This window comes from Heterodontus francisci, chromosome 10 (assembly GCF_036365525.1).
Source record: "Heterodontus francisci isolate sHetFra1 chromosome 10, sHetFra1.hap1, whole genome shotgun sequence".
In the NCBI taxonomy this organism is placed as follows: Eukaryota; Metazoa; Chordata; class Chondrichthyes; order Heterodontiformes; family Heterodontidae; genus Heterodontus; species Heterodontus francisci.
In genome coordinates, this window is record NC_090380.1 from 99,038,856 (window position 1) to 99,110,944 (window position 72,089).

Consider the following 72,089-nt stretch of genomic DNA (forward strand, 5'->3'; position numbering starts at 1 on the left):
ATGCAAACACATCCAGGAACACTCTCGGTAATGTGATCCATATGCTGTTGGAACAGCTCTGACTCACTGACAGACCGAATGGTAACCATAGAAAGCAATACCTCTCAAACAGTGTTCTTAATGTCATTAGTCCCTGTGAATCCTCGGAAAGGTGCACTGACCAATATCCATTAACTTGGCTCTAGCAAACTTTGGGTTGAGCCCCTCTAGAGTAGGGATCTTGAGGACAACATTTGAGTGCTCGATTTAATCTTCTGGGATCCAAGCATGCTCTAATGGTATCATCCTTCTTAATTACAGTGGTTATAAAACTAAACCAATCAGTGTGTTACTGAACACAGTGAATAATCCCTTGTTGTTCTATCGTGTAAAGCTTGGCCTTTAATTTGTCCTGTGTATATGGACACTGAACTTCTATGGAGGGAACTGTATTGTCTTTCAGTTAAAGAACAGCGTCTCCTATAAAACTGCCCACAATGTCAAATCTATCCGAGCATTTCTGTTGCAGATCTTGAATAGACTCAACAGGGTCATACTTGCCTTGATTATCTAGCATTGGCGCTTTGCTAATCTCGTGAATTGTCACAATCTGGAGTTTACAGCATGCTGGACCATTGGTGTCAACAACATAGAAGATTTGTGGCGACCATGCAAAACTTCCATATCTGCACTTCAACGTTAATGCTCCCATACAGTAGACTGATATATGTGGTGAGTCTAGCTCTTGTTGGCTGTAACGTAGACTCCCACTTCACGAGGCTATCTTTGTTTTTATTGGTTGCTTGTTGAGTTCTGCATTTGCAAGGTCTAAAAAGCATAACTCCATACACTGTCGAAAAAGTTGGAATTCAAGAAGGACGACCGGAACCTTCCAATTCATTGTTGGATATTTTGTTGTCATGGCATCAAAATTTCTTGCTTCACAAGCATTCTTTTTCCAGGGCTTTTCCTTTCATGACTTTTTTTCTCGAGGGAAGAAAACAATGCAGGTCTACTGTGCCTGCTGCCACGCCCTGAGCTCTTTTCGGCGGGAAAACCCATGACGCTTAATAATGGTGCAGTCTCACAGCCCCAATTCAGATCGACTTTCTTTTTTAATTAAGCCCAATTTCACCTTTCTATTACTCACTCTCTCGGAGTACTGATTCTCGAGGGTGATTTTTGAATCCTGTCCCAAACCTCGCAGGCGCTACTTCTTCCCAGCTGTTTTCAGTGTTTCCCAGGCTTTTATGGCTTCTCTCGATGTCCACCATGTCACACTTGTGATCAGTCATTAACACGCTGTGCACATTTGCATCACTATCACCATATTGTGTTATTGGCTCTTAACAGAAACGTACCAACTACTATAACAATGATTGCTAAACTAAAAGTGTTCTTTATTGAAGAATAACAGGATTCTAGGAGAACTCTTCAATACACATGCTACCTACTGATGAACACTGCTCCAACTACTCTATCCCATGTTAACTTGCATCACTTCCTGAGATGATGTTACTAAACTATTTACATATTCAGTGGTATGTTGATGAATATTAAAGCAACTAAAGCAAAATCACAAGAAGTGGCATCCCCACATTCAGTGCCAAGCCACACACTCTGACTTCCCCAGCATTCTCCTGCACAGCACTCCTCAGACTAACACAACTTGCAGCTCCACTCATTGCTCACTCCCCAGGCACATCCTCATCTGAACAGGCAACACTGACATTCACCCTAATCTTGACATCTCGCACCCCTCGCTCACAGTCCTCTTCTACAAATGTTTTCATTCCATCCTTTCCACACAATCGATTTCTCACACTCATAACTCTCTGCTTTACTTGCAGAAGTGAGCACAGAACTACAGGGAGAGAGAACCGGGGTGGGGGGGGGGGGGGGGGGGTGAGGGGTGGCCATCCAGTAATAGCCACCCTGACCAGGGCAAGGAGGAGGCCTTGAAGATCGGCAGGCTAGTGGAATGCCTGGGCATTGGCAATGGAGAGATGGGTGTCTCCCAGATACCTGATGGCAGAATTACATATCACACTGCCACATAACACAATCACTCATGTGGATTTGCTGTCACCACAAACAAACATATGAGCATCTGCACAATAATGACTCTGAACACTTTTCCCATGTCAGTTCTATTCATATCTTTCACCTCCCAAAGATCCTTCAAGCGTGATGCAGGAACTGGAGCAGGAGAAAACCGAGGACATCTTAGAGGCGGCTGCATGTTCTTGAGGAAGCAATATCACATGACTCATGTGCTCCCTCCACCAGTGCAGATGCACACACCTTGCTGGGGCCTCCAAAGGAGTTGGCTAGGTTGTCACATGGTGAGGCGCACATCACAAATGACTGGGACCAGGGTCTGGAGACAGGGGTAGCAGTAGAGACCCCATTGGAAGGCTCTGCTCAGTTGGATGCAGATAGTGAGCCTCAGGCGTCATCCACTATGAGGCCAATTCTGGACTATCAACAGAAAATGTGTGAGGATCTGTCAGCATTTCAAGAGGCAGAGGACACCCTTGGAGAGAGAATCATACAAAAGCTATGGCACAGGAGGAGGCTATTCAGCCCATCGTGTCTGTGCCAGCCGAAAAAATTAGCTGCCCTTCCTAATCCCACCTTCCAGCATCTGGTCCGTAGCCTCGCAGGTTACAGCACTTCAGGTGCATATCCAGGTACCTTTTAATTGAATTGAGGTTTCTGCCTCCACCACCTATCTGGGCAGCGAATTCCAGACCCCCACCACCCTCTGGGTGAAAAAGCTTTTCTTCATGTCCCCTCTAATCCCTCTACCAATCATCTTAAATTTGTGCCCTCTGGTAATTGACCTCTCTGCTAGGGGAAACAGGTCCTTTCTGTCTATTCTATCTAGGCCCCTCATAATTTTGTACACCTCAATTAAGTCATCCATCAGCCTCCTCAGTTCTAAGGAAAACAACCCTAGCCTATCCAATCTTTCCTCATAGCTGCAACTTTCAAGCCCTGGCAACGTTCTTGTAAATCTCCTCTGTACTCTCTCCAGAGCAATTATGTCCTTCTTGTAATGTGTTGACCAGAACTGTACACAATACTCCAGCTGTGGCCTAACCAGCATTTTACACGGCTCTTGCATTACATCCCTTTTGTATTCTATACTGCGGCCAATAAAGGAAAGCATTCCATTTGGCTTCTTAGCCACTTGTCATGCAGACCCCCACCTGCCAAGAATGAGGCATATTAATTTTGTCATATGAACATTGCTTTTAAACTGTTGCTGGAGTGAAGAAATGACTTGTTAAAGGGATCACCAGACCTTTGACTGGAGGACATTTGCATACTAAGAGATGATGCTTATGGAGACAAAGAACTACTCACTGATCCAACTAATCCAAATGGATTTTGATCACCAGAAACTGAAGGTGTAAGGAAACACATACAATCCAGAGACAGGACTGGTTAAACCAGCTGGTCACATGCCTAACCGGCTGGTCCAGGCTTTTGAATGAGAAAAGAAGAGAAGGCAGTTTGCAACTGAAGCTGGAACAAGGAAGCCTCTCTCCTGGCTGTCTCTCTCTCTCGCTTTCTCCCAAGCCACCGGACCCACGGAAGACACATAAACCTCAAGAGAGAAAAGACTCTGACATCAAAACAAGTCAAAGCGTGCAGTGGACCCCAGTGAATTGCAGGACCTACCGGCAACCAAAGACTCCACATTGAACATAAAAGACTGTAACTATAATCCTGATAGTGCCTCAAACTTTTTCCCTTTATTCTTTTCTACTTTTTCTGTCTCTATCTGCGTGTGTTCATCCTAGCACGCTAGCGTGGTCGCGTCGCATATTCGTAGTTGTTAACTGGATTCGAGTTGAAGATTAATAAAATTCTACCTTTGTTGTTTAAATCTAAGGAAACCTGTCTGATTTCTTTGCCTTACAATTGGTGCAGTGAACAAGGATTCACCGAGGGGGAGCTAAAACCACGATGTTTTCAAATTAAACCCTGTTACGGTTAAACCAGGCAAAGGCTGAGTGGGAACCCGTAGACCCTTTCTCACCTGGTTGTAACACATTCCTACCTGTCCTGCCACCTTCAGGGAGCTGTGGACATGCACTCCAAGGTCTCTCATTTCTTCTACTGCTCTCAACATCCTCCCTTTTTATTGTGTATTCCCTTGCCTTGTTTGTGCTCCCCAAACGCATTACCTCACACTTCTCTGGATTGAATTCCATTTGCCATTTTTCCGTCCACTCAACCAAACCATTGATTTCATTCTGGAGTCTACAGCTATCCTCTTCACTATCAACTACACGGCCAATGTTTGTGTCATCAGCAAATTTCCCAATCATGCCTCTCACATTTAAGTCCAAATCATTTATACCACAAACAGCAAGGGACCCAACACTGAACCATGTGGAATGCCACTGGAAACCACTTTCCATTCGCAAAAACATTCATTGACCACGACCCTTTGTTTCCTGTCACTGAGGCAATTTTGGATCCAACTTGCCACTTTCTGGGGCAGGATGTCAGAAATGCTCCATCCATCAATATTGGCGACCACGCTCTGGAAGTGGTTCAAGAGTTCACCTACCTAGGCTCAACTATCACCAGTAACCTGTCTCTAGATGCAGAAATCAACAAGCGCATGGGTAAGGCTTCCACTGCTATGTTCAGACTGGCCAAGAGAGTGTGGGAAAATGGCGTACTGACACGGAACACAAAAGTCCGAGTGTATCAGGCCTGTGTCCTCAGTACCTTGCTCTACGGCAGCGAGGCCTGGACAACGTATGCCAGCCAAGAGCGACGTCTCAATTCATTCCATCTTCGCTGCCTTCGGAGAATACTTGGCATCAGGTGGCAGGACTATATCTCCAACACAGAAGTCCTTGAAGCGGCCAACACCCCCAGCTTATACACACTACTGAGTCAGCGGCGCTTGAGATGGCTTGGCCATGTGAGCCGCATGGAAGATGGCAGGATCCCCAAAGACACATTGTACAGCGAGCTCGCCACTGGTATCAGACCCACCGGCCGTCCATGTCTCCGTTATAAAGACGTCTGCAAACGCGACATGAAATCGTGTGACATTGATCACAAGTCGTGGGAGTCAGTTGCCAGCATTCGCCAGAGCTGGCGGGCAGCCATAAAGACAGGGCTAAATTGTGGCGAGTCGAAGAGACTTAGTAGTTGGCAGGAAAAAAGACAGAGGCGCAAGGGGAGAGCCAACTGTGCAACAGCCCCAACAAACAAATTTCTCTGCAGCACCTGTGGAAGAGCCTGTCACTCCAGAATTGGCCTTTATAGCCACTCCAGGCGCTGCTTCACAAACCACTGACCACCTCCAGGCGCGTATCCATTGTCTCTCGAGATAAGGAGGCCCAAAAGAAAAAGAAGAACATGGGCTTTCATTTTTCTGACCATTCTGCCATGTGGTACCTTGTCAAATGCCTTACTAAAATCCATGTAGACCACATCCACTGCACTACCCTCATCAATCCTCCTTGCTACTTCCTCAAAAAATTCAATCAAGTTAGTAAGACCTGACCTTCCCTTAACAAATCCATGCTGACTATACCTGATTAATCCGTGCCTTTTTTTTGGAGAAGTCCATCTCTACTATGAGTGCCAAGATGTCTCAGGCATTTGCGCTGATGTCCACTGCCATGGAATGAGTGATCACTTGCATGGAGAACTGACTGCATGCTAGTCCTCACAATGGCCTGCACATTCAGTTTGCCACTTAAAATAGGATGGAGGTGTCTTGCATTGGCTATTCAGCGCCTCATTGCAGGGTAATGCAGATGGGCCTTGAAAGAAAATATGAAGGGCCCAGGAAGTGGGACTCTGTTCAAGGGGCTCCCACTTCTCATTTTTTGTGCCACCCACCCCTCTCAGTCAGAACCCGACATGCTGCCTCCAGGACCAAGACTGCCCCTGCAGAGGTACAGATAGGGCAGTCTTTGGCTGGGCCCTCATGGGCCCCAAAACCCAGAGGATGTCCGCAAAAGGTATCTCAGCTGTCAGAGTAGGAGAACGAGCAGCTCTGCTGAATCCACAGGGCTAGCATCACGTAGGTGTAACAGGAAAAGGATGACTTCTTAGTTATAAAAAGGGGATTCAACTGGGTGTTTATAAGAATATCACTGTCTTAATGTATTTGAAAAATATTAATGAATCATGCACTTTATTTCAAGTTTCCATTGTCCAGTCATCTCCATTTTTGCCTCCCGCCTTCCAAATGGACATTAGCCTTGAGGAGAATGACACGACCAGACTAGAAGATGAGCAAAGGGTGTGAATCAGATGGAGGGATTATTGACTGTGGGAATGATTTGTGTTGGGGGGGGGGGGGGGCGGCGGTGGTGGGAGGAATGCAGTGGGTTCAGCATTAGTGTTCCATTTGGTTCCACACACTCAGGTTATCTGGACCAACCCTGGATGAGTCTGTCGCAGATTGGAGAGAGGCTGCAGGCACCCTGCACACATGAGGCTCCTCCTCATCCTGCTGCTCCTCCTGAGATGCAATGGAGTCATCACCTTCCTCCTCCTGAAGCTCCAGACTTCTTTGAAGCACTACGTTATGCAAGGCATAACAAACCACTACTATTCTGGACACCCTTGCTGGTACATGCTGAAGAGCACCCCAAGATCTGTACAGGCACCTGAATTGCATCTTCAACAAACCAATGGCTTGAGCAATGACCACTCTTGTGCTCATGTGGCTCCAGTTGTACCTTTCCTCTGCATCAGTGGTAGGCCTCCTCACAGGTGTCATCAGCTATGTCCTTAGAGGGTAGGCTTGTCTCCAAGCAGCCCCATCCATTAACTCTGTTTGGAGGTGCAAAGACCTGCAGGAGATGTGACTGGCACAGAATGAAGGTATAATGGCAGCTTCCAGGATATCTTGCATTGGCATGCATGAAAACCTTCTGGTGGTCACATACCAGCAGACAATGATCCCTTTCAACTGACAAATACTGTTGGTTAATCTGAGGGGACAATGATTACCACATGTTATGCAGTCTATGACACCCTGTACCTGTGGGAATCCAGCCATGGCAGCAAATGCAAGAGCCCTTTGGTTCAAACTAGCCTCAAGAGTAGCAAAATGATCCTGGCAAACATGACATTGGTCACCTAGGAGAAGCTCTTGTGCACAGCAGACTGTGAGATTCTGCAGACATCACCAGCAGATTCCTGTAAAAAGCCTAAAGCAACTAAGTTCAGAGCTTTGGTGGTCACTGGCAATGCCGGTCACCATGCTCACTTGGTGGGTCTTGTTCTAGAAGGCTGCAGATGCCACCAATAACAACCAGTTGTGAAAGTCTGTGCCTCCTGAGACCCTGTTGCTCAGTCATGTTGAAAGAGCTGATCCTCTGACTGTATACTCTGTATTGCGTCTATCACCTCCTCCGAGCTGGAGCTGTGTCCATTCTCTCTGTCCTGCGGAGTGGCATGTGGCTGAGGAGAAGGCAGCTATTGCTGTTGATCCTGGTGTTGCTGCACGAAGGCTGACAGCAAGGAAGTGCAGATCATGGTGAGTAAAGGGCAAAATAACAGAAATAACTTCCAAAATGTTGAAAATCACCTCTAAAGCAGTGAAACACACACTCAGAACAAGTCCTGTCTTTCACTTAGGCAGGGAAGCAGATGCCCTGTTCCAGCAATCAATCCCCACTGTGCTCTCGCCCTGTTGATCCTAACGAGTTTCACAGTTCAGGAAACCCTCGTGCTGACTGTTAAAAAGCCAGAACACTGGGTTAAATTTTCATTTAATTGCCTGTTTATTTAAATATCAGCCCCTCCATCCTTATGGGAGTTTCCCATGTGCACCAGTTGAAGGCAGAAGTTGGTAGGATCATGTCAGGTTTGCCACACGCCAGCATTTTTTGAGGTTTTAACACCCTTGTTGCATGTTAAAATTCTGCCCAATGTGATCCTCCACCTGCGCCTGATTTGAGGCTGGTTGCAGGCTCTGGTCGCCAGGTGGCGCTGCGGAACACTTTTTGAATCCTGAAGAGGAACTCTGTCAGCCATCTTGAATTCTCTTCCTCCCAAGTTTAAAAAAAAGGGATTTGTTACTATCTTTTAAATTAAGACAACAATTACACCTTCTGGCTTTCGAAAGACACCAGCTGTAATAAAGCTTACTTAATCAACCGGATGACACTTCTTCCAAAGACAGCGTTAGCCTCAGACACACGAGCGACGCGCTCTTTAATGCATCCCCGGCTTGGCAGCTGTCTAAATTGAATTGTAGTACGCAATAAATACGAAAATAAAATTCCGCCACGGCTCAAATGATTGAAAGTACTCTTAGAAAGGAATATATTAAGGATGCACTGATGAAATAAACTCTCGCAAAAACCTCCAAATGAGCAGTTCGCTACCCGCCAGCAGGCCGGAGCTTCAGCCTTGCTGAATAGCGACATCCTCTACTGCTGGTGGCGCTGTGGGGTAACTGCATGCTTTTCTGGCGCCGGGAGCGGCCCATCCTGGCGCTGGAGGAGACCAGAACCTTGTTGGTAATGATGAGCGCGGGGTGGGGGAAGTTGCCTAGGAAGCGCGCGCGGGAAAAGAACTTGTTGCAGAAATTGGAACGTTGACCTGGGCAAGGTATTGTTCTGGGATGTTGCTATACTAACATCACATTGCCGGGCTCCAGCCCTGGCCACACACCTTCTGCACGTAAAGATTCATCTTTAAGTTTAATTATTATTTTGAAACAGTCACTTGCTTATGTTGGGATGGAGCTAACAGCGAGCAGCAAAGCTTTTGGACTCTCTTGTCATTCAATGTACCGAGGCGGTGCTGCAGTTTATCAGGGCTTGGATTTTTTAAAAAAAGTTTTCTTTGTTAAATACAACCATTTTTTCCCCCTCAATCATTTACTAACAGTTTGTAGTAAGGTCTGCCCTAACTTTTTTTTTAAATACCAAATGTTTATATAACTGCTATTCTGGAGTGAACCCTCTTTGTTAACATAAAACTGTATTCCAGTTTTATTTTGCGAATGGGCTTTATAGAATTCTTGGAAAGTTTTGCTTGTATCAAACTTTTTTTCTCCAGTTGTTTGGAATAAGTTAATGAGATGGTCGCTATTGCTAGTATACTGTCAACTTCTGACTTGTATGAACAGTCGTTTTCCCCCCTCCCCCGCCCAAACAGGCCTTATCGTTTGCAGATATGTGAGAAAATGTTCTTGTGCCATTGAGAATTTTGGTCTGAAAATTGAGTGACAGGAATATTGTTAATTGAAAGGCTACACACTGAATATTAACAACCCTGTAAAGATTGAGCAAAATGTAATTGAGAGTACTGTATGAAATACAAAGGCCAGTCAGCATCTAAACTGCTTACCATTTTGGCTGTAGTAATTTTAATTGTATATATTGAAATAATCATTTTTAAAGAGCCAAGGCTCATATGATTGGAAGAGCTCTTGGAAGGAATGGATTAAGGAAGCAGTCATGGTGTTGGGAATTAATGTGTTACTGAGTTCTATAGGACTGTAATAGAGCTGATTTTTTGAAATGGGCACTCCTCCCAGGAGTACGTGAGCACAATGTCCTGATGGTGAGACTTCATGCAGCGAGAGGGAAAGTCTTCTTTAAAGGTTCTGACTTGTAGACCAGTGAGAGTATCTTATAAGAAATAATTCACTCAGGTTAAGCAAACTGTAATGGTCTGCTGTTTGCCAGTTTTGATAAATTCACCTTCACATTTGGTGTTGGTGAGGGAGGTGACTGGAGGATGACATGAGGATCTCATAATGTGGTGGAAGGTAATCTGTCAAATCAGGGTGCTGCTTCCCACGTCAACGCTCAATTGCTGAAAGTTTAAACAATGCATAAGAAATACAAAAATGATGAGTGAAACTGTTGTCATCCCAACTGTATTAAACCCAAAGTATAGCTATTAGAGTGTAAATGCAAAAAGCAACTTACTGCAGATGTTGCACATCTGAAATAGAGTAAGTACTGGAAATATTCGGCAGGTCGGGCAGTATCTGCAGAGAGGAAGGTAGGGTTAATATTTCAGCCCAGTGGCCTTTGAGTGTTCCCAGTATTTTCTGTTTTAATTTCATACTATAACCGCCTTTTTATCTACAAGGTTTGGTGCAATACTGACACTCGGCAGTCACGAAATCACCAGAATTCCAAAATTTACGTAAAACTTATTCAGTGTTTGCAAATACAATATGTTGCGGAAAACTTTGCGAAGAATGTAGAGCTGAGTAGAAAGGTCTTTACTCTGCACTTTGTGATGGAGCTGAGAGCACGATGCTGAGACAGAGAACGCTCTCCCTTGCCTAGTGTTGTTGCTTCTTAGCAGTGAGGACACAAAAAAAATGTCTAGCAGGTGGCTTTGCCGCTTCTGAAACCTCTGCAGGAATCTAAAAGCCTCTCAGCAGCTGATTTGGAGTTCAAAGGAAGCTCCCTCTTTCTGTTGTGTTAAAATGACCACTGAATTGTCACTTTTCTCTTTCCCCACCTTGGCATCCCCACCCTCATCCCCTCCATTGAGCAGCATGAAGTTTGTCACCTGTGAAATAGCATGGCATAACAAAGAGCCTGTATACAGTGTCGACTTTCAGCATGGACCAGATGGAAGGATTGATCGACTGGCCTCCGCAGGAGTAGACAGCGCAGTTCGGGTAAGAACTTTCAGGGCTTGGATTTTCAGAAGGTCAGGAAGCATCTGTCCCTTCAAAAACATTTATAAGTTGATGGTGGTTGGATCCATTTGCGATGCTGGGCTGTAATTGGATGGGTTTTGGATGTTGGACTGTCAGCATCCCCTTCGCTTCCGGCACCCCCCCCATCCCCCAAATTAAATGAAGACAAGATCGACACATTTAAAGAAAAAGAATGACAAATTCTTTTCCCCTCTCCTTGCTTCAAAATGCAGCCTGTATTAAAAGTTTAATCTGCAGCGTCACAATGGCATTTCTTTTTTTTTATTGATTCACAGTATGTGGGCGTCGCTGGCATGGCCAGTATTTATTGCCCACTCCTGTTACCCTTGAGAAGGTGGTGGTGAGCAGCCTTCTTGAACTGCGGTAGTCCATGTGGTGTATGTACACCCACAGTGCTGTTAGGGAAGGATTTCCAGGTTTTTGTCTCTGCGCCAGTAGTGAAGGTTATAGTTATATAGTTCCAAGTCAGGATAGTGTGTGGCTTGGAGGTGAACTTGCAGGTAGTGGTGTTCATGTGTATCTGCAGCCCTTGTCCTTCTAGGTGGTGGAGATACTGTCGAAGAAGCCTTGGTGCATTGCTGCAGTGTATCTTGTAGATGGTGCACACTGCTGCCACTGTGCATCGGTGGTGGAGGGACTGAATATTTAAGGTGGGGGATGTGGTGCTGATGAAGCGGGCTGCTTTGTCCTGGATGGTGTCGAACGTCTTGAGTGGTGTTGGAGTTGCACCCATCCAGGCAAGTGGTGAGTATTGCATCACACTCCTGACTTGTGTCTGGTAAGTAGTGGATAGGTTTTGGGGATTCAAGTGTGTCAGTCATTGCAGAATTCCCAACTTCTGACCTGCTCTTGTAGTCACAGTATTTATATGGCTGGTCTAATTAAGTTTCAGGTCATTGGTAACCCCCAGGATGTTGATGGTGGGGGATTCAGCGATGGTCATGCCGTAGAATGTCAAGCGGAGAAGGTTAGATTGTCTCTAGTTGGAGGTGGTCATTGTCTGGCAATTGCGAGACACGAATGTTATCCCAAGCCTGGCTCAGCCATTCCATGTGGCGTGAATCAAATTGACTGAAGACTGGCATCTGTGATACTGGGTCCTCAGGACGAGGCCGAGATGAATCATCCGCTCAGCACACCTGGCTGAAGATTGTTACAAATGCTTCAGTCTTGCTGTTTGCTTTCATGTGCTGGACTCTGCCTTTGCTAAGGATGGGAATGCTCATGGAGCCCCCTCCTCCCATTATTTGTTTCATTGTTCACCACTATTCATGACTGGATGTGGCAGGACTGCGGAGCTTTAATCTGATCCGTTAGTTATGGGATCAGTTAGCTCTGTCCACAGTATGCTTCCTCCACTTTTTAACATGCATGTTGTAGATTTAGCAGGTTGGCATCTCATTTTGAGGTATACCTGTTGCTGCTTTTGGTTGAACCAGGGTAAGTTCCCTGGCTTGATGGTAATAGTAGAGTGAGGGATATGCTGGGCCAGGAGGTTAAATATTGTGATGGAATACAATTCTGCTGCTGCTGATGAGCTTAAGCCCCTCATGAATGCCCATTGTTGAGCAACTGGATCTGTTCTGAATCTATCCAATTCATTGTGTTGCGTGGCTCTACCAATAGAGGATGTCCTCAATGTGAAGATGGGACGTCATCTCCCCAAGTGCGGTGGTCAGTCCTACCAATACTGACTTGTGCAGATGCTTGTCCGACAGGTAGATTGTTGAGGACGAGGTCAAGTAGGTTTTTCCCTGAAGATCTCGCCCTCTTGTTTGTTCTCTCACCACCTGCTGCAGGGCCAGTCTGACAGCTGTATCCTTAAGTACTCTGCCAGTCTGGGCAGCAGAGCTGCTACTTAGTCACTCTTGTTCCCCCAGACAGAGTACATTCTGTGCCATTGCTACCCAAGTGGCATTCAACATAGAGGAATACTGATTCATTGGTAAGGGAGGGCAGTAGGTGGCAGGAGGTTTTCTTGCCCATGTTTGATCTGATGACATGAGACCTCATGGGGTCTGGAGTTGATGTTGAGGACTCCCACGGTCGCTCCCTCCCTCCCGTATACCACTGTGCCGCCACCTCTGGTGCGTCTGTCCTGGTGGGGCAGGACATACCCAGGGACGGTGATGGAGGAGTCTGAGACATTGGCTGAAGATAATGATTCTGAGAGTATGACTATGTCAGGATGTTGCTTAACTAGTCTGTGTGGCAACTCTCCTAATTTTGGCACAAGTCCCTAGATGCCAGTGAGGAGGACTTTACAGGAGTCAGAGCATAGTGTGCCTTTGCTGAGTCTGAATCTGGTGACTAGGTCGATGACGGGTGGTCCTTTTGGCTTTCTTGTATTTTTTTGTATGATTCATTATAACTGAGTGGCTTGCTAGGTCATTTCGAGGCAGCTAAAGGTCAACCCCATTTCTGTGGGTCTGAAGTAACACATCGTCCAGGTATGAAAAGCAGGTTCCCTTCCCTGAAGGACAATAATGAACCAGTTAGGTTTTTAACAACATTCCGATAGCTTCATGGTCACCATAACTGATACTATTTTTTTATTCCAGATTTAGTTAATAAACAGAACAGAAATTCACCAGCTGCTGTGATGGGATTTAAACTCGCGTCTCCGGATTATTAATCCAGAGATTAACTGGATTACTAGTCCAGTAACATAACCAATATGCTGCCATACCCAGTATCGTGCTGACACTAACTACTTGAAATTTTAATTATTTTAATACTATGATTCAGCTTTATCTGAAACTGTTGGTAGGTTAGCTAGTGTGTGTTGAAGACGACTTTAATCGCCTGTCTAATGATCCAGCTAGCTTGGTGTTGAGGCTTTCCAATGGTGCAGGCCCATTGCTTTCCTGCTCTAAGGTGTTGACTTGATGGGCTACTGGTCCATAAACAGAAGCAACCTCTAATCTCTGCTCGAGTTGCTATAACTTATCCTTGACGGTTGGCATTGCCAAGATAATTGACTGGGACATCACAGTCTGAGTCCACTGAGTGCCCTCAATGTCCACATGCATGCACTTTACAGCAGGACGACTGGTTAGTAGTGGGAGCCTTGGCAGGTTTCCCCCCCACTCTGACCCAGGGATGTGGCAGCACACTGCAATGACCTGGTTGAGGTCAGCCAATTTAACACAGCTCGGGGTTTTAACCCAAGACCCTCCTGGTCTGGGTGGCTCTGATGCTCACTGGAAAAACTTGCTCAGTATTCAGGGACCTTCAGCTGTTTCTAATAACATCATTTTCTTGCAGATATGGAAGGCGGACAAAGGCCAGGATGGGAAAGCAGTTGTCGATATTTTATCCAACCTAATACGTCACACAAAGGCAGTGAATGTTGTACGTTTCTCCCCAAACGGTGAGATTCTTGCATCAGGAGGAGATGGTAAGTGAAACTTCTGGATCAAGTGAGTGTTAAAAATGTGTATCTGGAACTGATGAAATTAGAAAGCCTGACTAAACCAATAATGCCAAGACGAACCATTTATTGTGGCAATAATTTATTCCAGCATCTGCAATATTTTGCTTTTATTTATTGTGGCTGTTTGGCCATTAAAGGTGATCGTGGGCACTTGTGACTGCTGATTCCCTGGGGACTGGGCTATATGTCTCCCATACCTGTGTGCAGCCAGAGTCCTCCTATAGTACCTCATGAATGTTCTGGTTGTTGGACTACGTTGCAGTAGGGCTGACACCTACAAGAATCCTTTTGGCCTCAGTTATGGTTAGAGAACAGAAACATTTACTCAGAGATTGCTCAATGTTGCAGAGCGTGAGGATCCAACCAGGCGATTTTGGGAAGGAACTCTGGCCATTATTCCTCGCCCGCAAGGGCCAGGAATGCCGAGGCCAAATTGCTGTACACTCCCAGTGTTGCACCGGGTGAGTTATTGGTGACCTCACTTTAGATCAAGGAACGAAGCAGGGATGCTCCTGATTTGTGTTGCTCAGTGTAGTGGGATGTGGTGCGTTTACCCGGAGACTCATGGGAGGAGGGAGAAGATCGGAAAATGATTTCTAATCCTTTAAGTAAACCGGTTATGAATTAGTTGTCTAACTTTGTACTCGATATATTCACTGAGGTTATTAAAATGACTAAAATGATTTTTTGTGTTTAAAAATCCAAGTTTCATCCTTGTGCCACAGATGCTCTAATATTGTTGTGGAAACTGAATGACAACAAAGACGTCAAAGAGTCAGAGCAAAACCTGTTTGAAGAGGATACTCAGTTAAATAAGGAGAATTGGACAGTACTCAAAACATTACGGTAGGGAGAGATCTTGTATTATAATGCTGCCCTATAGGCCTTCGCCCTCTACTCAGTTTATAAAAATAAAGCCTTGTTTAGGAGCAGCAAATAAGGTATAACGAGGATGGATTAAAGTGCTGTCATTTTATGATAGAAATAGATTTTAATCAGTTTAAACAAAACATTTAGCACTGTCGCTCCTACATTTCTAAGCTTATTTTTTTCCCTAACCCACTTCCCGTTTTCTCCCCCTCAAAAAAAAAAAGGCACTAACTCTGGATTATGGTTCCACAAGTGCCAACAGGCTGCTCTCTCAAGTGGACCTAAACGATTCCAACATACTTTCGAAGAAGAGCAGGCGAGTTCTCCCCAGTGTCCTGGACAACATTTATCCCTCAAGCAACATCACTAAAACAGATTATCTTGTCAATATCACATTGCTCTTTGTGGGACCTCTCCCTGCACAACTAGGCTGCTGCAATTCCTTCAATGCATTTCATTGGCTGTAAAGCGCTTTGGGATGTCCTGGGCAAGGTGCTATATAAAATGAAAAATTTATTTATTTCTTTTTCCAATACCTGGCTCCCCTTCTGCAAGCTTCAGCAGTGAGTCACTGCGGAAAGTGTCGTAGCTAAATCTGATCCTGTAATCACCTGGCAGGCCACACACTTGCACTTCTACAGGAACTCGGTGCCATTGAATATTTTACAAGCTTCTGTGAGGTTCTCGACCATCATTCACCCAGTTTCTTTCTGAACTGTCTCCCTAATATTTCCTCCGACCAATAATCATAGAAATTTACAGCTCAGAAGCAGGACATTCGGCCCATTATGTCTGTGCCGGCTGAAAAGTATCTATCTGGCCTAATCCCACTTCCCAGCTCTTGGTCCATAGCCTTTTAGGTTATGGCACTTCAAGTGCACATAGAAGTATATCTTTACAGCACATGAGGAGAACATTAGGTCTGTGCTGGCTGTCCAAGAGCAACTCACCTAGTCCCATTCCCCTGGCTTTTCCCCATAGTCCTATAAAATTTTTTTCTCCAGATAATTTGGAGTACTGTGTGCAGTTCTGGTCGCCGCACTACAGGAAAGATGTGATTAAGCTCGAGAGGGTGCAGAAAAGATTCACAAGGATGTTGCCTGGTTTGGAGGGCTTCAGTTATAAAGAGAGATTGGATAGGCTGAGTCTGTTTTCCCTGGAGCGAAGGAGGCTGAGAGGGGACATGATAGAGGTATATAAAATTATGAGAGGCATAGATAGAGTAGATAGCCAGAGTCTGTTTCCCATGGTAGGGGTGATTTAAGGTGAGAGGGAGGAGGTTTAAAGGGGATCAAAGGGGTAAATATTTCACACAAAGAATAGTGGGTATCTGGAATGAACTGCCAGAGGAGGTGGTGGAGGCAGGAACAGTAGCAACATTTAAGAGGCGTCTGGACCTGTACTTGAATGAGCAAGGCATAGAGGGATATGGAATTAATGCAGGCAGGTGGGGTTAGTATAGATAGGCATTATGGTCGGCATGGATGCAGTGGGCTGAAGGACCTGTTTCTATGCTGTACGACTCTATGACGCTATAATGGCATTTCTTATGGTATGGGACTAAAACTGAACATAATATTCTAAGTATTGTCCAGTGGTACGTTGTAAAGGCTTGACATAACTTCTGTAGGCTTGTCTTCTAATATTCCAGCATTCAATTGGTTTAAAAAGAAGTTGCTTTGTCACATTGTCTGGACAGTAAAAGTGACCATTCATTATTTTCCTTCAAGCCTTCCTGTTCTAATTCAGTTCAACTCATTGCTTGCTTATATTGCCATGACTTTTGACGTGTGCACTACCTTTATAACTAGGCCACTTATGTGCGGTAGAACCTATAGGGTTTAAGCACTGACCTTTCTGGGGCACCGCCTAAATCACCCCCACCCTCTCTTTGGAAGCGCTGTGCTTTCTATTTGAAATGTTCTTAACCGGCCTCATTGTTTTAGATTCTTGGGCTTTTAGTTTAATCGAAGTCTTTCATGTGGAATGTTGTAAAAAGCTTTCTGAAAGACTAAATATGGGAACTGCCACCACATTTTGATCAGGCGCACATTCTAAGTTTTAAAATGAGTTAGCCTGACATTCGTGCATGAAGAAGCTTTTATATGTAGCTTTTGGGATTTTATTTTTATTTATACTGTTTACCTAAATATACTTCGTTTTGTGTGCTTTTCTTGTAGAGGACACATAGAGGACGTGTATGATATCTGCTGGACAACTGATGGGAATAACATGGTGTCTGGATCGGTTGATAACACTGCTATTATGTGGGATGTTAATAAAGGTGGATATGAACTAATGACATTTGTTCAACTGTAAATATTTTAAGAAAAAAGTGATTTGAGTTTTCCCCCTCCAACTTATCCTCTCTGTCTTGCACTAACTCCTCTGGGAGTTTTGGGAGACTATCTGATAACATGCTGAAGCTTCTGTTGATTCAGTTGCTGAGTTATATATGAACATAGTCAGTATTCCCTGGGAAGTGGTGACTCGCAGCTTGTTGCTCTCTTTGCGTATTATTGTTACTTATTCCCACCCCCTTCTCTGCAAGTGTTACATTTCCAGCACTTGTCGATCTCTGATCGAGACTGCCATTTTAATGCCAAATTGTGGATGGTTTTGCATTATTAATCCACCCAACGCAGCCTTTAGAAACTAAATTAAGATGACTACTGCCTTATTTCTTGTAGGACCCTTTATAGTTCTCTGAAGGTAGAGACGTTCACCTCTTCAGTTTTGCTGGATTCAAAGCCAGGCCCAAGGGATGACAAAGCGATGGTGTAGTTTTCTCTGCCAGGCATGAATCCATTCATTTCTTTGTTTTTGTTTCCCTGTAACAGTGATACTTTCTGACCACAAGGCTGTGATTATGAGCTGGCTGTGTGAAGTTTTGTATGTGGCATCTTGGGTATAACGTGCTGAAGCTCTGACAGGCTATGCTCCCCATTTCCCTAATGTGCACAGAAATGTATCTCTGGTTTGAAAATGTATGCGAATCAGTGCATAAGTGCTGTGTATTAATCCTAAAACTCTACTTGAATGTTTACTGTTGGAGATTAGTAGATATATTATACTACACGTGCACTGAATTGTTAACTTGCATTCCAAATGTGTTCATTTTTTCAGGGGCAAAGTTGTCAATTTTTAATGAACACAAGAGCTATGTGCAAGGCGTCACTTGGGATCCTCTGGGGCAATACATTGCTACACTTAGTTGTGACCGGTAAGTTGGCTGGGATTTTCCCTATTCTTCCTCTTCCAGACAAATTCCTGATAATTCTTACAGTAGATTCTGGAGTTTACCTGGCTTTAAAAAAAAAATGTGGAAACCCAGTGTCCCCTTTCCTGTCCTGCATGAGAAAGTAACCCTACACAGTTCCATAAGGATAATTGGTGAGTGCCTCCCTCTGATTATTTGGATGAAGTTGGAACCCATTATGTGGGGAAATATCTTCTATCTTCATTTCAAAGAGAATGTTTCCTTATTTTTTTTCCTCCACCAACTTTCTTTACTTTCCTTGTCTCTTGAAGGCATTGGCTGCTTGAAGGAGTCTGGTTTCAGAGATGTGTTGGCTCCCCTTTGGTACTTTGTGGCTATTTTGCTATATGAGTGTTGACAACATAGATGGGCTATTTGATTGAGTTTGGGGGAGGCCAAGGAGGGAACTATTAAGTTGAAGCTAATGCTGTGCTCGTCTGGCATTGTCACATGTGCATTTCCAGCAAGATGTCACTGGATAGCTATTGGGGCTGAGGCCTCTGCTTATTTTCATGCTGCCTATCTTCAGGGCATTGAAACTTAATTATGACTCCCCTAATGCTGCCTTGGTTCAGACCACGTAACACTAAAGAATAGAGAGAAGCTAGAATCTTCCTGGCCTTTGTGGAGATGTTTCTGCAGTAAAAGTATGGCTGTCCACTTCTAACTGACTAGGGAGTAGTCAATGACATCTTAAGGATCTGTTTTCAGCCATCCCAGTTCTTTCAGAGATTTTATAAAAAGGCTTATTTTCTAATCTTGCTCTCCTCACTCCTGGGTAATGCTGGTATGTTTCTGATCTTCATCTTTTGGATTTTATTCTTCTGTATTTAAACGTGGTTTTGAGCCTTCAATTGGGTCAACTGCAGGTATCTGGAATACCTCAGGAGCAGCATGGTGGCAAGTACAACTCCCTATAAAATATGGGATTACTGCTATGATCCACCTGAACAAATACTGTACCTCATTTTAATCTTGGTTCCATGAGATGCAAGTGCAAAGTGCCATCAGCATCTGCTTGCTTCTCCCAACCTAACTGTGATGCACCAAGCTGCACATGGTCCTAGCTCCAAGTAATGCCTTCCAGCAGCTGTTGTCCCACCTCCGAGTTTTTCTCATCAGCTATTCGAGCAAATTACAGCATCTCAGATAGACATTGAATTCTAAACCATGTACCAGGCTTGCTTGTTCCAACTGCTCAATCCAGTAAGGAGGTTTCACAAAGAGATGTCCTCGCGTTCAGCTGACGTCCCCCTCCAAGGTAATCAAACGGTTCAGTGTATGCCAGAGTTCTCCCTTCTGGCATCTGTTTTCTCCTTTTGTCACAAATTCACCTTGTATGTCGGTCCTGAGTCTTATCCTATTACAAATAAGAACATGAGATCTAGGGTTTTTGTACCATGAAGGAGAATGGTTTGAAGATGTATCTTGTGTACCGAGAAAAGATGCTGCCTTGACTCTACTGGTGAATAATGTGAACAGATGTACTTATTGACACTAGTGAGTTATATCCAACTGGTAATGAGTAATGTAAATAATTTATCAGACAGTTTTTCTAAGTTTCCAGTTAACCCGATCAGGTTTGTTTACAGTATATAAAATTAATTTTCTTTCACTTTTAATATTCAAATATTTCTATAATAAACACCTGATAGTACAAAATCAATTTCACAGCTATATTTAATGTCAGCATAATTTTGGTGATTTTTCAGAAATAGTTCATGTTGAGTGCCTTTTTATATTAGTACTTGTTTTGCTGTGGGAGAAAACAGCAGTTTGAATATATTCATTTTTTTATTTTCAGTCTTTGAACATAAATTATATAAATTTTGTATGTGATAGTATTGCAGTTCAAAGCAATTTCAGAATGAATGCAAGGTATTTAAAGCGTAACTTTGCTGTCTTTTGTTTAACAGGGTTATGCGAGTGTACAGCACGCAGACCAGGCGGGTTGCCTTTAATGTTAGCAAGATGTCATCTGGTTGTGAAGGGGAGGTAAGTTATGCTGTAAGAGAGGTATTTGATGAGAGGTGGTCCTTCAATAAATTCGTCATGTAGAGTCCTGCTAATGATGGCTAATCCTTCAACAATGTGCGAGGTACGCAGGCCAGCGTTAACCTTTCTTTCCCACATGCCCCTCTGTGAGGCTACGTGGCTCCCTGTGAGATTACTGGCAGTGAGCTGACTGTTGTGGCAGTGTGAGTGAGGTACCTGTTTTATTTCCTGGTCTCACTGCAGTAAAACAGCAATGATTTGAACACCATCAGTCCTATTATAAAGCCGTACATTCTGTCATTATTGGAAGTAGAATAGCTAAAATTTCCGCGGGTGGTTTTCCACTCTCCCAGTGTAACTGCGGCAGACATTCCAGAGAATTTGATGTTAATATCTAGTTCTCCGGGGCTTCTGCCAAAGTTATGCCAGGAGATTGGAGAACGCCTGTGGAAATTCTACCTCTTGGTGTTTCTCTGCAGCGCCCACCACTGAGTCAAGAGGTTGTGAGTCCCACTCTAGAGACTTGAATCCAAACATCCAGGCTGTCTCTTTAGTGCAGTACTGAGAGAGTGCCGCACTGTTGCGGTGCTGTCTTTTGGAGAGATGTTAAACGGAGGCCCTGTCCGCTCTCGCAGGTGGATGTAAATGATCCCATGGTGCTATTTCAAAGACCAGGGGAGTTATTCTCAATGTCCTGGCCAATATTTATCCCTCAATCAACATCACTAAAACAATTAGAATCATAGAATGGTTACAACGCAGAAGGTGGCGATTCAGCCCCTTCGTGTCTGTGCCGACTCTCTGTGAGAGCAGCTCAGCTAGTCCCACTCCTCTGCCTTTTCCCCTTGGCCCAGCAATTTTTCTCTCTTCAGATAATTACCTAATTCCCTTTTGCAAGCCTCAATTGAATCTGCCATCACCACACTCGCAGGCAGTGCATTCCAGATCCTAATCACTCGCTGCTTAAAGATTTTTCTCATGTTGCCTCTGATGCGTTTGCCAATCACTTTAAATCAGTGACCTCTGGTTCTTGACCCTTCGGCCAATGGGAACAGTTTCTCCCTATCTACTATGTCCAGACCCCTCTTGATTTTGAACACCTCGATGAAGTATCCTCTAAACCTTCCCTTTTCCAAGGAGAACAGCCCCAGCTTTGCCCATCCAGCCACACAACTAAAGTCTTTCACCCCCGGAACCATTCTTGTAAATCTTTTCTGCACCTTCTCTAAAGCCTGCACATTCTTCCTGAAGTGTGGTGCCCAGAATTGGACACACTATTCCAATTGAGGCCGAAGCAGTGTTTAATAAGGTTCACCATAATTTCCTAACTTTTGTACTCTATGCTTCTATTGATAAAGCCCGTATGGGAGTTCTCCTCAGTGTCCTAGCCAGTATTTATCCCTCAGTCAACATCACTAAAACCACATTGTCACGTTGCTGTTTGTGGGAGCTTGCTGTGTGTAAATTGGCTACAATGTTTCCTACATTACAACAGTGACTACACTTGAAAAATATTTTGGGACGTGCTGAAAGGTGCTTTATAAATGCAAGCCTTTTCGTTTATTTCATGAAGGCGACTGAAAAGCCTGTTTTTGGGATTATTTGAATGCTGCACGACCTGCTTTTTGCCACTGGAATCACTATTAACAATTATGTGACTGTGGTGACCTCTTGTGGCAGAAAGCTGGAACTGGAGCACTGTTGCATTGAATGGAACCTTCTGATGAGTTTTTGGGCCTGAACAAATTTATGTAATCTGGTCCTGGGACATTCTTTGTACTGAGGAAGCACTGCACTGTCAGGATAGGATTTGAGGGAGTGGGGGGAGAACAAAGGGAAGATTTGTGATAGGGTGGAAGACTGCAAAGATTAAATAAAGAGTTGGTGGTGCAGAGCCGAAAGCAAAAAGGAGGGAAAAACGAATGTAAAAGCGAAACCTGTATTTAAAAAAAAAAGGCAGCAATGGGGCCAGAGGTTATGGTCTGAAATTGTTGAACTCAATATTGAATCTGGAATGCTGCAAAATGCAGGAAAAATGAGGTGCTGTTCCATTCTCCCATTTTCTCTGTCTCTGTCGCATCTGTTCTTCCATACCAGCAATTCTGATATGTCTTCCTTGTTCCTCAACCGAAGAATTCCATCAACGGTTGTTAATAGGGTCCTCAACCGTATCTGTCCCATTTTCTGCATTTCTGCTCTCACCCTTTCTCCTCCCTCCCAGAACCATGATAGGGTTTCCCTTGTCCTCACCTGGCCAGTCTCCATATTCAACAGAGTATCCTCCGCTGATTCCACCACCAAAGACATCTTCCCCCTCCCCTTTCAGCATTCCGATGGGACCGTTACCTTCGTGACACACTGATCCACTCCTCAATTACCTCCAAAACCCCATCCCCTTCCTATGGTACCTTCCCGTGCAAGCACATGAGATGCCCTTTTACCTCCTTCCTTCTGACCATCCAAGGCCCCAAGCACTCCTTCCTGGTGAAATACCAATTTACATGTACTTCTCTCAATCTAGTACCCTGTATTCACTGCTGTACACTGGGGACACCAAACACAGATTGGGTGACCACTTTGCGGAACACCTCCGTTCAGTCCGCAAGTATGACGCTGAGTTTCCGGTGACCTGACATTTTAACTCTTCACCTTGCTCTTACGATGACATCTTTGACCTTGGTCTATTGCGGTGTTCCAATGAAACTCAATGCAACGTCGAGAAACAGCACCTCATCTTTCAATTAGATGCTTTACAGCCTTCTGGTCTCAACATTGAGTTCAGGAATTTCAGATAGTAATCACTACCCCCAAATTGGTTTCCTTTTCTTGGCATGTTTCGGTCTTTATCATGCTTTTCTCTTGTTTTTGCTTTTGGGTGACAGCTGTTCAACATTCTGCCATTCACACCTCCTCCAGATACATCTTTTGTTTCTTTATTTGTCCCATTACCACTCCCTTTGGCCCTGCACCACCAACTCTTTTGTCATTTAATCTCTCCTACCCTCGACCCTATCACAGACCTTCCCTTTAGTTCTTTGTCCCACCCTCCACCCTTTCACTTGCTTAAAACCTATTACATTTCTAACTTTTCACAGATCTGACAAAAGGTTATCGACCTGAAACGTTAACTCTGCTTCTCTCTCCACATATGCTGCCTGACCTGCTGAGTATTTCTGGCATTTTCTGTTGTAACTTTGTGTTGTGATTGTGTTATGACATCTTTACAACAATGTTAAGTGCTGAGGCACTTTATTTTAATGGGATGTTTTTGTTTGAATTTGTTTGCCTTTGGCCACTCCCTTGTAGTGAAGATTCCAGCACAGCAATGTTTCTAAGCTAGGAGCAACCCCTCTGGTACTGTACCTCAATGGCTATTCTTTGCACATGGGCATGAACATTAATGTGAGCAGGTGTCTCAAACCGTACCGGTTAGTGTATTGTAGCCCCTCCAGGGGTCATTCAGTAGGGACCACAAATTCACCGTGTTATTTTTATTTAAAAAAAAATTTCTTCTCTGCTTCATTTCTTCCCGAGTGAAGCCCAATTTTAGCACCTCAAGTGAAACTGACTTACTGGGTACAATCCGGAGATTTGACCAGGATATTTCCCACCCTTTTTGCTGAGTGTCACGCCGGGTTATGTATTTACTTATGTAATCGCAGATGTATGTTTTTATTAACAATTCATTGTTCCTCCTATTTAAAACTACATAAATGTGCCCCTCGGCAGTACTGTTCCATGTGATGAGGGTCACCCGGTTAACTAGCAATGCCAAAGGCTAAGAATAACAAAGAACGAAGAACAAAGAAAATTTCAGCACAGGAACAGGCCCTTCGGCCCTCCAAGCCTGCGCCGATCCAGATCCTCTATCTAAACATGTCGCCTATTTTCTAAGGGTCTGTATCTCTTCCTGCCCATTCATGTATCTGTCTAGATACATCTTAAAAGACGCCATCGTGCCCGCATCTACCACCTCCGCTGGCAACGCGTTCCAGGCACCCACTACCCTCTGCGTAAAGAACGTTCCACGCATATCCCCCCTAAACTTTTCCCCTTTCACTTTGAACTCGTGACCCCTAGTAATTGAATCCCCCACTCTGGGGAAAAAGCCTCTTGCTATCCACCCTGTCTATACCTCTCATGATTTTGTACACCTCAATCAGGTACCCCCTCAACCTCCGTCTTTCTAATGAAAATAATCCTAATCTACTCAACCTCTCTTCATAGCTAGCGCCCTCCATACCAGGCAACATCCTGGTGAACCTCCTCTGCACCCTCTCCAAAGCATCCACATCCTTTTGGTAATGTGGCGACCAGAACTGCACGCAGTATTCCAAATGTGGCCGAACCAAAGTCTTATACAACTGTAACATGACCTGCCAACTCTTGTACTCAATACCCCGTCCGATGAAGGAAAGCATGCCGTATGCCTTCTTGACCACTCTATTTACCTGCGTTGTCACCTTCAGGGAACAATGGACCTGAACACCCAAATCTCTCTGTACATCAATTTTCCCCAGGACTTTTCCATTTACTGTATAGTTCACTCTTGAATTGGATCTTCCAAAATGCATCACCTCGCATTTGCCCTGATTGAACTCCATCTGCCATTTCTCTGCCCAACTCTCCAATCTATCTATATTCTGCTGTATTCTCTGACAGTCCCCTTCACTATCTGCTACTCCACCAATCTTAGTGTCGTCTGCAAACTTGCTAATCAGTCCACCTATACTTTCCTCCAAATCATTAATGTATATCACAAACAACAGTGGTCCCAGCACGGATCCCTGTGGAACACCACTGGTCACACGTCTCCATTTTGAGAAACTCCCTTCTACTGCTACTCTCTGTCTCCTGTTGCCCAGCCAGTTCTTTATCCATCTAGCTAGTACACCTTGGACCCCATGCGCCTTCACTTTCTCCATCAGCCTGCCATGGGGAACCTTATCAAACGCCTTACTGAAGTCCATGTATATGACATCGACAGCCCTTCCCTCATCAATCAACTTTGTCACTTCCTCAAAGAATTCTATTAAGTTGGTAAGACATGACCTTCCCTGCACAAAACCATGTTGCCTATCACTGATAAACCCATTTTCTTCCAAATGGGAATAGATCCTATCCCTCAGTATCTTCTCCAGCAGCTTCCCTACCACTGACGTCAGGCTCACCGGTCTATAATTACCTGGATTATCCCTGCTACCCTTCTTAAACAAGGGGACAACATTAGCAATTCTCCAGTCCTCCGGGACCTCACCCGGAGGCAGACTTTTGCCTCTTGTGAAGGGCCTTGGACATCTTTCTACGTCATAGGCGCTATACAAATGAAGTGTCTACTATATTGGCTTTGTCATTCATTGAAATCGAGGTGATAATGGTTATGGATTAAAAGCCACATTGAAGATTTTTGTTTTGTGCAGTCGCTGTATCAAAATACCTGTCAATCCAGCCCCGTGGTAGGCTCCACTACCTCCTCATGCCCCAGAGAACTGACTTCAAGATCCTTGTCCTCATTTTCACGTTCCACTGTGTCCTTGTTCGTCGCTACCATTCTGATCTTCTCCTATACTGGTTTATTTCATGTTTCCTGCTCCGTTCACTCCCTCAGCTTCAGCTACTGTGACCCCACCCTCTGGAAGACTTTCCTCAATTGTCCAGGACTAGCTGGAGCAGTGCAGCTCGTGACATGTGCTGTGAATTTTTTTTTTTTTTAACCTCACCTTTCAGATTTGTATTATTTTTGTGGTGCAAAATTGCTGGAAATGCAGTGGGCATCTGGGACCTTCTAAACGCTGGGTCAAAGCGTTTATCTTAAATCAAATTTAGTGATCGAGGGAGAAACAGGAATGATGGAAAGAAGGAGAGAGGAAAAGAGAGATTGAATTGAGAGAAGAAAAATAGAGAGAAAGGAACAGTAAGCAATCTTTTTTTAATTACTTCCTAAGCAATTTACTACCTGCAGGAGTGAGACTCTTTGGTTTTAATTGCTCCTTCTCTGGGACTCCAAGGTTCTGTGGCAGTGTAGGGACATTAATCGCCCATTTACAGGGTTCTTGCAATATGGAATAACCAGCCTAAATGGAACAAGATTCATTCGTGGGTACAGCTCACATGCTGTAATTTCTTGACACTCATGGGAGGTTCGACTACGAGCTCCAGTTTGTGCAAGGCGAATGGCAGAGTGAAGCAACTTGTCCATTATTGTGTGGTCATTCACAAGTCATGGCTTATCTCTTTCTGTCCACAAATTGCTGTTTTTACGCATTCATAATGGCAGCACCTTCGACCCGCCACTCTTTTTCTAGCAATTTATGGACCGTTATCTCTGACTTGCCACCTTGCTCCCTGCCTTCAAAAGAATGGTCAAAGTCCTCCTTTTTGACCATGCTTTTGACCCCCCCCCCTCCTTAACCCTTTCTCTGTTCTGCTTGCTATTCACTTGTTATCCACTGTGCTTTAAGTGAATCTTTGTAAGTGAGAGGCGCTATGCAAATATAAGAAGTTGATTATTGGAAAGAAGTTACTTCAGGATTGTTCAGTTGCTAGAATTAGAGTTCATTCATTCATATTTTGTTGTTTTGGACTAATGACAGACCAAAAGCTATCGAATGTTTCATGACGATGGCATGAAATCGTTCTTCCGCCGACTCACCTTCACACCAGATGGTTCTTTGCTTCTCATTCCAGGTAAGCAGTTCTGCGGCGTTTATTCATGCTTTGTGGAGTCATGGAAGAGCTGTTATTTCTAGGATGTATGAGAAATGCTCAAGCAACTGTTGCAAAACTAGTAACGGTACTTATAGATCTTTTATGTTCAGTGTTTAATTCCATGTTCTTTTGTTCCATCATGGAGTTGAAGAGCTTTCCTTGATGGGCCAGTGATTAAATGCACCCATTGGTGTGGTATTGAGACATAGAGACTTGGAAAGTCCTGGTTTCAGTCTCACCCTGGCTAGTGCCGAGGTACCTGATCTCAGCCAAGGCAGCAGGACTGGGTGTATATTCGCATTCGAGGATAAGAGGAGAAAAGTAAGCCAGGACTTTTATTCCTAGCAGCTCTTGAATGACCTGTCTGGGAGGCTGCATGCTTGTGGACTTTGGGTCGTGACCGATACGGATTCCCCTCCACAGAGTCGACTGGCCCAGAGACTTTCACTTCTTAGAGCCACGCATGAAGTTTGCACACCTGGTCACGGTATGGGCGGGCTGCTTGTGGCTGTGCAGCTGTACCCCTGTGTAAATCAATTCCTTCAGGAGAGAAGGGAAGAAAGTTGGGAGGTGGAGAAAGGAAAATACTTGTTGAGGTTAAAGGGAATCTGCAGTGGGTGTTGCAACTGATTCCGCTTTGAGGAACTATCTTGCTCAAAATGGACTTTGGCTGACTTTCCAGTGTTGTCTGCAGAGTAGTAGCTGCAAGCTGCTGGTACGTCATCCTGCAGTCATTCCGAGGGGGAACAACATGGGGCAGTGTTATTTTTAAACAGTCACCAAATGTTGTAGAGTACTTAATCACCAATAACTATAAATGCTGTATTGGAGCATTAAAAAAAAACTGCTGTGAATTATAAAGCAGTTTTATTTACAGGTGCCCGACAAAGGTACAAATCATTTCTAAACCATAAGCAGCATTCGGTAGCTTATCAAATGCTCAAAAGAGCAGCTGACTCAGGCTCCCTTAAAGCTCCTGTCTCACCCAGTACCGGCTTATACTCCCAAGCTTCCCTACAGCATTTCTACAGCCTGATGTTTCAGTCACATGACTACAATGATGCAATCTAAGTTCCTGTATGGAAGGTCTGCAGCTTGTGTTACAGAACTTATAACAACCAGCAGATGGTAACACTCTCCTCTTGGCTTGTAATGGCTGATGAGAGTGCTGTAGGCAACAAAACAAGATGTGTATTTCAAACTTCTAAGACAACAGGCATAGCATAAAAAGATGCCAGTAAAGCATTGTGTCCTGTTAATCACTGGAATCTCAATGCTTCGGTGATAAAGGATACATTTTCTCTTCAGCGACTTGGGTGAAGTGTTAGCAAACATCTTGAGAGAGTTGATGAATGTTGGTTATGGTGCCAGCAGGTTAGAAAGCAGCTACAGAGTACTCAAATTCAAGAATGCAGATAAATCTAATCCTAGCAATGACAGACTCGTCAGTTTAAAATCAGCATCTGGTAAAATAATAGAATTGATTATCAGGAACAAGTGTGAGGAGTACCTGTATTGAGAATAATCTGATAAATGCACGGCAACATGGCTTTAAAAAGGAAGATCTTCTTTAACTGATCTTGATTTTTTTATGTGGAAGTGGCATCCTAAGTAGACATTGGAAGCTAAAGGCATGGAATATTCAGACTTTGGAAAGTAATTGATGATGAGGTTATTACTGAAAGTGAGAGCAGTGAGAATTTGAGGTAAAACCTGGGAGTGGATGTGGAATTGGCTGAAGAAGGAAAGAAGTGGATACTTGATAAGGGAGTGGTGTCAGAGTAAGGAGAAGTATTTAATGGAGTATCCGAGGATTGGTGTTTATGCCCTGACTGTTCCTAATTGTTAAACGCTGATTTAGACTGAGCAGCCCAATGTACACTGGTCAAGTTCACATGATAGGGCTGCTGTTGAAGGATGAAGCAGCCAGGAACCTACAAAAGAAGTAATGTAGAATCAGCAATTGGATAAATTAGTGACAGATAAAAGTCAGAACAGGTAAGTGTGAAATACAATCAATTCTTCCTCCAGGTTTTTTTGTTGTGCATGGCCTGTTCATTTCAATGGGTGGTACCTTTTAATTCTTTTGCTCACACTCGCATTATTTTAGACAGAACAACTTTGTGAGTAGCCTGTGTCGTACCTTCCGGGTTGCTGTGCATCTGTGCAGAGAGAATGTTGGATACAGCGCATTGATGGGAAAATAGACACTATGTGGATGATCTATATATAGCTAAAGTTAAAACAGAAAGAGATCTGAGTGTGATGGATGTTAAATTGCTGTGGAGCAGCCTTAAACAAAATTAATAGATTGTTGAATCTTGTGTCACTAGGAATAAATTAGAAGCAATCACAATAAAACTGTGCCGTGTCATGATTACCTTGAGTATTTTGTTTAGTGTTGGCCAACAAGACGTGAAAGAAACATTCAAATAATGGAGGCAGCTGTAAAGCTGATGTCAATTGAATTACTGTATGAGCTAAGAGTGGAGAAACTAGGGCTCCTCAGCCTTGAATGAAATTAACTGAGAAAAGACCTTGTCGAAGCATAGAAGATATTAACTGGCACAGATAAACTGAATCTGGAGCAATAATTCAAGGTATGTCAGGTTACTAGAACAAAGGGTCATGGGTTAAGGCTATTGAAAGGAATGATGCCAGGAATACCACCTTATTAATCAGAGTAAGTTCAACGTAAGGAAATGAGAGAGAGAGCAGGAGTAGACTGTATAGCCCCTCGAATCTGGTCCGCCATTCAATATGATCATGGCTGATCATCTGCCTCAACTCCACTTTCTCGCTTGATTCCCTGAGAGACCACAGATATGTCCATTTCAATCTTAACTATACTCAACGATGAAGCATCCGCAACCCTCTGGGGTAGAGAATTCCAAAGATTCACAAACCTTTGAGTGAAGAAGTTTCTCGTGATCGGAGTCCTAAATGATCGTCTCCTCATCCTGGGACTGCCCTCATGTTCTACGTTCCTGAGCCAGAGGAAGCAACCTCTCAGTGTAAAACCTGTCAAGCACCTTCAGCATCTTGTATGTTTCAATGCGATCACCTTTAATTCTTTTAAACTCTAGAGAGTATAGGCCCAATTTACTAAACCTCTCATCATAGAACAATCCTCTCATCTCAGGCACCAGTCTATGAACGTTCGCTGCACCGCCTCCAATGCAAGTATATCCTTCCTTTAACATGGAGGCCAAAACCGCACACAGTACTCCAATTGTGGTCTCGCCAAAGCCCTGTACAACTGTAGCAAGACTTCCTTATTCTTGCAATAAAGGTCAGCATGTCATTTGCTTTCCTAATTGCTTGCTGTGCCTGCGTGCTGATTTTGTGTTCCTTGTACGAGCACACCCAAGTTTGAACATCAACATTTAGAAGTTTTGCACTTTTTATAAAAAAAAAAAAATCTGCTTTTCTGTTCTTACAACCTAAGTGAATAACCTCATTTTCCCACATTATAGTCAATCTGCCACTTTGTTACCCATTCACTTAACCTGTCTATATCTCTTTGTGGCCTGTTTGTATCCTCACAGCTTACATTCTCACCTGGCTTTGTAGCGTCAGCAAATTTAGATATATTACTCTCGATATCTTGGTCATTAATATAGATTGTAACTAGCTGAGGCCCCAGCACTTATCCTTGTTCCACTCCACTAGTTACAGCCTGCCAAATTGAAAATGCCCCGTTTATCCCTACTCTCTGCTTCCTGTCAGTTAACTAATCCTTTATCCATGCTAATATATTGCCCCCAACACCATGCGCCCTTATCTTGCGTATTAGCATTTTATGTTGCACCTTAGGTTAATGGGGACAAAAATCTTGGTCTCAGCTGGGGAATAGAGATTATGGGATAGATATTCTTATGCATTGGTGCTGTCTTTCAGGTGCAGAACTGGCGCAAAACATAGCAATTAGGCAGTGGAATGGCCTACGCCTAATCTGCGCAGACATTAGTTCCACTTCTAAATTCAGGGCCCATTTTTAGGCATCCAAGGTAGATGCCTAAAGCCAGCATTAAGTTCTTTGAAGATGTAAATTATGAACTTAATACCTTTTAAAGAACCCATTTTCAAAATTATTGTGATGAGCGGGGCAGGCATTGGACCCCACCCCTCCGACTCCGTGGTGTTGCAGTCAGTCTTCGCTGTTGTCATTTCCCAAGCCCCCCTTCAGGGCCTTACCTGAGGGTGTCTGTCAGAGTCACAATGACCTGACGTTGAGCTACCTGTTGGGGTTGGTGGGATGCATTTTGGGAGGGGGGTTGGTGCTTGCAAGGCTTGAGTATGCCTTGGAGAATCTGGCGTGAAAGGCAACCATTCTCATTTCTGTAAAGTGGGGACTTCCACAAATCCCATAGTCTGATCTCCGTGTCTGATTCTCTGACATCATAGAGTGAGGCTTGGTACAGGGATTGAAGCCTTGCAAGATCTACTGCCGTCTGTGTTTGAATAAGGTTTCTTACAGTGCTGTAAGAGGAGTTGTGTCTGAGTTTACTGGCTTGTTGCTTTTTTCTCTGTATGTTTTCCATTTTTGCTCAAAAGTGGGAACTATTTTGAATATGTGAAAATTTTCTTCGTTCCAGTTGTACGAAACAAAATTTTGCTTATTTTTATGCCCTTAATAAAATTTAGTTTTAGAAGTTTGAGATGATGGACAGGCTTGTTCAAAAATCCTGATTTCTATCATTCCAAGACTGCACTGTACATTACTGCACTCGCCCTCTGTTAAGAGTTTAGTGTCAAACTATAGCAGCATGTAGCAAAACTCTGCTGCACATTATCCAAGTGGGTCATGTTCACAAATCAATCACAGATCATTCATCCTCAAACACACAAAGGGGAAGGGCAGCTGTGTACCGTGAAGTACAGCAATGGGAGCAACATGCGATGGTGCTTTCTCTTCAGACAACTACCATGCCACAAGTGGAATGGATAACCATTCCACAAGATTGTGTGAAAATGCTGCTGAAGGCAGACCTTCTACTAGGGCAGGCAGACTGTCCTGTGCGAACATTTCTGCAAACCCATGTAAAAATGGTGAGGGCTGTACCTCTTGCGCACCCATAGAGAAACTTCTGATCAATATTTAGCAGAGGAAGAGGAGGTACAATGGGAGCTTGCAGTCAAAAATGGATGTGTCATTATTAATGAAACAGGTGATATAGGATGTAGAAATTTTCTTGACATTCTAGCTGCCTCTGCAGCAATAGAAAGACCCCGAGAAGGATGAGCCATCTGTGGCTAACTAAGGAAGTTAAGAATGGTATGGAAAGAAAAGGCATACAATGCTGCAAAGATTAGTGGTAAGTCAGAAGATTGAGAAAATGTTAGAAACCAGCAAAAGATGACTAAAACAAAAAGGAGAAATTACAGTATGAGAGTAAACTAGCAAGAAAAAAAAAGACTGAGAGCTTCGACAAATATTTTAAAAGGAAGAGAATAGCTAAAGTAAATGTTGGTCCCTTAGAGGATGAGATTGGGGAATTAATAATGGGAAACAAGGAAATGGCAGAGACTTTGACAAGTATTTTGTATCTGTCTTCATGGTAGAGGACACGGATAGCATCCCAGTAATAGTAGAAAATCAAGGGGCAAAAGGGAGGGAGGAACTTAAAACAACCATTATCACTTAAGGAAAAGGTACTAGGAACATAGGAGCAGGAGTAGGCCATTCAGCCCATCGGGCCTGTATTGACATCATCGATCAATATGATCTTGGCTGATCATCCATTTCAATGCCCTTTTCCCACACTGGGACTAAAGGCTGACAATTTCCCTGGACCTGATGGCCTGCATCCTAGACTCTTAAAAGAAGTGGCTGCAGAGATAGTGGATGCATTGGTTGTAATCTTCCAAAATTCCCTAGACTCTGGAAAAGTCCCAGCAGTTTGGAAAACTGCAAATGTAATGCCCCTATTCAAGAAAGAGGGAGATGGAAAGCAGGAATCAATAGGCCAGTTATCCTAACATCTCTCATTGGGATAATGCTGGAATCCATTTTTATTAAGGAAGTAGTAGCAGGACATTTAGAAAATCACAATACATTCATGCAGTCAACATGGTTTTATGAAAGGGAAGCCATGTTTAACAAATTTGTTTGAATTCTTGTAGGATGTAATAAGGAGGGTGGATAAAGGGAAACCAGTAGATGCAGTGTATTTGGATTTCCAAAAGGCATTTGATAAGGTGCCACATAAAAGGTTACTGCACAAGTTAAGAGCTCATGGTGTTGGGGTAATATATTAGCATGGGTAGAGGATTGGCTAACTAAGAGGGAGTCGGAATAAATGGGGCATTTTCAAGTTAGCACATTAACTAGTGGAATGCCACAAGGATCAGTGCTGGGGCCTCAAGTATTTACAATCTAAATTAATGATTTGGATGAAGGGACAGCATGTATTGTAGCCAAATTTGCAGACGATACAAAGATAGGTGGGAAAGCAAGTTGTGAGGAGGCCATAGTCTGCAAAGGGATATAGGTAGGTTAAATGAGTGGGTGTAAACATTAGTATAATGTAGGAAAATGTGAGGTTATCCACTTGGTAGGCAGAATAGAAAAGCAAAACATTTAAATGGAGAGATACTACCGATTGCTGCAGTAGAGAGGGATCTGGGTGTCTTTGTACAGGGATCACAAGTTGGCATGCTGGTACAGTAAGTAATTAGTAAGGCAAATGGAATGTTGGCCTTTATTGCAAGAGGGATGGAATATAAAAGTAGGGCAGTCTTGCTATAACTACAGGGTGTTGGTGAGACCACACTCTGAGTGTTGTGTACAGTTTTGATATCCTTATTTAAGAAGGGATATACTTGCATCGGAGGCAGTTCAGAGAAGGTTCACTAGGTTGATTCCTGGGATGAATGGGGTTATCTTATGGGGAAAGGTTGAGCAGGCTGGACCTATACTAATTGGAGGTTAGAAGAATGAGAGGCGATCTTAGTGAAACAAAGAAGATTCTGAGAGGGCTTAACAGGGTAGATGCTGAGAAGATGTTTCTGCTCTTGGGGGAATCTAGAACTTGAGGGCACAGTTTCAGAATAAGGGGTCTCCCATTTAAGATGGCGATGAGGAGGAATTTCTTCGCTGGTCATTAATCTTTGGAATTTTCTACCCCAGAGAAAAGTAGGAGCTGGGTCATTGTCTAACTCAGCCTTGAATATATTCAAAGAAGTTGGGGGTTATGGGGGGCAGGCAGGAAAGTGGTGTTGAGGTCACGATTAGATCAGCCATGATCTTATTGAATGGCGGAGCAGGCTCAGGGGACTGATTGGTTACTGCTGCTCCTATTTCTTATGATCGTATGTTCTGAACATTGGATGTGTAGGTCGATCTTTCCTAAGATAGGAGTTTTTATCGACTATTATGCACAACACTTAAACAGGTCATTCATATTTTATTGAAATAATAAATATCACTTAGTGGAATGGTTTATGATACAGACAATACTTCATAAATAAAGGAAAACAAATTTTGATGCTCAGTTTCAAATTAGTTAGTGTTGCACATATCATGGACCCTGTTGCTGCTCTTGAGAAATCTGTCTGGGTAATCTCAAAATGTTTGGAAGATGTTTACACTGCCAAGCATTACCAATTCTGCTGATGTAGAGTAGAGCTTCAAAATACAAAAAAAAAGTCAGGAGAAGGACCCTCTCCAAGGACAGCACTGGAATGTTGGTGTTCCTTTGTTTCAATGCCAGACAAAAATACGCTGGTCTTTCATGGGAATAGAATGTGCATTTGGACTAAGCACAAAAAGCTGTCGGGGGAAAAAAGTGGCTGTGTGTTTAAAATTGAAATAATTACAGTTTACGCTATTATTTGATTACAGTAATGGTTGAGTTAATGCTTGATTGTCTTCATAGTTGAAATGATTTTTAAAATAAAAATTGCTGCTGTTACACTTTGTGTTAATATATTTAGAATACCCAGGAATGTGCCACTGAAATTGGATAGACCAACCGCAGAATTTAGTTTGACTTATTGCTTTGAGATACCCCAAAATTCTAGGAACATTGAGTAGATGAAGAATTCAACATTTCACAATACCACATAGTAAGTGGTGCATTTCTGAATTACAGGCTGAGTTAGGGCGCAGGATAGGTGCAGTGTGCAAAACTGCTTCTCCTTCGTCAGTGCAATGCACCCTAACTCAGCCTGTAATTCAGAAATGCACCACTTACTATGTGGTATTGTGAAATGTTGAATTCTTCATGTATGTCTGGAATGGGATTTCAGCTGAAAGAACCATCTTCTACCCCAACCTACTGTTCCACCTAGAACCTGACATAGTGTGTTTAATTCTTGTTGGCGGGATGTAGCTTACAGGTGCACTAGTATCTGCTGCTGTTCCAGCTGCCTAGCGACTCTGGAGCTTTAATTTATGAAAATAATTTGTGCATAATGGACGGTAATCCCCTCATAATGTCTCCGTGATATATGCGTTACTAATATTTATGTACGGCCACTAATTGAAAAGTAATTTTGCAGCAATCAACAAACAAAGACTATCTTCTGCTTTGCTTAACTGGTTGGTGCTCCAGGATGGTGAAATAGCTGCTCTGGAATAAATACACAGCAGCCAATCTGATCAGCAGTAGAATTGAGTAATGCCGTTGCGATTAAAATTACAAAAAGTTTGGCACCATTTTGAATTTGATGAGTTTTTCTGGAACGTAACGTTAATGCTTGGAAGTGGGTAGAAGAGAAGAGAATGCCAAATTAAAACAATGGGGCAGTTTGTTTCTTACAATAATGAGTTTGTCTATCAAATCTGCTTTAATGAATTTGTTTTTTGTACTTGTCAGCTTTCTTCATCCATGTTAACATTGTCCAATATTTCAAAGCACGCTGGTTATTTTACGCAAATTTTTCTGTTCATTAGAATGATTCGGGAACAAATCTGCAATTTCACATTTACTGTTTGAGTTAACTTTTGAAATAGAAACAAAGTGCTGGATATACACAGAATAAAGATGGGTTAACTTTTCTGGTGAGACCTGGCTCTGATAAACAGACCTGACTGAAAAGTTTGCCCCTCCCTCTTCCAGATGCCTGAGACCTGTGTGTTTCCAACATTCTCTGTTTGGCTTTCCGCAGAGCCTTCTCACTGATTTTCCACTTCCTCTTTCAGCTGGCTGTGTTGAAGCTGGAGAGAATGTTACTAACACAACGTATGTATTTTCCAGAAAAAATTTGAAAAGGTAAGTGCTTGCTTTATTATTACAATGTTGAATGTTTGCTTGAAAATTTGAGGTAACTTCACAAATGCATGTCTTTTATTTGAAGGCCGGTAGCCCATCTGCCTTGTCCTGCTAAGGCCACTCTGGCTGTTCGTTGCTGCCCAGTATTTTTTGAACTAAGGCAACATAAAGTAGAAGGTAAGCCTGATAAAGCAGTTGACAGTATCTGATTGTCAGCTATAATTGTGATGAGTTTAATGTTTCTTTCCTTGATTGCCTCCTTTATCAATTTTCTCTGTCCTGTTGCAGCCTGTAATTCTCATTAGCGGTCTATTATTTCATGTGTAAGCCTAGACAAGAGGCATTGCTAGGTTATTCAATGGGATGGGCAACAAATGCTGGCCTTGCCAGCGACGCCCACATCCCATGAAAAAAATAAAAGATAACATTGCGATTGGGAATATTCGTCAAGGGCATCAAACAAGTCCTTAAGCTCTTCATAACTCCTCGTCAGGGAACAGTCTGAGGTTTTCTCCCCAGTCTTTGCCCAGAGGTTAATGATGCCAAAGTTTGAGCTGTCTTGCATCAATATCAGTTTGGATTATATTGGCATTTACATTCCCGACTTCCCATCAGGATCCACAAAAGCTACTGAGTGAATGTATTAAACTGTACCAATTAGCAAAGAAGTCAGACAACAAAGTCATGAACTAATAATTGTTGATCAACTTTAATGTCATAATCAGCAGCATTTACACATTGAGTATGCAAAAATTAGCAGATAGGGTGAGTTGACAAAATAAGAGGTTGCAAAGGCAGTTCTGAACTTTGAACTTCTCTCTCTCTCTCTCACATGCTCACACACTCTTAGGTAGTTTTTGAATCTTGTCTACTTTATCTATTAGAATAATTAATATTGTTCTACCCCACCCCAAAAAATTATAACCCAAATTTTTTTTATGTTTAGATGATTCACCTAACAAAATGAACACATTCAAGTTGTCATATCGACTGGTGTTTGCCGTAGCCTCTGAAGATTCCATACTCTTGTATGACACACAACAAACAATACCCTTTGGCTATATCTCAAACATCCATTATCACACCCTGAGTGATATAACATGGTAAGGAAAGGTTTACAATGGAAGCTTTCTGTTGGCAATTGCTTGGAATTTTCCATTTTGTTCATACTGCTTTTGAATCCCAGCCTACTAACTTCAAGGGACCACAAGATGTGCTTTGCATTAATAAGGATTTTAAGACCATAAAATCTTATCCATTGCTAATACCAAACCTTCCATCCTTCCATTACAGCATTAAATGAGGGTAGTATCCTGGCCTCAGTCAGCCTTCTCGGCCAGTTGTCCATCGCCCTCTGTAATGATCTATTTCTTGGTATCTGTCCCACTCTGCCCTTCACCACTTTGTCATTTTGTTCTGCTGTATCTGAGTATGATTACTGTTACAACACGACCGCTCAAGACAAAGCCCCCAATCAAAATATATAATTCTGATTGCAGTGGGAGCAACGCACTGTCAATTCAGTCCCGTCACTCCACAGATTGCCTAACATATCACTTTAAACTTTACAAATTAAAGAAAACCACAGCCAAATTGAACTATCTATTAACCCCCAGAATGAGGCGAACCAAACCAGGTGTCTTTAGATCAACAAATTAACTTTGTTTATTAAAAAACTAAATTCTTAAACACTACCAAGATAAAAATATTTAGAAAAATTAGAGTCCTTACAGATTACGCTTCCCGATGAACAATCCTCTGATTAAAGTCCACTCGCAATCTTCCTGGGTCCGGTGAGGAAAGGAAAACAGTCAGACATTCGAAGTTTCAAACTTCTCTTTTTCCCAGCGATGACCACAGCAGATCGACGACTCGCAACCACTTTCAATAGAATCAATCTGCCTTTAGAATTTTGAGGGATGAACAATAGTCACAGTTTAAATTAAGAGATCTCTGTTCCATTCATGCTGGCCCAGCTGTCTGTTTCTGTTAGAACAGTCTGTCTCAACAAAAAGCCAGTTTAAAAGTTAATCGCAACATTGTATATCTATCCTCAATCTCTGAGTGGCCATATCCAAGGCAACCAGGATGCACCTTCTGAAGCTGGTTGGTTCCCCCTCTATATGGTTGTATCCAACGGCAACCCAAATGCACCTTCTCGGTAACCCCTGAGGCTTGCTTGTTTTTAAAGCAGTCCTGATCCTTTGCTGTCTTGAAGATACATGGCATATTTCCCCCCCAAAAAGCAGTATCATGACATTACGGGTTATCTTTATCTCATTTAAGAAACATATACCTTTGTAAGATCCCCCTACAATGTCTTTTTTTGAAACTTGATATACCTTTCTCTTTATTAGATGTAAACCTGTGTCTACCTCTCTTTGTCGCTCAGTGATAAAGTGCTTATTGATGGCTGTCCTAGACTTAGCTTTTACAACCTTGAGCTTGTGCGCCCTTGTCCTGCTGCCCTGGTATATTTGAAAATACTGCTTAGGCGTTACTTTATCTTGACAAATGTCATCTGTCTCTAAGATCTCCTCTTAGATGTTGCTTAGTGTTGAGAAGAGACAAAAGGAAGTGGTCTGATATTGGAAAATGGTTAAAGAATGAGCTGGTTGTGTATTTCCTGATATTGAGGTGAATTGTTTTTGTGGATTCTATCGCTCACGTGTTGATTATTTTGCCAACCATAGATATTTAATGTTATGAGATAATAAAGGAAGCTACTGCTTTTCTTAAAGAGAAAAGTTAGCCAGGCAAACTTATGACCACAAATTGGAATATAATTCCTACCTACTGGAAACGTTCATAAGATTTTTCATCAAAATCGTAGCTTAAAATTGATTATTGTTTGGAAATAGCCTTTCATTCAAGTTCGAATATTTCCCCACACCCCACCTTTGGTTTACTAGCCTTTTATCTTCCAACCTACATCAGACAGGCGCCCATCCTCCACTGTAAAGGTGCAGGTAACCTACTTCCAGGCTCTATTATTTATCACTTACTATGTAAGCATTGGTCTTAGATGATTTGTCTGTAGGCTTTTAGTTACTGTGTTTCTGTCCATAAGGTATGTGGCTCCCGTGAAGGTGCAGCCAAAGGTTGGAACTGGCCTCATTCGGCTGTGGTGAGCACAAACCCTGTGTCCTACCACCTTTATTAGTTCAACAGTTTGACCCAGTATCGGACAGAGTTTCCCATGGAAATGTCCATGAAGCATGAGAGTTTAGAGTGAAGTTTATTAATGAATTTTAGGATCAAATGGAAATTGCTCTTAAGAGTTAATTTTAAGTAATTAATTTGGCCAGGGATATTTGTGAGAATATTTTTTGTATTTAACTGAGAGTTGAATATATACTTTTTAGTGAAGTTCCTGTGGAATTTTATTTAAACCTCTAAGCAGTTATGCTGGCTTTAAACTGAGAACATTCCTGTTTTTCTCCCACTTTGTTGAATTTTGTACATTTAAACAGACAGTTCCGGAGGAAAGTTGCTGAAATTCTTGCTGACGTGTCTTTCACATTTTTTTAAATAGGTCAAGAGATGGGACTTTCCTCACTATATCGTCCACAGACGGGTACTGCTCCTTTGTCACGTTCGAGAAAGATGAATTAGGTATACCTTTGAAAGAAAAGCCAGTGCTCTCCATGCAGATTCCTAGCATTTCAGAGAAAAAACTGAAGAAGGGTCAATCAAACAGGATGACAGCTGTAACCCCAAAACTGGCAGAGTGCAACACTCCCATCAGGAATGTGGATCAAAATGACTCCGCTACCCCGACTTGGCTGAAAACACCCAGTGCAGCAGTAGTCCCTGCTAAAGAGTCCCCCAGTACTCCTCTCGCTACCAAAGCTTCTCCAACCTTGTTGGACACAACACCTCTCCAGGCTGTTGCTCAGGGCAGCAAAGCCTCTCAGCCCAGGAGGATCACCTTGAGTACTTTGGAGGCCTGGAGCAAACCCAGCAGCACCCCGGTGCCCAGGTAAAGTTAAACCTCAGGTTGACAATTAATCATAGCATTGTCCTGCCGGTTACTTCCCTCAACTTTTTTTTTTCTACTTCCTGTTGGTGTCAACTGATTGAAAAAGCCTCTGGAGATTTCTGTTCTTTGAACAGAATATGAACCTAAATGTTGGACTACAATTTATATCTACTCACCTTCGTGGGAGGAGGGGCAAGGCCAGACGCTTGACAGACAGTACAGTTCTGCTACTCCTCTATATGATTCACGACAGGTGCTGGTACAATAGGATTCTAAGATTTCTTGCCTACTTCCTATAGCCTAGGAAGGGGAAGTTACCAAAAATGTGATCGTTTAGGTGAGTAAATATATTATCAGGTCTATTTGAATTTAGTTTTACAATTGGGTGGTAATATACCTGCTATACACTCCCATCGCCCATGTGCAATGTTGCTGCTGATGGGAGAAGATTGCCTGGAAGCACCCAATCCCAGTCTAAGACTGCACCCACCACTATCGAGCTTTGAAATGGAATGGGTGCCTACTGGCACTTTGATCAGCTCTGCACCACACGCACTGTGCAAACGGAGCCAGGGAGATCATGTTTAATGCAAATGGAGCCGGGGACACCATGCCGATGGGACATGATGATGCAAGGAGGTATGCTAACGGGCTGTGGGACAGCTGAATGTAGCATTGTAGTGCTGTGAAATGCCTGTGACCCCATGTCTTATTTCTTGGAGGACAAACTGAAGAAAGGAAGCTGTGAAGAACAATTTCAATTTCGAAGATAGTGTGCATATTTTGTGATGGTCGGCTGGGTATCCCATGCTTTGTACTTCTGGAGAGTTTCAGTAAAAAGCCTTAAGCTCGTCACCATAAATCCTCGTCAAGGAGTGGTCTGGGGTTTTCTGCCCAGTTTGTGCCCAGGAGTTAATGATGCCAAAGTTTGAACTGTCTTGCATCAATACCAGTTCGGATTATATTAGCATTTACAGTCCTGATTTCCTATAAGGGTAAATATAAGCTACTGAGTGAATGTATTAACCTGTGCCATTATCAAAGAAGTCAGACAGTGCAGTCTTGAGCTAACAGTTGTTTATTACCCTTAGAGTCACAGCAGCATTTAAACGTTAAGTGTGCAAAATAATTAGAAAATAGAATGGTTGCAGCACAGGAGGAGTCCATTCAGCCCGTCATGTCCATACTGTGTCTCTGCAAGACGAACTCACCCAGTCCAATTCTCCCTCCCTTTCCTTGTAGCCCTGCAAATGTTCTTCAGATGATTATCCACTTCTCTTTCGAAGGCCACAATTGAATCTGCCCCTCTCGGTCAGTGCATTCCAGATCCTAACCACTCGCTACGTGAAGAAGTTTTTCCTCATGTTGTCTTTAGGTCTTCTGCCAGTCACTGTAAATCGGTGTGCTCTGATTCTTGACCCGTATGCCAACAGGAACAGCTCATGATTTTGAACTCCCTTCAAATATTCTCTTCTCCAAGGAGAAAAGCCCCAGCTTCTCCAATCTATCCACGTAACTGAAGTTCCTAATCCCTGAGCTATTCTGGTGAAACTTGGCTGGACCCTCTCTAATGCTTTCCCATCCTCCCTAAAATGTGGTGCCCAGAATTGGACGCAATACTCCTATTGAGGGCTAATGAGCGTTTTATCCAGGCTCATCATAACTTCCTTGCTTTTGTTCTCTAAGCCCCTATTTATAAAGCCCTGTATCTCCTATGCCTTATTAACTGCTTTTTCAACCTATCCTGCCACCTTCCAATGATTTGTACACATATACTCCCCCAGGCTCCTCTGCTCCTGCACCCCTTTTAGAATTGTACCCTTTTTTATTTTATATTGCCTCTCATTCTTCTTACCAAAATGAATCGCTTCATACATTAAACTTCATCTGCCACTTGCTTGCCCATTCCACCAGCCTTTCTGTGTCCTCTTGAAGTTTGTCACTATCCTCCTCACAGTCCACAATACTTTCAAGTTTTGTGTCATCTGCAGATTTTGAAATTGTGCTCTGTATACCCGAGTCTGTGTCACTAGTACATATCAGGAAAGGCAGGGGTCTGAACACCAACCCTTGGGTAACCCCACTACATAATTTCCTTCCGTCTGGAGGAAAACAACTGTTCACCACTACTATAATAAAAGCAAATTACTGCGGATGCTGTAAATCTGAAATAAAAACAAGGAATGCTGGAACCACTCAGCAGGTCTGGCAGCATCTGTGGAAAGAGAATTTGCTAGTTCCGAAGAAGGGTTACTGACTCGAAACGTTAACTCTGCTTCTCTTTCCACAGATGCTGCCAGACCTGCTGAGTGGTTCCAGCATTTCTTGTTTTTGTTCACCACAACTCTCTGTTTCCTGTCACTCAGCCAATTTTGTATTCATGCTACCACTGTCCTGTTTATTCCATGGGCTCTAACTTTGCTGACAAGCCTGTTATGTGACACTTTAATGCCATTTGGAAGTTCATGTACACCACATTAACTGCACAACCGTTATCAACCCTCTCTGTTACCTCATCTAAAAACTCTAGAAAGTTAGTTAAATATAATTTGCCCTTAACAAATCCTTGCTGACTTTCCTTAATTAATCCCCATTTATCCAAGTGACAATTTTGTCCCGAATTATCGTTTCTAAAAGCTTTCCCTGTATTTGCTGGGCTTATCCTAACATTTGCAATTCTCCAGTCCTCGGGCATCACCCCTGTATCTGAGGAGGATTGGAAGATTATGGCCATTGCCTCTGCAATTTCCGCCCTTGCTTCCCTTAATATCCTTGGATGCATCTCATCCATTCCTAGTGACTTTTCAACTTTAAGTACTGACAGCCTATCTAATACCTCTTCCTCTTTATCAATTTTTAGTCCATTCAATGTCTGAACTATCTCCTCTTTCAGTATGACTTGTGCAGCATCTTCTTTGGTTACTTAGTACCTCAGCACTGCCTCCATGTTTAAATTGCCTTTTAGGTTCCTAACTGGCTTCACTCCTCCTTTTACCACCCTTTTACTATTTATATGCTCATAGAAGGCTTTTTGATTCATTTTTAGTTAGCTGCCAGTCTCTTTTCATACTCTCTTTTTGCTTCTCATTTGTTTTTTCACTTCTACTCTTTACCTTTATTTAGTGTGGTTCTCAATTGTATTATCCACTTGACAGCTGTCCTATGCACCTTTTTGCTTCATCTTGCTCTATCTCTTTTGTCATCCAGGAAGCTCTGGATTTGTTTGCCCTACTTTTCCCCCCTTGTAGGAATGTACCTTGGCTGTACCTGAGCCATCTCTTTAAAGTCAGCCAGTTGTTCTGTTACAGTTTTGCCTGCCTATCTTTGATCCCAATTTACCTGGGCCAGAGCCATTCTCATCTCATTGAAGTTAGCCCTCTCCCAATTAATTATTTACTCTGGATAGCTCCTTTTCCATAACCTAAACTTAACCTAAGCCATATGATACTGCGATCACTGTCACCTAAGTGTTCCCCTACTGACACTTGATCCACTTGACCCAGCTTATACCCCAGACTCAGATCCAGCAATGGCTCCTCCTCCTTTGGACTGGAAACATACTGATATGGAAAGTTCTCCTGAAGGCACTTTAGAAACTCTTCCCCCTCTCTGCCATTTACACTATTACTATCCTAGTCTATATTAAGATAATAGAAGTCCCCCAATTATAACTACTCTATAATTTCCTTGCAAATTTGTTCCTCTATATCCTTCCCACTAGTTGGTGGTCTATAGAATACCCCCAGCAATCTAATAGTACCTCTATTGTTTCTTAGCTCGAACCAAATAGATTCTGTTCTTGACCCCTGTAGATATCCTCTCTCTTCAGCACTGCAATGTTTACCTTAATCAGTGCTGCTATCCCCTCCTCCTTTCTTTTCTTCCCTGACTTTCCTGAGCACCTTGTCATGAATATTTAGTACCCAGTCCTGCCTTTTTGGATCCAGGTATCTGTTATCACCACAGCAACATACCTTGTACACCTGCAGCTCACCAGCCTTATTTACTACACTGCGCATTCATAAACATGCACAGTATCACCAAATTGTGACCTTATTACATTCCCTCTTACTCTGACGCCACTTAATACCTTATTGTTTCCTAGTCTAGCGCTATCTGTCTCTCTCCGTTCTCTCTGCAGCTTGCTTTTCCTCTCTGATATTACCTCCCGGTTCCCACACCACTGCCAAGTTATTTTAAACCCTCCCCAATAGCACCAGCAAATTGCCCCACAAGGACATTTGTCCCAGCTCTGCTCCGGTGCAACCCGTCTGGCCTGTGCAGGTCCTATCTTCTTCAGAACCTGTTCCAAAATATCAGGAATCTGAAGCCCTTCCTCCTGCACTATGCATTCATCTGCTGTCTCCTGTTTCTATACTCAATTGCAGGTGGTACCGGGAGTAATCTGGAGATTACTACCCTTGAGGTCCTACTTGCTCGTTTCTTTCCTAGCTCCCTAAACTCTGCCTGCAGGACCTCATCCCTCTTTCCACCTATGTCATTGGTACCAATATGGACCATGACTACTGGCTGCTCATCTCTCTGGCAGCCAGTACTGGCTACTGGCAGCACATTGGCGGCCTGTCTTTACATGCTGCTGACTTGAAGTTGATGAAAAAGAAAAATCGAGCAGAGTGTGAAACAGCTGCCGATACACTCTTGTGTGACTGCCCAGGATGAATTTCACCCCATATGCTTGTAATTAGGAATGTTTTCCAAACTTGTATCTACTGATCCTTATGTGGAAGCTGCGAAGAGGAGTTTTGGGCTTGAGGTTGTTGAGTGTATTTTGTGATGATCTGCCCCGGTATCTATCCCGTGCTTTGTATGTGTAGGTACTTTCAGTGACAAGCTATATGGCTCTTTCCTAGGCGAATCTCACTGACTCCTGTGAACTCAAGTTCCTCCCGTGTGACATCTACGCCACCAGCAACCCAAGCAGAAAAAATAACAAATAGTGAGTATGTGATTCCCTTTGGTCATCAAGTAAGCGAATGAAAAGTAGAGTTTAACACAATTGATGAAAGCCAGAGGTGACTATAAGAGGCCATTGGTAAAGGTGTGTTGGTAAATACCAATGGGAGCTGGTTTCTTTTAGACTCGGATAGCTCCTGAGCATGGAGGTCACACTTATTTCTATTACCATTCGTGTCTGAGGACCGACGTCATTCGCATTCCAAGTTCTATGACTTTTTTCTTTATTCACTTGCTATTTTCTATATTTGAAGAAAATATAGCCAGTCCAGTCAGATGCTAATTTTATGAGTCAGAAAGAAGGACCACTCATGACCTGCTGGCTGGTTTGCTGGTATATGACCACTATGGTATAGTTTATGAAAATAAGGGTGATGTTCCAGAGTAGGAATCATAGGTTTTTTTAAAAATCAAATACTTTTAGAAAACACATCAGCTATCTCCAGGTTCAATCCCTGGTGTATGCTGCTGAGTTGTTCTCCACTAAGACGGTCGTGGGGACAGTATGACTGGTTTCATTTCCTTGAGCATGAAAGGGAAGAAGAATTAGCCAGGGTTGCTGCTCCTGACCATGGTGCAATGGGTTTGTATGTGCTTTGGGTGAGGATAGGATTGGGCTTGAGCTGTGATACCTGCTGGCATTCGCTATTAAGGTTTGGGTATGAAAAATGAGTGCAGCTCATGCTTTATGCTGCTGTAAGTCACTGGGAGGAGACAGAGAAAGAGTTGGTAGGAGAACCTGTGGTAGTTTGAGGGGGGGATGTTGGGAATTTGGGTTTTTTCGTTTGAATAATTGGATGCAATAGCACTACCTGAACCCATCCAGGCGTAGTTTAATCATGTACCTTGTTTGGGGAGCACCCTGGGACGTTTCACTATATTAAGGGTGCTATATAAGTGCAACTTGTTGGGAGTCCTCATGTTAAAACACTTTTTGCAGCTGCTGGAAAGAACTGGAGGTTTCAACAAAAGGCCCCTCCAAACAAAACGTGAATAAAGAATTCCTGTGTGAATAAATTTTATCCTTGGGCAAAGCTGTCATTGAGGTTTCTCCACTACCCTGATGGCATTGTCTGTTTGCTGGGATAAGGTTGCATCCATCCTGGGTGCTCTCCAGTTGTTTGCTAAAGTGGCTATTATTTGCATTTTGGCCTTGAATGGTGAGTGTGGCCAGGCTATTCACCTTGGGGAGGCATTGTAGCCAAGCAGTGTTCAGTCCTTATCTGACATCAAATGTGTCGTGTATTGTTTTGTTGGCCCAAGCTACACTTTATAATTAAATAAAATGTTTTAGAGAGACCTTCACTGTCTAATGATCCTACATGCAAGTCGCCAGATGCTAAACGCTCCAGAACTGATGATAAACAGAGCCTCAGTCCCACTGCTTTGGATAATGTGAAAACAGATGATGACTGCGAGAAGACCATTGTGCAACCTGATCGCTCGGAACTTTTAAAAAAACATGTACTTTGTATAAATTCTGCAATGTGATCGGTTTTGTTGCAATGCTTGAATGTATATACGAGCTGGAAATTACTTTGTGTAAAGGACCTCTTAATTTTCAGGTTTTTTTTTGTTACAAGCTTAAACATGTCATAGCGTCCTCTCCATATTGGTGGTATTAGGCTGTTTTTGAATGTGAATAGTCCTGTTTTAGTTAATCATTGTACAAAGTATCAATTATGGGTCTTAAAAAAAAAATTAAAAGCTTTTTCTGTTTTACTGCTGATAGAAATGTGTCTTTGATATTCCAGTTCCCTAAAAGAAAAACAAATTACTTTATGTAGTGCCTTAATTAGATCTCAGAAATATTTTCCATGCTTCACTTGCACTTTGGAGTGCAGTGACTTCAGGATATGCTGCAGCCACCGTGTGCACGGAAGATCCCACAAAAAAGCAATAAGTTGAATGACCAGTTAGCCTGCCTAGTAACGCCAGTTAATGAGTGAATTCAAAGCTGAACCACATTCGCATTTGAAAGTAGTGTTTTAAAATGAAACTGCATGATACTAGCTTTATGTTGCTGTGTGTTTTGCTTTGCATTCTTTTGAACATAGATTTATATCTGCAATGCCTAGTGTGGTGAGCTGCTGAGGGTGGTGTAAGGTGGAGGCCAGTGACTTCATTTTCTTCCTCCTACTCTCTCACCAGCAAATTGCTCTAGGCCACTATTCAGAACGACTAGTAGCTTCTGTGTAAGTGGAGGAGCAGATTTGTATGTATTGTCTCTTTTTTTGAGCTGCGCGTTAGGACACGGGGACAAAATATCTTTGAAGTATAAGTAAAGCTGCAGTAATGCTGGGTAACCTTTTGAGGAATACAGTAATATCTTGTGAATGGGAGATGTAAACCACAGCAATTTAAAGGTGTGACATGGTGCTGCTGTACAGTATGCAATAGCAGCAAGAGTCAGGAGGATGAGAGACAATTGGGGAACAAGAATCAACAAAAAAGATAACTTGGAGACAAAGTACAAATTTGAAGGGAACTCTTTTTTTCGTTCACAGGATGTGGGCTTCACTGGTTAGGCCAGCATTTATTGTCCATACCTGACGTCACTTGAGAAGGTGGTGACAACCTGCCTTCTAGAATAGTTGCGGTAGGTGTTATGTATGTACACCCACAGTGCTATTAGGAAGGGAGTTCCAGGATTTTGACCCAGTAATGATGACGCAATGGTGATTATATTACCAAGTCAGGATGGTGTGTGGCTTGGAGGGGAACTTGCAGGTGGTGGCGTTCCCATGAATCTGCTGCCCTTGTCTTGGGTGGAAGAGGTCACAGGTTTAGAAAGTGCTGTCTAAGGAGCCCTTGGTGAGTTGCTGCAGTGCATCTTTGTAGATGGTACACACTGCTGCCATTGTGTGTTGGTGGTGGAGGGAGTGAATGCTTAAGTTAGTGGATGGTGTGCCGATCAAGCAGACTGCTTTGTCCTGGATGGTGTCAAGCTTCTTGAGTGTTGTTGAATCTGCACTCAACCAGGTAAGTGGAGAGTATTCTATGACACTACTGACTGCCTTGTGGATGGTGGAAAGGCTTGCGGAGGCAGGAGGTGAATCAGTTGCCACAGAATAAAAACACAGTCTCTGACCTGCTCTTGTAGCCGCAGTGTTATATGCTGGTCCAGTTAAATTTCTAAAATAAAAGCAAAATACTGCAGATGCTGGAAATCTGAAACAAAAAGTGCTGGAAATGCTCAGGTCTGGCAGCATCTGCGGAGAGAAAAGCAAAGTTAATGTTTCAGATCTGTGACCTTTCATAAGAACTGGCAAAGGTTAGAAAAGAATTAGGTTTTAAGAAGTGAAGGGGAGGGGAGTGGGGGAGAGAACAAAGGGGACGGTGTTTGATAGGGCAGGAGAGATTAAATAACAAAGTTGTCCTGGGGCAAAGGCAAAGCGTATGTTAATGCTTGTGGTGAAAGACAGTATTAGTCCAGAGAGACTGTTAATAGCGGAATAATGAGCAGCTCTGAGTACATGAAAAGCAAGCACATGATTAAGAAGTAAAATATTAAAAAAAGGGCCAGTCATGCTTTGAAATTATTGAACTCAATGTTCAGTCTGCAAGGCTGTAGAGTGCCTAATTGAAAGATCAGGTGCTGCTCCTCGAGCTTGCGTTGATGTTCACTGGAGCAGAACAAGGACAGTAATACTGACATGAGAGCAGGGGCGAGGTGTTGAAATGGCAAGCAACCGGAAGCTTGGGGTCGTCTTTTCGGACTGAGTGGAGGTGTTCTGCAAAGTGGTTACCCAGTCTGCCTTTGGTCTCCCCAATGTAATGGATGATCCAGCGTGATGCCACCACCAAACACATCTTCCCCTCCCCTGTCAGTATTCCGAAGGAATCGTTCCCTCCGTTACACCCTGGCTTCTTCTCCATTATTCCCGACACCTCGTCCCCTTCCCACAGAACCTTCCCATGCAATTGCAGGAGGTGTAATACCTGCCCTTTTACCTCCTCTCCTCACTATCCAAGGCCCCAAATGCTCCTTTCAGGTGAAGCAGTGAATTACTTGTCCTTTCAATTTAGTATACTGTATTCGCTGCTCACAATGCAGTCGTCTTTACATTGGGAAGACTAAACACAGATTGGGTGACCACTTTGCTGAACATCTCCGCTCAGTCTGAAAACATGACCCTGAGCTTCTGGTTGCTTGCCATTTCAACACTCCCCCCTGCTCTCACGCCAATATTTCTGTCTTTGGCCTGCTGCAGTGTTCCAGTGAACATCAATGCAAGCTCAAGGAGCAGCCACCTGATCTTTCGATTAGGCACTCCACAGCCTCGCAGACTGAACATTTTATTTTATTTTTTAACCATGTACCTGCTTTTCATGTAATCAGAGCTGCTCATTATTCTGCTATTAACAGTCTCTCTAGATTAAAGCTTTGTCTTTCACCACAAGCATTAACACACGCTTTGTCTTTGTCCCAGGACAGCTTTGTTATTTAATCTCTCCTGCCCTATCAAACACCTTCCCCTTTGTTCTCTCCCCCACCCCCTGCCCTTCACTTCTTAAAACCTAATTATTTTCTAACCTTTGCCAGTTCTGATGAAAGGTCACAGACCTGAAACGTTAACTTTGCTTCTCTCTCCATAGATGCTGCCAGACCTGCTGAGTATTTCCAGCACTTTTTGTTTTTGTTCCAGTTAAGTTTCTGTTCAGTAGTGACCCCATACACTATGGGACTATTTAACTTATTGGGTTATTATAGATGAGCTGTCTGAGGTTAGGCTTAAATCTGACTGAGAACTTCTAGTATAGCGAAAGCAATGATGATCATGTATTGATCAGATAGTCATTCTTGATAAAAGCAAAATACTGCGGATGCTGGAAATCTGAAATAAAAACAAGAAATGCTGGAACCGCTCAGCAGGTCTGGCAGCATCTGTGGAAAGAGAAGCAGAGTTAACGTTTCGGGTCAGTGACCCTTCATAGGAACTCATTCTTGTCATTCTTGATGCTGTTCTCTCCAGCCCTCTCTGAAGACCTCAACACTTCACTGCATCAAAAAGATGTATGTCCCCTTCTCACTAATCGGATCCAGTACTCTGGAATCTTATGGGAGTTGGAGAGGCAGCAACAACCATGCAGAAGCAGAACCATTGACCCCTGAACTCCAGGAAGCTCCCAGCCTGAGTGAAAACAGTTGATGGAAGTCGGGATGTGCTGGTTTCAATGAGGCCAGAGACAGGCACCAACAGATGGAGCCAAGAAAGCTGCAGGATAGCTGCTTCTCACGACAATATGTTGCAAACAAAGTTTAAAGAAAGAACTTTAATTCAGGATGTGGGTGTGCACGATGCAGGCTAGATTCACATTACCCAGACTGAGTAGGTGTGTCAGTCACTTCCTTTCCTTTTCTTCGCTGTCCTCCAAGCATTCACACTGGGGGGGGGGGGTAATTTTGACTTTGGGTGATGGTCCAAATTTGCATTTCCAAATGGAATGACAGTCAGAAGAAATTTATAACAGGTAGCCGAATCGATACTGCTTGCTCAACACCATCACCCAAAATCAAAATTAGCCCAAGACATTCCCATGCAATGCAGTGGAAGAGCTATAAGTTTGTGAAGGCCTCATACAGACTTAGCAGCCCCAGGTCAAGACAGCACCACAACCAGAGGGTACCCCCAGCAGCTGGCTCACTACATCTAGACCCCCAACCCACAGGACCCCTTGTAGCCATGTTTGATGTAATTTGGAGAATTTAAGATAGAGTTAACTAGCAGCTTGGTTGCCATATGTATGGAAATAGCAGATCTCCAATGCAGCTCCTCGTGGGCAGGAAAACATCATTGATAGGTGTGAATTAACGCAATTGAGGACTGTTTCCTCACACTGGGATAGTACATGGACTACAAAAACAAAGTCATCACACAGAAACTGGATAACTTTGACAGCTATGAAAGAAGTAAGCAGGTTAGAAACTTCAGAGTCAAGGAAACTGCAGGGATTGAGGCAGTCAACTCTACCCAAAGAACCCTCACTACTAGATTGTAACCCAGTAGACCTAGTAGTCAAGTGAGTGTACTGGGCATTGAATCTTCTCCCTCCCCCATCCCGAACCAACCATAACAAAATACCTGAACGATCAAGGCAAAACCCAACTGATTCCCCAAGTAAACCTGCTGGAAATCTACCAGTCTAGCCTTATTGTGACTCCAGTCCCGCACCAACGTGGCTTATGCTGAACAGTCCTCTGATGTGACCTAGGAAACCACTCAGTTGTATCAAACCACTATGGGTGGTTCAAGACGAAAGCCCTGTCCTTGGCAGCCAGGGGTGAGCTATAAAACTGGCCTTGCTAGTGATGTCCTGAGAATGGAGGGCCAGAACCAAAGTTTAACTCACCTGGCAGGGCAGCGACATATCGGTATATGGAGAACCACCTCCCCGTTCTTAGGAAAATGGAAGGAATCCATTGAAATAAAGCAAGCACTGCAAAAAGACATTGGGCATCCATGCATTATCCAATCTGAATCTTCAGCCTCATAGAAGGTGCCACTAAATCCTTCACATCATATCAGGACACTGTTTACTTGCTTCAAATCAGAGGGCTTGTGCCCAATTGCTCCCCATCCTGACACAGAACCAAACTTCCTGGCAAAGTATAAAGAGAGGAAAACCAGATTCTGCAAAGGTTGACAGTGGAGACAGTGCTCCTCAGAATGACTTGAATGGCCTCATTCAGGTCTCAGCCTTAACTCAACACAGTGTTGTCCTCAGCCCAAACAAGCATCAACTCAAAAATACATCCCTGTAGACTTCACCTTGCACAATATCTTGGTAATAGCCCACTGTCAGTCATTGGCTGGTATGTCAGCAGTAACTGCACAATTTGCCTACCAGGTACTCAGAGTGTACTTCAAACCACATGAATGGGTTAACTGTCAATGCATTGGCATAACTAAATCTCACTCAGTTCTAACACTTGACAATCACAGCAGCGCACAATAGTGTCATTACCACCACTTTGAAATCAGCTTATTGTGGCTCAATCATTGCCACAGTTTACTTTGTGTACAGTAAGATCGAAGTGGAATTTATTTAGCACCTCATCACATCTTTTGATGTTACAAAGTGCTTCACAATCAATGAATTATATCACATGCACAGTGTGTTCTTCTTATAGTATTTGCCAATATAGGAACATAGGAATACGAGTTGACCCTTTAGCCTCTCGGGTCTGTTCCGCTATTCAGTGAGATCATGGCTGATATGTGACCTAATTCCATATATCTGCCTATTCCCACTAGTCATAGACTCCGCAAAGTTTCTTTCCATCTGTCCCATATATATTCCCCTTAATATCTTGAAAACTTTGATCAAATCACAGCTAGTAGCTAACGAGTGTTTGCAATAAAACAACTTTATCTGATTAAACCCAGTAATCATTCTCTGAAAACTGTCTGAACTCCTTAGAACACTTACTGCAGTTCGGTGTGATGTGAACACCTGCTTTCTCCGGTCTGTGCAAGGAAGACATCAAATTATCCCTGTATCTATAAGAGGCATCCTTTCAGTTGCCTTTATCACATACAGAAAGATACGTCTTATCTTTTGGTGGGGGGTAAGATGGGTAATATCGGAGCGGCTGCTCACTACACACCCTGCTTTATTTTACTTTACATTCTGTTTCGAAGAAGAGCAGGGAAGTTCTCTCCAATGTTCTGGACAACATTTATTCCTCAATCAGCATCACTAAAATAGATTACCTGCTCATTAACACATTACTGTTTGTGAGACGTATTTCCTACATTACAGCAATGATTACACTTCAAAATTACTTCATTGGCTGTAAAGTGCTTTGAGACGCCCTGTGGTCATAAAAGGCACGATATAAATTCAAGTCTTTCTTATTGAAGTCAATGGAAAGAAAAATTGGGTGGGCTGTATAATGGCTGGCCAATCTCAATATCGCTATTTAAAACCAACACTTAAAGTAAAATTTAAACCCAGACAGTTGGATGAAATTCTAAGGATGAGGCAGCTTACCTTGCCTCTTAGCAGTACAGCTCATGGAGACAGTCAGAAGTATTTATCACTTGCTCAAAGCGTTTTAATTATTCCTTCCAGAATTGTTTTCCTGATTAAATCTGAAGTTTTCTGACAATGCACATTGTTTTATTTTTAAGTTCCCTGCTGATTTCAGGAGATTCTTTTGACCCGGCTTCAATAAAAACAATTTAAAATCCAAAAATAGTCATTTGGTAGTACAGACCTTGAGTATTGCTGAAAATAGAGACTTCTTGTTGAAGCTTTTCGTCTTGCACTCATCAGGACAATCCGCAAGGATACCAATGTAAGGGAAAACAATGACTTTATACTGTATGAGAAGAGAGTGTTGATTCATTGGCAAGTGAACTCCGATTAGTAGAGGCGTTGCCATGGAGAATACACCAGTTGGCAGTTAACTGCCAAGCCAACGAAAAACTTCTCTATTTTCAGCAATAAAATCCAAAAATCAGAAGACAATTTTTTAGAAGGCAGTAAATTGCAACAATTAATGAGTTGTTTATCTAAATAAGAACAACATGAAAGTTTTTAATTTTGATCTCCTAGGCATTGTTTTACAAAAATTATCCAATATATTCTTTAACCTCGCCATTTTTTTCTGTTAAAAAGGTGGTGACTTAGACTGGTACAGTTTCACAGGTAATCCTCTGAGATTTCACATAGGTAGTCATTCATCATGTGTGGTTAATTGTCCTTATGTGATGTACATGCTAGACGTGCTAGAATATTGCCTCCATTTCTGGTCACCACACTTTAGGAAGGATGTGAGTGTCCTTGAGATGCTGTAGAGGAGATTTACCAGAATGGTCCCAGGGATGGGGGATTTTAGTTACCAGGTTAGGTTGGAAAAGCTGGGGTTATTTTCCCTGGAGCAAAGGAGATTGAGGGGAGATTTGATTGAGATGTACAAGATTATGACAGGCTTAGATAAGTTAGACAAGGAAAACTGTTCCCATTAATTAATGGTACAAGGACTAGGGGGCACAGATTGAAGGTTTTGGGCAAGAGGTGCAGGGGGAATGTGAGGAAGAACTTTTTTACACAGCGAGTGGTAATGACCTGGAACTCGCTGCCCATGAGGGTGGTGGAAATGAAGACAATCAATGACTTCAGAAGGAAATTGGATGGGCACTTGAAGGAAATAAACTTGCAGGGCTATGGGGATTGAATGGGGGAGTGGAACTGACTGGATAGCTCTGTGGAGAGCTGGCATGGACTCGATTGACTGAATAGCTTCTTACTGTGCTGTAAATGACTCCATATACTATGACTCTATATCTATGCAGCAAGGGTGGGTCATCAACCTGAAATGTTAACTCTGCTTCCGTCACCATATAGGCTTCCTGACCTAATGTGTATTTTCCAGCATTTTCTGTTTTTATTTCGGATTTCCAGCAGCTGCAGTATTTTGCTTTTGTGACAGGATAGCACTCAGGAGCAGGAGATCAGGCTGATATTCTTTTTCCCTTCCTTGATTGTTCAGGAAAGTTTGAAGTGGCTCTAATACCATCACCTAGCCTGCCCTGGCTGAGGTCAGCACCGATCTGGGGCCTTCTAGATTTGTATGGCTCAATTCATTCATCACTGAGCCATCAGAGCAGCCCAATACGAACTGGAGCTACAAGGAGTTTTGTAATTTTCATTTTTTTCTGTATTCGTTAATGGGATGCGGTCATCGCTGACAAGGCTAGCATTTATTGTCCATCCCTAATTGCCCTTGAGAAGAATATAAGGTTGGTAAACAATCCACTGAGGTGAGGTTTCTTCTCTTAGTGCACCTTTGCTGATGGCTGTGAAGGCCAATCCTTGAGAGGCAGGTTCTGCCACAAATGCAGCACGTGAAGCTGCCAAGCTGTGATAAAATAAAAACAAGAAATGCTGGAAACACACAGCAGGTCTGGCAGCATCTATGGAGAGAGAAGCAGAGTTAACGTTTCAGGTCAGTGACCCTTCATCAGAACTGGCAAATATTAGAAATGTAATCGGTTTTAAACAAGTAAAGCGGGGGTGGGGCAAGAAATAACCAAAGAGGTGTCGATAGGACAAGATCACAGAGAATAACTGACCAGAAGGTCATGGAACAAAGGCAAACAGTATGTGCTGAAAGACAAAGCATTAGTGCAGACAGGGTGTTAATTGACAGAAAATGAACAGCCTGGCCCCAAGCACAAACATGAAAAAACAGTGGGTAGGCACAGTAGAAACAAACTAACCAAACTAAAATAAAATAAACAAATAAAAAAGAAAAAAGAAAAAATGACTAAAAATAAAAATAAAAGTGGGGCCCGTCTGTTAGTTGTTTTTTTTATGTTGGTGCCTGTTGCCAAGCTGCTGTAGCCACTAGTCATCGTGGTAGTGCACACCAGTCTACAGGATATGTCACCATTTCCCTCTTTCATTAGCTAGTGACTTCCAGTGTGATAGTTGATATTTAGGGCCTTCATGTCATGCTTGCAAGCATCCTTGAAGCGGAGCTTTGGGTGCCCCACTGGTCATCTGGTCCCGGCTACCTCACCACGTGAAGGTCCTTGGGTATGTGACCACCTTCCATCCTGTGGATGTGTCCGATCTACCGAAGCTGCCCCTGTTTGATTAGTGCCAACACACTTGGGAGCTCTGCCTTTGCAAGGACTGCCACTTTCGTGATTTTATCCTGTCACGAAATACCCTTTGCAGACAGCGAAGATGGAAATTATTGAGCTTCCTTTCCTCGTAGCTGTAACTCACCCATGTTTCACAGCCATACAGCAAAGTACTGAGAACACAGGCCTTATAAGCCATCAGCTTGGTCCTAAGGGTCAGCTTGGTGTTATCCCATGCGCATTTTGTAATTCAGCCAATGGTGGTAGCTGCTTTCCCTATGCATGTATCGATCTCTGCATCAAGGGACAGATTGTCACCGTGGTTCCAAGGTAGCAGAACGTGCTAACCACTTCCAGTTATTTAGTGTGAGCAGGGTGGAGATACAACACCTTGTCCCATGACCATGGTTTTCTTGATGCTTATAGTCAAGGAGAACAAATTATAGGCATGGGAGGGTCAGTCCATGAGTCTTTGTAGCTGAGTTTCCGTGTGGGCGACTAGCACAGTGTCATCAGTGTAGGGGAGTTCCCTGATCAGGATGTGATGTGTTTTTGTCTTCGCTTTCAGCCTTGATAGATTGTAGAGCTTGCCATCTGACCTAGTGTGCAGGTAGACGCCTTCCATATCTGCAGGGAAGGCGAAGGTCAGGAGCATGGAGAAAAAAATGGCAAACAGAGTGGGGGGCGAGGACACAGCCCTGTTTCACTCTATTCTTCACTCTGAAACAGTCAGAAGTGGAGCCATCAAACTGTATGGTGCAGTGCCTGTTGTCATGGAAGGAGCAGATGAGACAGAGGAGCTTTGGTGAACAGCCAATTTTTCCCAAAATCTTGTACAGCCCTGCTCTGCTGACAGTGACGAATGCCTTAGTGAGATCTATGAAAGTAAGGTAAAGGGGTATACTCTGTTCCCTACACTTCTCTTGCAGCTTTGCATGGAGAATATCATATCTATAGTAGATCTGCTGGCACAAAAACCACACTGTGCTTCCGGGTACACTTAGTCTGCAAGTAAATGAAGTCTTTTAAGCATGACCCTAGTAACGGTTTTGCCCATGACACTATTACAGTATTACAGCGACAGAAAGGACGTTTGAGGACTCGTCTACTGAGGTAGTATGGGCCGAGGTTAGAAACAGGAGAGGTGAGGTCACCCTGTTGGGAGTCTTTTATAGACCTCCAAATAGTTCCAGAGATGTAGAGGAAAGGATAGCGAAGATGATTCTCGACAGGGGTGAGAGTAACAGGGTAGTTGTTATGGGGGACTTTAACTTTCCAAATTTCGACTGGAGATACTATAGTTCGAGTACTTTAGATGGGTCAGTTTTTGTCCAGTGTGTGCAGGAGGGTTTTCTGACACAGTATGTAGACAGGCCAACCAGGGGCGATGCCACATTGGATTTGGTACTGGGTAATGAACCCGGCCAGGTGTTAGACTTAGATGTAGGTGAGCACTTTGGTGATAGTGATCACAATTCGGTTAGGTTTACCTTAGCGATGGGCAGGGACAGGTATATACCGCAGGGCAAGAATTATAGCTGGGGGAAAGGAAATTATGATGCGATTAGGCAAGATTTAGGATGCGTAGGATGGGGAAGGAAACTGCAGGGGATGGGAACAATCGAAATGTGGAGCTTATTCAAGGAGCAGCTACTGCGTGTCCTTGATAAGTATGTACCTGTCAGGCAGGGAGGAAGTTGTCGAGCGAGGGAGCCGTGGTTTACTAAAGAAGTTGAAGCGCTTGTCAAGAAGAAGAAGAAGGCTTATGTTAGGATGAGACGTGAACGCTCAGTTAGGGCGCTTGAGAGTTACAAGCTAGCCAGGAAGGATCTAAAGGGAGAGCTAAGAAGAGCAAGGAGAGGACACGAGAAGTCATTGGCGGATAGGATCAGGGAAAACCCTAAGGCTTTCTATAGGTATATCAGGAATAAAAGAATGACTAGTGTTAGATTAGGGCCAATCAAGGATAGTAGTGGGAAGTTGTGTGTGGAATCAGAGGAGGTAGGGGAAGTGTTAAATGAATATTTTGCGTCAGTATTTACAGTAGAGAAAGAAAATGTTGTCGAGGAGAATACTGAGATTCAGGCTACTAGGCTAGATGGGATTGAGGTTAACAAGGAGGAGGTGTTATCAATTTTGGAAAGTGTGAAAATAGATAAGTCCCCTGGGCCAGATGGGATTTATCCTAGGATTCTCTGGGAAGCTAGGGAGGAGATTGCAGAGCCTTTGTCCTTGATCTTTATGTCGTCATTGTCGACAGGAATAGTGCCGGAAGACTGGAGGATAGCAAATTGTCCCCTTGTTCAAGAAGGGGAGTAGAGACAGCCCTGGTAATTATAGACCTGTGAGCCTTACTTCGGTTGTGGGTAAAATGTTGGAAAAGGTTATAAGAGACAGGATTTATAATCATCTTGAAAAGAATAAGTTCATTAGCGATAGTTAGCACGGTTTTGTGACGGGTAGGTCGTGCCTCACAAACCTTATTGAGTTTTTCGAGAAGGTGACCAAACAGGTGGATGAGGGTAAAGCAGTGGATGTGGTGTATATGGATTTCAGTAAGGCGTTTGATAAGGTTCCCCATGGTAGGCTATTGCAGAAAATACGGAAGTATGGGGTTGAAGGTGATTTAGAGCTTTGGATCAGAAATTGGCTAGCTGAAAGAAGACAGAGGGTGGTGGTTGATGGCAAATGTTCATCCTGGAGTTTAGTTACTAGTGGTGTACCGCAAGGATCTGTTTTGGGGCCACTGCTGTTTGTCATTTTTATAAATGACCTGGAAGAGGGTGTAGAAGGGTGGGTTAGTAAATTTGCGGATGACACTAAGGTCGGTGGAGTTGTGGATCGTGCCGAAGGATGTTGTAGGGTACAGAGGGACATAGATAGGCTGCAGAGCTGGGCTGAGAGATGGCAAATGGAGTTTAATGCGGAAAAATGCGAGGTGATTCACTTTGGAAGGAGTAACAGGAATGCAGAGTACTGGGCTAATGGGAAGATTCTTGGTAGTGTAGATGAACAGAGAGATCTTGGTGTCCAGCTGCATAAATCCCTGAAGGTTGCTACCCAGGTTAATAGGGCTGTTAAGAAGGCATATGGTGTGTTAGCTTTTATTAGTAGGGGGATCGAGTTTCGGAGCCACGAGGTCATGCTGCAGCTGTACAAAACTCTGGTGAGACCGCACCTGGAGTATTGCGTGCAGTTCTGGTCACCGCATTATAGGAAGGATGTGGAAGCTATGGAAAGGGTGCAGAGGAGATTTACTAGGATGTTGCCTGGTATGGAGGGAAGGTCTTACTAGGAAAGGCTGAGGGACTTGAGGTTGTTTTCGTTGGAGAGAAGGAGGAGGAGAGGTGACTTAATAGAGACATATAAGATAATCAGAGGGTTAGATAGGGTGGATAGTGAGAGTCTTTTTCCTCGGATGGTGATGGCAAACACGAGGGGACATAGCTTTAGGTTGAGGGGTGATAGATATAGGACAGATGTCAGAGGTAGTTTCTTTACTCAGAGAGTAGTAGGGGTGTGGAATGCCCTGCCTGCAACAGTAGTAGACTCGCCAACTTTAAGGGCATTTAAGTGGTCATTGGATAGACATATGGATGAAAATGGAATAGTGTAGGTCAGATGGTTTCACAGGTCGGCGCAACATCGAGGGCCGAAGGGCCTGTACTGCGCTGTAATGTTCTAATTCTAATTCTAACTAAGGAGTGAGATGCCCCTACAGTTGTTGCAGTCCCCTCAGTTGTCTTTGTTTTTGTATAATGTGATGATTTTGCTGTCATGCATTTCCAACAGAGAAGGAGGAGGTTGTCGGGATGAGGCAATAGATTGATCTTTCTGTGCTTGTGCACGGAAGAAGAACATAAGAACATAAGAAATAGGAGCAGGAGTAAACCATCTGGCCCCTTGAGCCTGCTCTGCCATTCAATTTGCTAATGGCTAATCTTCTGCTTCAAATCCACTTTCCTGCCCACTCCTCATATCCCTTGATTCCCTGAGAGATCAAAACTCCATGTATTTCAGTCATAGAATGTATTTTATGGAGAAGTTGTGATCTTCATAAACCTATCTGCATGTATGTACAATGTGGGGAGGGTGGTAGTAAGAGGGGGTCCAATGATTGTACAAAATTCTACATAAACATCATCAGATCTTCCTGACTTTGCAACACTTCAAGGACTCCATGGTGAAAAATTTGCTCTATCAAAAACATACAAACATATATTGTCAAAGGGCCACAGATTCTTTGTCTATAACCATACATGAGAACTAGGCTCCTGAGTGAGACATCTGGAGGCATGGAAAGGCCTGTGCCCTCGCAAGAGTTACCAGCATCAGGAGTAGCTGAGAAAATAACAGAAGCCACAGTCTTGGCAAGGTAACAGGAACATCACTGTGCTGGTCTAATTGACTACATTTCAACTGATATAACCATCTTCAGCTGCTTCATCAATGACCTTCCTTCAATCATAAGGTCAGAAGTGGGGATGTGCACAAAGTTCAGCACTATTCGTGACTGCTCAGATACTGAAGCAGTCCATGTAGAAATGCAGCAAGTCCTGGACAACATCCAGGCTTGGGCTGATAAGTGGCAAGTAACATTCACGCCACACAAGTGCCAGGCAATGGCCATCTCCAACAAGAGAGAATTTAACCCTTTCCCCATTACATTCAATGGCATTACCATCACTGAATCCCCCACTATCAACATCCTAGGGGTTACCATTGACCAGAAACTGAACTGGAGTAGCCATATAAATACCGTGGCTACAAGAGCAGGTCAGAGGCTAGGAATCCTGCGGCGAGTAACTCATTTCCTGACTCCCCAAAGCCTGTCCACCATCTACAAGGCACAAGTCAGGAGTGTGATGGAATACTCTCCACTTGCCTGGATGGGTGCAACTCCAACAACACTCAAGAAGCTCGACACCATCCAGGACAAAGCAGCCTACTTGATTGGCACCCCATCCACAAACATTCGCTCCCTTCACCACCGACTCACAGTGGCAGCAGTGTGTATCATGTACAAGATGCACTGCAGCAACGCATCAAGGCTCCTTAGATAACACCTTCCAAACCCGCGACCTCTACCACCTCGAAGGACAAGGGCAGCAAATGCATGGGAACACCACCACCATGAAGCAAGCTCCCCTCCAAACCACACACCATCCTGTCTTGGAACTATATCGCCTTTCCTTCACTGTCGCTGGGTCAAAATCCTGGAACTTCCTTCCTAACAGCACTGTGGGTGTACCTACCTCACATGGACTGCAGCGGGTTAAGAAGGCAGTTCACCACCACATTCTCAAGGGCAATTAGGGATGGGCAATAAATGCTGGCCTAGCCAGTGATGCCCACATCCCATGAATGAATAATAAAAGATCTAGAATATGAGTAAGATGGAACATTCTGTTTACATGTCAAACAAACATGTGAACCAACCACATAGTTTCTGTGGTACAGAGCAGATAGGAGTATGAAAAGATACAGTCAATACTGCAAACCCTAGCGCTCAATAGCAGGAGCCCACTGAAGCAAGGTTCAAAGTTGGATGTATACGTGAGACTTTGTGTGTTTGCTTTGTTGTAAAATATCCTTTCGGTTTATTGCCTTCTGGTACAGTATTTCCCTGGGCGTTGAGATAAAAGAGCACTATCATTAAAGATTCAGGATTTTCTAACAGCTGGATATTTGCTTATGCTCTCTTAATCCTCTTGTGATCTAAGTGCTGACTTATCTGTTTTTGTGCACTTGGCAGTGGTTTCAATTACTTGTTAACGGCCCAAGTTTTCCAGATCCTGGTTTTGAATCCTGTTCTTAAACTGCTTAATGACCGACTGTTGCATCCACAATCTTCTGTTTGTTTTAAGAGGAGAGATGGTTCTTTGCTGATATGGCAACATGAGGAAGGAAGTTGCATTTAATAAAATTCATGGACGAATGGGGAACTTTTTTTTTTAACTGGGAAGCATAAGACTTTGCATACATGCGGTGCACCATCAGGTGTAGAATTCTACACCATAAAGTGTAGAATTTAGGTTGTCTTTTTTTTAACCAAGTCCAAAACTGGACAGAGGGTGGGGCTGGACTGTGGTGGGATGGGTCTAGGGGCATGGTCCAGAAAACAAACTGCAGACTGAGTTTCCACTGCACCTCAAGTGAAACTATGGTGGCAGAACCTGAGCAGCTTCAAAAAAATTCCTGGCCTTATCAAAGTACATTGTGGCAAATGTTTTGTCAGAAATCCTTGATAAGCAAACATTTTGGATAAAAGTCAAACAATTTTGAGACAAACTATTTGTTCATAAGGATTTACTGTATTTGTGAGGGGTGTTTTCTCGATTGCTTTCTTGTGCACTGTTTGAACCAAGAAATATGATTCGCAGTATATGGGAAAACCTCCTGCTCGCCAGAGAGAATGTCTGTATGAAAACTGCCGGGCCGTTTCTGTGTTAGTTTTTCTACATCCTTCAACTTTCTCCCTTCCTTTCCAGAAAGGACTGACTACCTTAAAATCATAGGGAATCATAGAATCTTACAGCACCGGAGGCCATTCAGCCCATCATGCCTGACCTTTGAGAGATTCTCAGTGGCCATTCTTCAAAGGTGTGCCAGATAGTGAATATTTATTCAACCACAAGCAAGCCCGAGCCTGATTCTCTACTTCCCCAATGTCCACCCACTTCCGCTTTCCAGTATGAGTCACAGGGTGACAAGCAGATGCGAGAAACTTATATTTTTCTCCCTTCTTTCTGTGGCATATCAGCTGAGGTCAGATAACTCATGGCACACTCGGAATCGAATGAGCAATCTTCTTGTTCGATATAGTTCACCTCCACACTAAACCATCAAATTCCTAACTGCAGCAACAGGGCAGTTTTAGGACTATTTAACACCTTTATATTTCACTTCAGCTTTTGGTGACAAGGAATCATATGATATCTTGATTTAACCTCTATTCAAATATTTAATTATACTGTCTTAAATAAGAAAGAGGAGCAGAAGTTGGCCATTTGGCCTTCAAGCCTGCTGTCTCATTCAATAAAATCTTGGCTGATCTACTATCTCAGCTACACCTTCATGCATTATCCCCATATCCCATAATTCCCTATTATCTAAAAATCTATCGATCTCTGACTTCAATATGCTCAACGGCTGACCATCCACAGCTCTCTGTGGTAGAGTATTCCAAAGGTTCACAAACCTTTGGGTGACTACATTTCTCCTCATCTCAGTCCTAAGTGTCTGACCCCTTATTCTGAGACTGTAACCCCCTAGTTCTGGATTCCCCAGCCAGGGGAACATCCTCTCAGCATCTACCCAGCCAAGCCCCTTAGGAATATTATATGTTTCAATGAGATCACCTCTCATTCTTCTAAACTCCAAGGAATATAGGCCTACTCTACTTAATCTCTCCTCATAGGACAATCATTTCATCCCACGAATCAGTCTAGTGAACCTTCCTTCTTGTGAGTGGCAATCCCTTCCACAGCTGGCACAGATGAATATTATTGGCCTGAGGTTGACTAATGATTTTTCCTTCCACCAGGCTCTTTTTCCGCCATCTGATCATTCCTTTTGTCCTCTGCTTTTTCCACGCCCTTCCTGACTGCCATTCTCCAGGAACTCAACAGCAAGGACTTCCCATTCATCGACACTGATCCCAATCAACTTGAGGTCTTGCTTGCAGACATCCTAGTATTGCAGATGTGGGCGACCTGTTGGTCTCATGCCAATAGCAAGCTCATCATAGAGCATGTCTTTGGGGATGCAGCCGCCATCTATGTGGTGCACATGACCCAGTCAACGGAGTCGCCGCTGACTCAAGAGGGCAACCATTTGCTTTCCTAATTTCTTGCTGTGTCTGTGTTTTAACTTTCTTTGATTTGTGTAAAAGAACATCCAGATCATTCTGAATACCAATATGTCTCAGTCTCCCACCAGTTAAAAAAAAATCTGCTTTTCTCTTTTTCCTACCAAAGTAAATAACTTCACGTTTCTCCACATTATATTCCATCTGCCATGTTTTTGCCCACTCACTCAACCTGTCTATATCCTTTAGCAGCCTTTTGTGTCCTCATAGCTTATTTTCTTACCTAACTTGGTATCATCAACAAATTTGGATACATTACACTCAGTCCCCTCATCTAAGTCTATGAAATAAATTGTAAATAGCTGAGGCCCAAGTGGTACCCCCACAAACTTGCCGTGCCCCGTTTACTCCTACTCTCTGTTTTCCGAGCATTAAACAATCTTCAATTGATTTAGTTTATTACCCCCATGAGCCCTAATTTTATGTAAGACTCTCTTGTTGGCACCTTGTGAATTGCTTTTTGAAAATCCAAATACACTACATCCACTGGTTCCCCCTTATCCACCCTTCTTATTACAAAAAACTCTAATAGATTTGTTAAACAAATCAAAAATCCATGTTGACTCTGCCCAATCATTTTATACTTTTCTAAGTGCCCTGTTAGTAGCAGATGATGGACTGCGCCCAGTGTGTATGCCACTTCTAAGTTAAACATTGTATGTTGTGGCAGTAAAGGCTGTCTTGTGAGTGGCAATCCCTTCCACAGCTGGCACAGATGAATATTATTGGCCTGAGGTTGACTAATGATTTTTCCTTCCACCAGGCTCTTTTTTCCGCCATCTGATCATTTCTTTTGTCCTCTGCTTTTTCCACGCCCTTCCTGACTGCCATTCTCCAGGAACTCAACGGCAAGGACTTCCCATTCATCGACACTGATCCCAATCAACTTGAGGTCTTGCTTGCAGACATCCTAGTATTGCAGATGTGGGCGACCTGTTGGTCTCATACCAATAGCAAGCTCATCATAGAGCATGTCTTTGGGGATGCAGCTGCCATCTATGTGGTGCACATGACCCAGTCAACGGAGTCGCCGCTGACTCAAGAGGGCAAACATGTTGGGGATCCCTGCACACTGGTGTACTTCAGTGTTTGGTACTCTGTCCTGCCAGAAGATAACCAATATCCATCTGAGGCAGTGGAGGTGGAAGCTGTTCAGCTGCTTTTCTTGGTTTGCATAAGTTGTCCATGCTTTGCTACTGTAAAGAAGGGTGCTGAGAACACAAGCCAAATATATGTGGAGCTTTGTATTTTCAGTTAGCTTGCATTGGTCGACACTTGTCTTCTCAATTTTGACATGACAGTTGCAGCCTTGGCAATCCTGGTGCTGATTTCGGCATTCAGGGACAGATTGCTGGTGATTGTTGATCAAATGTATATGAAGCTAGAGGCCTGCTACCCGACCCGAACCCGACGGGAACCGACGACATGTGTCGGGTTCGGCTCGGATCGGGCCGAGTCCAGATCGAGTCGGGTCAGGTCGGGTCGGACTGGACACACACGGTAAGTGCTCTGCTGGTAAGTATTTAAAATGAAAAAACTTACCTGAGCTGGCAGTCCGGGACGAAACTGAGTCTGCGCAGTGAGCGAGTGACGTCACTATGACATCTCGCGCATGCGCTGCAGCTTCTTCCAGGTTCGATGTCAGGAACGTAAGTAAAGGGATGGTTGGGTCAGGCTAAGGTCAGGCCGACTAGTGGAGGGTTCGGGTCGGGTCGGGCTCGGGGCAAAATCGGAGGGACTCGGGCTGGGTTGGCCTCGTGCCTGCTGTGGTTCGGTTGGGTTCGGGTTCTTTTTCCCGACCTAAAGCAGGCCTCTATGTGAAGCTGTTGACGACTTCCAAAGTGAGGTCATCGATGTTGATGGAAGGTGGAGTCTCTATGTCCTGGCCCATAACTTTGGTTTTCCTGACACTGATTGTCAGTCCAAACGCCCTGCTGGCCCAGGAGAACTGATGCTGCAAATGAACTTCATTATGGGATGTCAGTGCGGCGTCATCAGTAAACAGCAACTCGCGGACTAGAACTTTACACACTTTAGTCTTGGCGCGCAGTCTTGCCAAGTTGAACAGCTTGCTGTCAGCTCTAGTAAGCAGGTGGACACTCCCATTTGAGTTGCTGAAAGCATGCAATAGCAGCATGGAGAAGAATATTCCAAAGAGAGTTGGCACCAGGACGCAGCCCTGCTTTACCCCGCTGCTGATCTTTAAAGCGTCTGATGTTGCTCCATTCTAACTGACAGAAGTGTGCATGTTCTCGTGGAAAGAAGAGATGACACCCAAGAGTCAAGGAGGGCAGCCTATTTTCCGTAGCAGTTTGAAGAGTTCATCTCTGCTGACAAGATCGAAGGCCTTGGTGAGGACTATGAAGGTGATGTAGAGTGGTTTACGCTGTAACTTCTCCTGCAACTGCCATGTATTATTGGAAAATGTCCTGGCTGACGCACAGACCAAATGGTAACCGTCTAAAACATTATCTCCTGAATAACGTTCTAAAAGTTATGAGTAGCTGGGACTTCTTGGCTAAGTAGCCATGTTTTGCATTGAGCTTTGATAAATACTTAGCACCAGTAAACTTAGGATTCAGCTCCTCCGGGGTCGGGATTTAATGTGAGCATCTCTTGAGGGCTAAATTCAGTCGTCACGGGTCTAAGCAAATTCTGCGATTGCCATCTTTCTTCAGCACGCAGGTAATGGAGCTGCACCAATCGGAATGCTGCTTGCACTGGGTGGATGGCTCCATTGCGCTCTATCTCATCCAGCTCCACTTTAAGCTGCTGTTGAATGTTCACGCTGTACTTGGCACATCGATAGTAGGAACTGCATCCTTCCTCACCTGCAATATGGCATCACCCTGAAAATCGCCGATTGCATTAAATCTGTCTGGCAAAGTAGTTTCAGGTCTCCAACCGACTCAATGGACTCATGTTGCAATCTTCTGGACCTTTCAGTATGGTGCTGACCTCATGTATTATGATGATACATAAATCTTGGCAGACTGGATGTCCTGCGACAGCTGGTCCAGTTGTGCCTACAATATAAAACATTTGTGGTCAGCCATTCAGAGCTCCCATTGCTGCACTGCATGGTTATTATTCAAATGCACTTGATTAGAGAACCATTGTAGGCAGTCAGTCTAGCTGTGATGGGTCGTACCATAGATTCCCATTTCTTTAACTACATGTCCTTCAGTATACAGATGGGCAGAATATTTGCACTTGCTCCGGTGTTAATTTTTACTCTGAGCTTATGCTTGCCACTCTTCTGCAGACATATCATGCCGATCATTGCAAATGCCTCAGATTACATAGCATTGACATGTTGATCCAAATTAACTATGTGAAATGCTTGCTTGCTGTTCGCACAAGTGCATTCTTCACCCATGTCTCTCTGTTGATCTGATGTACCTGCTTGGGCTTTTGTTGTGTGTTTTCATACCTCTTGTTGCGTTTGCCATCCTGTCTTGCAGACATTCTCTCTGCATGTGATCTGCCACCATTCATGTGTGCAGTATCTGAGCTCGGCCTTCTGTTCTGCCTTGCCCAATGATCTCGCCTGCCACAAGCTTTGCACTGATCCTGGTTTGCCAGACAACTGTGAATTGGGTGAGTCAGGCTACATTTACCACAAGGTTATGCAGACTTCTGAGCCTTGGTTACCATACCAGTAATTGTAGTCACCTCCGATGCTTGTAACTGTTGGCCATGATGGCTTCAAATCTCCTTCCATCATTGAGTAGTGCATCTATGGAATACTCTTTCTTCTTTTCTAGCAGGTCTTTTTGAAAGGCCTCTATTGGGGAAGACGCGATTACTAGCTCTATAACCCATTCCAACAATTCAATATCTGCAAAGTTGCATTTTTGAGCTTTGTCTCAGCACCTTGCAACAAACTGGTCAATTGACTCATTTTGCCTTTGCCGGTAGGTCATAAGCTCAAGCTACGTACTTGGAAATTGACCTTTACCTCAAGTTGCTCTTTTCGGAATGTCCATATTTTGCTAGGGTCCTTCTGATCCTCAGCTGATAACCCTGATGTGTTGATCCATTTCAGGTCCTCATTACCCAGTGCAATCTTGTTTTTCACAGCTTGTTTCTCTAGTGCGCTCACTTTGTGATCCAGGAAGCACAATTCAAACACATTGTCGAAACAGTTTAAATTCAGACACCATGTCTTCCAATCCATAACCAATTACCTGAAAGTCATTTTCTGGATGATCCTGCTTTTTCTATATATAAATATTGGATAATTTACAGGGTTTTTTTTTCCCAGGCAGACTTCTTTTACAGGCTTTCTGCTTTACAGGTTCTTGGACTCACCGATACAGCTTTTTGTTTCCTTTCTTAGGCAGGTTTGTTTTTGCAGACCTGTTCCTTTAAGAGTGAGCCAACAGCTGCTTTTGTTTATATAGCTTGTTCAATTTTTTTAAAACTGAGAGCAGTTTGTTTTTCTACAGAGCTGAGGCATGTAGTACTGACAGCTGCCACAACCAGCCTTTTACTTTGTGCTGGACCTCCAGTGGTGCTGTTGAGCTCTTCCCACTCTTTTTGGCTTAGGCCCTTTCCATAAAGCAAAAGAATGGGAAAACTAAAGCACTTTGGCTGTATTACTTCTTTTCAAATTTTTAGACCCACTGCCAGATTAGATGAAAGCTCTGATTGCCTGGCAAATTGTCTGCTGTACTCACAGAGTTTCAGACAGAATTGGGGTTCTGTCTGCAGTCACCGCACTGTTGTGGGGTGTCCTGCCAACTGCTCCCAGCCTGAATCTTCAGCCACTCCAACTAAGCAATGACCTGTTCTTTGTTTTCTCTTACTGTGTTCTTCAGAAAAAAAAAATCAAATGTTGCCATGATGTAATATTTGATGGTCTTCAGAAAAATATATCCCAAGTGTTACCACCATGCAATATTACTTGTTCCTTTGGTATGTGAACTATTGTAAGAGTCACAGGACTCCAAGTAATATCCAAAGGAAACATGGGTTTTTATTATAACTTAACCAGAACATATAGCTACTGCAGGAGTCACATCTACACAGGTCTCACTCTATCGAGCTGCATCCACATCTCCCTGGTCATGTGTGATGTGACATCTCTTCCTCCGGTGACCTTCACTTACAGGCTCTTAAGGTGGTTCTCTTAAGGTCATCCCACAACAAATTTTAGAACAGAGAACTGGTGGGAATGTTTTCCATTCTGTTCTGCTGTCCCAACACCCAACGTCCCCCAAAAAAGGTACCCCACTTGTATATAGAACAATTGGCAAAAATTATTAGAAATTTCAAAGTTAAAATATTTTCAATTCTCACCTTGAGAACTGTAGTTTGGTTGCTATTGTTACAACCAGATGAGCAATGTGTCTAGGGGTCTTTTGCTATCTTCACCTGGTCTTATTGTAACAGGGTTTAATTTTAAACACACTGTGTTTTGAGCTCCCCTTTTTGTGAATCCTTGTTCACAACTTTCCAATTATAAGGCAAAGAAATGGGCACAAACAGGCATTCTGTGGTTTTAAGAAGAAAGATGAAACTTAAACTCGAATATGGTTCATGCCTACAGATACATGACACGCCCACGCAGGCATGCACACACGATATAAACATACAGATAGGGACAGAAAAAAGCAGAAGAAAAAATAAGTAGAACAGTTTGAGGCAATATCTTGTTACTGTTTCTCAAGCTCACTGTAGTCATTGATTGAAGATATGGTCTTGTATTTTGTTGGGGCCCAGTAGTCTTCTTAAAACCTTGCTCACGTAGGAAACCTTTCTCTCTTTGAGTTTCACGTGTTTTCACAAGATTTAGTTCTGTGGGAAGAGATGAAAGCAGGCAGACAGGAGAGGAGGTGTTCTCAGTCCATGAGCACATGGCATTGTCTGTTCAAATCTCTTTGTTGTGAGTTCAAATTTAAAAAAAACTCCTAGGTTTCCCAGCAGGTTACTCATATGACTAGCTCCTTATATGGAACAGTCTCTTCAACATCCTGTGTTGGAAGTTCAACTTCTCTGCAACAGCCAGTTAGTCATAGAGTGATACAACACCGAAACAGACCCTTCGGCCCAACGAGTCCGTGCCAACCTAAAACCATCCATTTATACTAATCATACATTAATCCCGTTTTCCCTCTCACATCCCCACCTTCCCTCAATTCTCCTAACACTTACCTACACTGGGGGCAATTTTTACAATTGCCAATTTACCTATCAACCTGCAAGTTTTTGGCATGTGGGAGGAAACCGGAGCACCCGGAGGAAACCCACGCGGTCACAGGGAGAACTTGCAAACTCTGCACAGGCAGTACCCAGAACCGAACCCAGGTCACTGGAGCTGTGAGGCTGCAGTGCTAGCCACCCATGTGACTAAAACTGGTCTGACCACTTCTGTGTATTGGGGAAGCAACTGCTTGGTCCCCATTGTTTCAACATTGTCCAGTACTATGCAAATGTCCTTCCACTCAGGGCTTGCAATTTTAAGTTTCTGTTCATGTGGCGAAATAATGTGTGCCTCAGTCTTGGCAGGTGGGGGTTTGCCTGACATTATAATTGAATCTGACCCCAATCTGGAAGTTTTGTTGGGAAAAGCTGTGTAAAGCAATTTGAGCCTCCCTCAAATGGCTCGGAACGCATACTGTCCATCCGACTGCTCACCACCTCTGGTCCAGTACACCTACTCAGCATCTATGCTCCAACACTCTGTTCCGCACCTGAAGCTAAAGACCAGTTCTATGAACAACTCCATAACATCATTAGCAGCATCCCCAACACCGAACACCTATTCCTGCTGGGGGACTTTAATGCCAGGGTTGGGGCCGACCATGACTCATGGCCCTCCTGCCTTGGGCGCTATGGCGTTGGAAGGATGAATGAGAACGGGCAGAGACTGCTTGAGTTGTGTACCTATCATAACCTCTGCATCACCAACTCGTTCTTTCACACTAAACCCTGTCACCAGGTTTCATGGAGGCACCCAAGATCACGTCGTTGGCACCAGCTAGACCTCATTGTCACAAGGCGAGCCGCCTTAAACAGTGTTCAAATCACACGCAGCTTCCACAGTGCGGACTGCGACACCGACCACTCCCTGGTGTGCAGCAAGGTTAGACTCAGACCAAAGAAGTTGCATCATTCCAAGCAGAAGGGCCACCCGCGCATCAACACGAGCAGAATTTCTCATCCACAGCTGTTACAAAAATTTCTAAATTCACTTGTAACAGCCCTTCAAAACACTCCCACAGGGGATGCTGAGACCAAGTGGGCCCACATCAGAGACGCCATCTATGAGTCAGCTTTGACCACCTACGGCAAAAGTGCGAAGAGAAATGCAGACTGGTTTCAATCTCATAATGACGAGCTGGAACCTGTCATAGCCGCTAAGCGCATTGCACTGTTGAACTACAAGAAAGCCCCCAGCGATTTAACATCCGCAGCACTTAAAGCAGCCAGAAGTACTGCACAAAGAACAGCTAGGCGTTGCGCAAACGACTACTGGCAACACCTATGCAGTCATATTCAGCTGGCCTCAGACACCGGAAACATCAGAGGAATGTATGATGGCATGAAGAGAGCTCTTGGGCCAACCATCAAGAAGATCACCCCCCTCAAATCTAAATCGGGGGACATAATCACTGACCAACGCAAACAGATGGACCGCTGGGTTGAGCACTACCTAGAACTGTACTCCAGGGAGAATGCTGTCACTGAGACTGCCCTCAATGCAGCCCAGCCTCTACCAGTCATGGATGAGCTGGACATACAGCCAACCAAATCGGAACTCAGTGATGCCATTGATTCCCTAGCCAGCGGAAAAGCCCCTGGGAAGGACAGCATTACCCCTGAAATAATCAAGAGTGCCAAGCCTGCTATACTCTCAGCACTACATGAACTGCTATGCCTGTGCTGGGACGAGGGAGCAGTACCCCAGGACATGCGCGATGCCAACATCATCACCCTCTATAAAAACAAAGGTGACCGCGGTGACTGCAACAACTACCGTGGAATCTCCCTGCTCAGCATAGTGGGGAAAGTCTTTGCTCGAGTCGCTCTGAACAGGCTCCAGAAGCTGGCCGAGCGCGTCTACCCTGAGGCACAGTGTGGCTTTCGTGCAGAGAGATCGACTATTGACATGCTGTTCTCCCTTCGTCAGATACAGGAGAAATGCCGTGAACAACAGATGCCCCTCTACATTGCTTTCATTGATCTCACCAAAGCCTTTGACCTCGTCAGCAGACGTGGTCTCTTCAGACTACTAGAAAAGATCGGATGTCCACCAAAGCTACTAAGTATCATCACCTCATTCCATGACAATATGAAAGGCACAGTTCAACATGGTGGCTCCTCATCAGAGCCCTTTCCTATCCTGAGTGGTGTGAAACAGGGCTGTGTTCTCGCACCCACACTTTTTGGGATTTTCTTCTCCCTGCTGCTTTCACATGCGTTCAAATCCTCTGAAGAAGGAATTTTCCTCCACACAAGATCAGGGGGCAGGTTGTTCAACCTTGCCCGTCTAA

General features: G+C 43.5%; 1 protein-coding gene across 2 annotated transcripts; it reads left to right on the forward strand.

Annotated features, from left to right (window-relative positions):
• Positions 1-8,502: 8,502 nt before the first annotated feature.
• On the forward strand, positions 8,503-46,839 carry chaf1b (chromatin assembly factor 1, subunit B). 2 transcript variants are annotated; one of them, XM_068041148.1, is made up of 14 exons: positions 8,503-8,592; positions 10,507-10,633; positions 13,943-14,075; positions 14,837-14,957; positions 17,162-17,265; positions 18,108-18,204; positions 20,157-20,235; positions 26,829-26,922; positions 36,092-36,161; positions 36,247-36,338; positions 37,108-37,264; positions 39,697-40,143; positions 45,015-45,100; positions 46,412-46,839. In XM_068041148.1, the coding sequence occupies exons 2-14, from the start codon at positions 10,508-10,510 to the stop codon at positions 46,606-46,608; spliced, it is 1,803 nt and encodes a 600-aa protein (XP_067897249.1). In that variant the 5' UTR covers positions 8,503-8,592; position 10,507; the 3' UTR covers positions 46,609-46,839. The 2 variants fall into 2 exon arrangements, with proteins under 2 accessions (XP_067897249.1, XP_067897250.1); XM_068041149.1 differs by having other exon boundaries at positions 8,576-8,664.
• The last annotated feature ends 25,250 nt before the right edge of the window (positions 46,840-72,089 follow it).

Excerpts from the sequence above, each read along its gene's own strand:
- chaf1b (XM_068041148.1), top strand. The coding sequence starts at position 10,508 with ATGAAGTTTGTCACCTGTGAAATAGCATGGCATAACAAAGAGCCTGTA. Across the intron at positions 10,634-13,942 it reads GAGTAGACAGCGCAGTTCGG|ATATGGAAGGCGGACAAAGG; the intron begins GTAAGAACTTTC and ends ATTTTCTTGCAG. Across the intron at positions 17,266-18,107 it reads TATGTGGGATGTTAATAAAG|GGGCAAAGTTGTCAATTTTT; the intron begins GTGGATATGAAC and ends TCATTTTTTCAG.